General features: G+C 42.7%; 1 protein-coding gene and 1 long non-coding RNA gene across 5 annotated transcripts; one reads left to right on the top strand and one right to left on the bottom strand.

Moving 5' to 3' along the window:
- The first annotated feature begins 22,592 nt into the window (after positions 1–22,592).
- CNMD (chondromodulin) lies at positions 22,593–57,320 on the top strand. Of its 4 annotated transcripts, XR_005782467.1 has the most exons (8): positions 22,594–22,791; positions 23,212–23,352; positions 28,848–28,988; positions 35,977–36,090; positions 40,467–40,620; positions 51,405–51,571; positions 55,342–55,640; positions 57,302–57,320. XR_005782467.1 is itself a non-coding variant. In XM_040448591.1 (7 exons), the coding sequence occupies exons 1-7, from the start codon at positions 22,639–22,641 to the stop codon at positions 55,555–55,557; spliced, it is 1,083 nt and encodes a 360-aa protein (XP_040304525.1). In that variant the 5' UTR covers positions 22,593–22,638; the 3' UTR covers positions 55,558–55,892. The 4 variants fall into 4 exon arrangements, 3 of the variants coding, with proteins under 3 accessions (XP_040304525.1, XP_040304526.1, XP_040304524.1); XM_040448591.1 differs by lacking the exon at positions 57,302–57,320 and having other exon boundaries at positions 22,593–22,791; positions 55,345–55,892; XM_040448592.1 differs by lacking the exons at positions 55,342–55,640; positions 57,302–57,320 and adding an exon at positions 54,010–54,088 and having other exon boundaries at positions 22,593–22,791.
- LOC121013032 (uncharacterized) lies at positions 37,835–65,592 on the bottom strand. The gene is made up of 3 exons (XR_005782468.1): positions 61,078–65,592; positions 48,170–48,177; positions 37,835–39,141 (listed from the first exon to the last, which is right to left on the bottom strand). It is a non-coding gene; the product is annotated as an uncharacterized LOC121013032 (long non-coding RNA).
- Between the last annotated feature and the right edge of the window lie 6,497 nt (positions 65,593–72,089).

Below are 72,089 nucleotides of genomic sequence, written 5' to 3'. Positions count from 1 at the left end.
GGCAGGAGATAATGAGAGACTGAATTAGGACAGTGGGGATGGGAAGGAGGGAATTGATGGATAGAAGACACACGGCAGAGGTGGAAAACTGACAGGATTTGACAACTGTGAGGATGAAATCCTTCACAAAAGTGTGTATCGTTCTTATTTGGTGTTACTTAGGGTAGTCAAGATTGTAGACCATCTGTCATTGATGCTAAGAAGGAAGACAGATTTTATCCCCATTGAAAGCAGTTTGTTGGGCACTCAGAGGCCCCGTGCTTACAGGGCTGTGTGCAGCAGGGGAACATCACAGAGCCTGGCATTTCCGGGGCCAACCACCTACTAAGTGCAATGCCTGAGACTACATCAGGCCCCAAGATCCCCCACACCTCCCGGAGTGGAGCAGCCCAGTAGGTCCCTGAACTATCGCTGCAATCCTGAGGTGTTCAGGGGTCCAGTCTGGCTGCACCGCACTCAGAGACAAGCCTGCCTCAGAGTTCTGCCTGGGAGCAGGCCCAGGGCTCAGGTCAGGGACCACTGAGGAGATATACACTTTAGAGGACAGCGAGAGGGCTGCCCATTTCTCACTGGTATCCCTAGCACCTGGCAATCAGCCAGCTTCTGTATCATATAGACACACGATAACTGAGTGCATTTGGATTTCTAGAATGTTCAACCACTTTGTGGAGGCCCCCACAGCCACCACCCCTCTCCTTCCCCTGGCATCCTGGTGGCCCCTACTCTTCTTCTGAGGCACCCCAGAAAAACCGAGCTCATCGTGGCTTCAGCCACAGGCAGAGAGGTGGCAGAGCATGACCCCAGCCCCGCGGGAGAGGAGAATCAGGGAGCAGCTGAGAGGGATGGAGGAGGAGGGGCTGCAGAGCCAGGAATCGAACGCTGCCTCACTCCCACCAGCCTGGAAGGCCATTACAATCACTCTCTCAGGAGCAGACAGAACAACTGAATACATTAAATAATCATTTTTTCATTTGAGTAGGGAAAGCATTTGGGAATATCCACAGTGTGAACAACTCTCACAACCAAACAACATTCCAGGCGGCCACCATGGTGACTGCTTATGTCTCAACATTTGTTCCCTCCCTTATCATCTCTCTATTGCTTCAAGCCATGATTTGATGAATCTCTGTGCCAGGAAAAAACAACACTTATTAAAATTATGCTGTCAAACTGTTATAATTTTCCTTTATCTTGTTCTCTGCTATTTAAAAATATATATATTCCTTCCCCAGGCCTGGAGCCTGAAGCTTGGAAGCAATACCTGTCTCAGGCCCTCCTCCTTCTTTCTTGCACAAACAATAGGGTCTCATGTAATATTGGGGGTCTACAAGGGTCCAGAGAGAGAAATCACTTGCTGTTCCCCCCTCCTCTGTGTGTTGTCATTATATACGCACAAGGCATTTTGAAATTGAGACATTATAACGATCCTAATTCTGCCCTCACCCCCCACCCCCACCCCCCCAACACACAAACACACACATTCAGGCAAAAAGTCTTGACCTCCACTGGGCTGTGGTCATGTCAGTGATCCTGGCCCTGCAGATGAGCTCAGTGCAAGCAACTCAGGAATTCCAAAGTTATCCTGCATAATCTTGGACTGCAGAAGGTGTGGGGGCTGCCAATCTTCTTTGGGTGACAGAGGGCCTTCACCAAGGGCATCTTTCCCGGAGATCCTGTGGCCTGGTGAGCCTCAGCCTTTGTGCCCAATTAAATGAAGACTACAGAGGTAGGACCTGCCTCAAGAAGTTGCTGGTGAAAGCATCTCTGGGAAACACTTGCAGCCACGGGCTGGGAAGAAAACCAGAGGCCTGGGGGCCTGGCAAGCAGTAGCAGCCATACTGGTGGGGGCCAGAACTTTACCGAAACTAAGATAAGGACTCAACTCCCTTTGATCCCATTCATATCCTCAGCTCTTGTATTTCTGTGGTGTTTGCTTTCGATTCATGTTCCGTGCACTTCCTAAAAAGATTCTTTTGGGGACAGTCCAACCTCACTTTAGCTGAACTGAGGGAAGAAAGGATGCAGGCGGCTGGACTAATGTCACCAACAGGGATCAGGCCACTGCTTGTCCCCTTGGAGGAGCGGCAGCCTGTGGTGGAGGCAAGGAGGATGGGTAGGAGAGAAAAATGAAATGCAGGAGCTAGAGATCAGAGACCCCCTCCCCCTATGTCCCTTCCCAGCTCTAGTCTCTTACCTCCATTGGCTGTACCGGAGAGTGTGGCTGGGGACAGGGGAGAGAGGGGCGTTGAGATCAGGGACTTGCATTTGGACAGAATGGGCTCAGCAACTCACTCTGCTGGGCTTGGCTGAGTGACTTTGGACATGATATTGAATATCTCTAAGCCTCAATGTTTTCATTTGCTTAAAGGGAGTAACATTAGGACCTACCTCAGGGCAGGTTGTTGTTGGAATTAAGTGAGATACTCTATGTAAAAATTGAGCAGGATTTCACTGCCCACCTTCCCTGAGAAAAGCACCCCTGTTCTTTCAGGAAACTGCCTTTCCCCAACACCTTACTCTGGTGGCCACATGGGAGATGTTACCTTCTCCCACGACCTTGACCACAGTAACTGGTGGAGAGGCGATGGCCCTTTTCAGATATGCCATGCATAGCTGACGTCCTACAACTAGTCTTTGGTCCAGGCAAATGTCCTGAGCAAGTCACTGGGAGAACAGGGAATACAGATGTTGAAGTCCCTGGCTCTAGTCACCCCGCCCTTCTGTGAGTTGGCTATATGTTAATTCAAATCGTATCACATGCAACAAAAAGAATCTTATAAAAGCCAGAATTGGGACGTCTACAGTGACAGACCTTAAAAAGGGACACTGGCAGAGTGAATATCAGGATAGTGATTATGACATATGTCTGCAAATTCTTTGACACTCCTTCCATCTAGGGGTGGAATCTGCTCCCTCCCCTTGAAATTGGGCAGGCCTTGGTGACTGCCTAGATGAACAGAGTGGGGCGGAGATGACACTATGATTTCTGAGGTTAGGATAGAAAGAGCCATGGAGCTTCTGTCAGTTTATCTAGGGACACTCATCCCAGGAGCCTTCAGCTGCCGTGTAAGGAATCCAGATCCCTGAAACGGACATATGGAGAGACCTTGAGGAAAGAGAACTGCCCAAGGAGCTCAGCCATTGGAGTCTTCCCAGCCAGGTGCCTTTTGTGGGATGAAAAAGCCTTTGAGAGGACCCGAGCCCCAGCTGCTGTCTAAGACCACAACTGAGAACTACCTGGCTGAGCCCAGTCAGTCTCCAGAACCATGAGCAAAATAAATGATCATTATTGTTTTCACCACTAACAACTGAGGCAGTGTGTTGTGCAGCAATAGATTAAGCAGAACAGTAAACGGAAGGCAGTCGGGATCCCCTCACTCTGATAGAGATCTCTGGTAAGAGTCCCTTAAGCTGTTTGTTACATGATTATCTGCCATGTCTGGGGACTCAGCCCACTGAGACCAGAACTCTAGGGGCTTGGGTAAGTTGAGAAAGATTAACTGTTCGTATTACCTGTAAGTTTCATAATCGTAAGAAGCTACATCTAGAACTAATGAACAGGAATGATATATAGGCGTGGACCTGACTTTGGAACATTTTGGAACACTAAGGAAATAAGCGTATCTGTGGTTTTACGCACACGGTGTGTGCACACACTCTGGTACTGAATAGCCACCCCAAGGCCTTCCCCAGTCTGTTCATACCTGAGCTGGGATGGGCATAGTGGGGTTGAAGAGAAAGACTCTTCTTCTCTAGAATGGAATCTGTAAAGATGGAAGACTGTGTCTGAGAGTAGTTATGGTTCTAGCCTCATGAAGAACGAAGCCAGCCCACAGAGGAAAGATTTGCTGCAAGATCGGGGAAGCCCATCTGGTGCCTGAGTACCTGCTTTTCCCATCACTATTTATATTGGCCAAAAATTCACTGCCGAAGCTGTTTAACTCAATCATCTGCAACCTAAAGAATCTTTAACACAATTCCAGGGACATAGAAAGCAGCCAATAAACGCTTTTCACACTTAGCCGTTGCCCACTGCTGTGCTTCTAGCAAAGAGAGAAGTCAACTATGCATGAGGAAAGTATTCAAGGTCACACTCCACTGGGACTCAGTGGGCCATGAAGTCGGCTCACCTCATCACCCTACCGGGAGCCCCTAAAATATAGGAATGCCTAGATCTCACCCTAGGCCCCTTAATGAGAATCTTTAGGGATGGGACTTGGGTGTCTGTATGTTGTTAAAATTCCATGATTGGACTCCTGATTAAATAAACACAGGTGTTTATCTCTACTTCGTCCTAAAAGCTGATAAAATGACACCAAAAGAATTAAAGAGCTAAAAATATACAAACAAACAACAAACAGAAGGAGACTCAACAAATGAAAAATGTCAATAACATTTTGAAACATGGAAATTGTATGGGAGAGACAACAAAGAAAGCCAAATTGAAGTGCCTGCAGAGGAAGGCAACCAGAGGGAAACGTATTTGTACCCCAGGACCCCCGAAAGCTCATGAATTAACAATACTAGGTAGTCCTGAAGGCAGAGGCACAAAGCAGGGCTGAAAAGAAGAGGGCTGATTGAAGGTCCATATGAGGAGGTCTGTGTCCCAGGTGCCTGCTCCATCTACGTAGCCAGACAACAGCCCTTACTCTGCCACGCAGAAGAGGGGGTTCGCTCAGGGAGGATCAACAAGCCAGGTGCTGGAGTATGAGGCCTAGGCACAGGTAAGGGCAAGATGAGCTACATCCAAGAAAAGAAGAATTAAAGAAAATACTGCACATACTCTTAGATACAGAGAACAAACCAGTAATTGCCAGTGGGGAGGGGGCGGGGGCGTGAGCAAAAAAGGTGAAGGGGATTAGGAGGTACAGTCTTCCAGTTATAAAATAAATAAGGCATGGGGATGTAATGTACAACAAAGGGAATATAGTCAGTAATACTGTAAATTGTGTCTGGTGATAGATGGTAACTGGACTTACCATGGTGATTATTTCTATGTTGTACGCTGAAACTAAAATAATACTGTATGTCAATTATGCCCCAAAAAGTTTTAAATAAAAATAAAGAAAATACTACAGGTTGAAAGGAGAGAACCTTCTGCCTCTTTCTCTCCCTGCTCCCCAAATACTGGAATGTAATCGAAACACTCAGGACAAGAGTAGATAGAGGATTCCTCTCTGAGGAAACTACTAGGACCCAGGGAAAGACCCACAGATAAAAATATTTGTATATCCTGGGGCACCTGAGGGACTCAGTCGATTAAGTGCCTAACTCTGGCTCAGGTCATGATCTCATGGTTTGTGAGTTCAAGCCCTGTATTGGGCTCTGTGCTGACAGCTCAGATCTGGAGCCTGCTTCAGATTCTGTGTCTCCTTTTCTCTCTGCCCCTCCTCTGCTCTCTCTCTCTCTCTCTTTCTCTCTAAAAATAGACAAGCATTAAAAAAATTTTTTTAATTATTTGTTTATTTGTGAATAAACACTTCTCCAAAGAAGACATCCAGAGGGCCAACCAACACATGAAAAATGCTCAACATCACTCATCATCAGGGAAATACAAATCAAAACCACAATGAGATACCACCTTACACCTGTCAGAATGGCTAGCATTAACAACTCAGGCAACAACAGATGTTGGCGAGGATGCGGAGAAAGAGGATCTCTTTTGCATTGTTGGTGGCAATGCAAGCTGGTGCAGCCACTCTGGAAAACAGTATGGAGGTTCCTCAAAAAATTAAAAATAGAACTACCCTATGACCCAGAAATTGCACTGCTAGACATTTATCCACAAGATACAGGTATGCTGTTTTGAAGGGACACATGCACCCCCATGTTTATAGCAGCACTATCAACAGTAGCCAAAGTATGGAAAGAGCCCAAATGTCCACTGATGGATGAATGGATAAAGATGTGGTATATATATATACAATGGAGAATTACTCTGCAATCAAAAAGATTGAATTCTTGCCATTTGCAACTACGTGGATGGAACTGGAGGGTATTATGCTAAGTGAAATTAGTCAGTCAGAGAAAGACAAAAATCATATGACTTCACTCATACGAGGACTTTAAGAGACAAAACAGATGAACATAAGGGAAGGGAAACAAAAATAATATAAAAACAGGGAGGGGGACAAAACAGAAGAGACTCATAAATATGGAGAACACACTGAGGGTTATTGGAGGGGTCGTGGGAGGTGGGATGGGCTAAATGGGTAAGGGGCACTGAGGAATCTACTCCTGAAATCATTGTTGCACTATATGCTAACTTCTTTGGATGTAAATTTTAAAAAATAAAAAATGAAATAAAAAATTTAAAAAAAATAAAAAAATAAAATATTTGTATGTTTGAAACAAAAAGCCAAGTCTGCATCTGTTGATCATACCAGCTCTCAGTCCTGCCATGCACATAGAGCTTCCATTTAGCTTTTCAGGGCCTCACACTTAAGTATCAATGACAGCCAAGCATCTCAGACAAATGAGGAAAACCACTACAGGAAAAGAGAGACCAACAGCAATACACTGGACAAAGAAATCCGGAACAAATAAAGACACTGCAGGGAATAGAAGAAAACCTCTTTAAAAATTGTAATCAATATCCCTAAAGACATAAGAAAAGATATTATATCAGTGAAACTAGGAAAAATGCTATTTTTTAATGCTTGTTTGTTTGTTTGTTGATAGAGATAGAGACGGCACAATCAGAGGAGGAGCAGGGAGACAGAAAGAGAGAATCTCAAGCAGGCTCCACAGTATCAGTGCAGAGCCCAACACAGGGCTCACACTCACAAACTGTGAAATCATGATCTAAGCTGAAATCAAGAGTCCGACACTTAACCGACGAGCCACCCAGGTGCCCCCAAAAATGCTATTTTTAAGAGTTGTGAAAATCTCACAACTGTATCACAAAGAAAGTCAAACTGAAGTACCCGCAAGGGAAGGCAACCAGAGGCAAACCAATTATACTCCAGGACCTCAAAAAGCTCAGGAATTAATAATACTAGTCCTGAAGGCAGAGGCACAAAGCAGGGCTGAAAAGAGGAGGGCTGATTAAAGGTCCTAATTAAATCATTAGAATTTATTCATGGAAAATAAAGACCAACTGGCCATTCAAAAGATATTCTAAAAAGTGAACACATGGAGAAAGATATTGACTCCCCCCCCCCCCCCAAAAAAAAATAAGAACCATTTTTAGAACTAAAGGACCCACATTTCCCTTTTATAATGGTAGGAAGGGGAAAACCAAATCTCAAAGTCCCCCCCAAAAACACTGGATGACTAATAATTTTGTAGTCACAATATTTCTGTTTACAGGAAATACATGGGAATGATAAAATAGGGAGTACTTACTGAGGGCTTGCTCTATACAAGAATTATATTTTCCATGTTTTAGATACCTTATTTGTCATTTGACCTTCATGGCAACCCTAGGAAGTAGGTACTGTTGTTTTTTCTACTTGCAGATGAGAAAACTAAGACTAACGAAGTAAAGTAATTTGGGGGCTATGATTCAAGCCAAGGCTGGCTGGCCTTCTAGCCATTAGGCCATTCTGCCTCTCATCTATCCATACCAACTGCACACACATGCACACTTGCACACACACACAACCCAGACCTTTACCTGCACCACCCCTTCCTCTCACTTCTTGGGTGGCTGCTAACAAGTTCTACTATCTGCTCTCCTTGGTTGTTATTTTACTTTTCAGAGAGACTTAGCCCTTTGTGCCACTTCACATTCTCAATTTTCAACTCAATTGGCCATTTTCTGCTTTTCACTTGGGAGCTTTGCACACATAAATGTGGAAAATAGGTCAGTTCTTGAGTCGGCCATACCAGCTCATATGGCCCTTTGACCTTCCCATCATTCTTTGGAAGTCAAAATCCTCTAGAAAAGAAATATCTTCTTTTGTCCCTGTTTAACTAGGTAAGGACCTGCTAAGGAGGACTCTGCAGGGATGTAGACAAGCACAAACGCTGATACCTGACATCCTCTGTGAAATGCAAAGACCAGCTTGGGAGCCAATATTGATAGATCTTGGGATAGGAACAAGACTGCCTTTCACCAAGGAATGTTTTATTTGAAATTGCAAAGATAATGTCAACAGTGCCTGTCCTTGGGCTTTTTCTAAAGAAAGAGTATATATTCAGCCGAGCTGAGCCAACCCTCTCTGAATAAAAGCAATGACAGAAACTTTCAAGACACGTTGGCTCTTATTCGAACAGTGCCTATCACACAGTGGCACTGAAAACCTCAAAAAGCACCCATACAATGTCTCAAAGGCTACAATGTTGCTGCACAGCAAGAAGAGGATCTTCTTCAAAGATGCAGATTTATGCTATTTCTTAAATTCTATCTGTCCATCTACCTGTTCTCAACTTGTCAGTTTCCATAGTGTTTCTGAGGCTCCCCTCCTGCTCCACAAAGATTCTGCATAACTAATGCCCAACTTGTAGCAGAGATCACCCTTCCAAAAGAGCAATGAGAAAATTACTGCTGGCTCCAGGCCAACATGTGCCAGTTGTATGTTGCTGAAGCAGACAATAGAGCAATTAGGAAATGGGGACGTAACTACCAAAAGGAGAAAAAGCAGATACAGTGATGGGCCAGCTTTCAAGAGGTGGTTGTCCTGGGAAGTAGTTGAAAACAACTCCGTGGTAACATGAGAACATAGTTTTCTTAAGCCACAAAATTATATTTAGGCCATAAACCACCTAAGAGATTATTAGAATATTAGAAATCACCTATAGATCAAATTAAACAAATGGCAACATTCAACAAGCAATAGAAATCATTAAATCATCCCGAAGTGGATAACACTCAAGCCATTTCACTTGGATATTTTGAAATTAATTTTTCTAAATTGCTAAAATAATAAAGTCTTTTGCCCTATGCCTAGTTTTTTTCACATCATTTCATTTTGAGCTTTGCAATACCTTTAGGGAGTGAATAGGTCTGCCATTACTCTTCCCATATTACAAAGAAGGAAACTGAGGCTCAGGAGAGCTAAGAGATTATCTCACAATTAGCTAAGAGCTAATCTCACAATTAGCAGGAATAGTGGCTAACTCAGTACAGTACTTTATAAGACACAAAGCACTTTCGAAAACATCACACCCCATGGAGACCTCCTAACAATCCTGTGAGAATAACGCTACTAGTAGGCTCATTTCTCAAGTAAACTGAGACTCTGATAGGTGAGAAAGTTTTCACAGGTGTTAACACTGTCCATGTAAGACCCATACCCAGATCCCAATCTCACCCTCTTTCCACTTGATCTCAAACCCAGGTCTATTGACCACAAACCAATTGCACTTTCTGGTAAGTCATCTGCCCTTGAAGAAGATAAAGAAATAAATCTTCCTCCTACTTGACTGCCAATTGTTGAGCCAAATATTTTGAAAGCCTTAGCATCCTTCAGCCCTATGTAGATTCTTGCAGCTCAGTGATTATTGGAGCAATGGTTTACCCAGCAGTCATTTTAAACTGATTTACAAATAGAGGTTGCCTGAGAACCTGTAGAAGTCTTAACATGTCCATGGATAGCACAATATTTGGCATTTTACATTCAGCCAAGAAAGACCACGGCTTTAGAAGAGCTAAGTGTGTTACGCATCCCCAAGCCCTAAACCAAGCCAATGTACTTGAAAAAGGGTGTGTGAGGCAATATCAATCAACGCAATATCAAGTGGTCACCTACAAAATGTCCACTTGTCTGTGTGCTCTAGACACCATCTCCTTTCACAGTAATCTAAATCAGGGGCCAGCTGGGAGACAAGAGTGTATCTACTAACAAATCCCAAAGGTTATTAGTCTTATCTTGGCATTTGGTCACCTATTTTTCATTCAAAGCTAATTTGGCACTGATTTTCGTGTCCAATGTATTTTCTTTTTTGTTGTTGTTGTTAATGTTTATTTATTTTTGAGACAGAGAGAGACAGAGCGTGAGCAGGGGAGGGGCGGGGGGGGGGGTAGACGCAGAATCTGAAGCAGGCTCCAGGCTCCGAGCCATCAGCACAGCGCCCGATGCGGGGCTCAAACCCACGGACTGTGAGATCATGACCTGAGCTGAAGTTGGACGCTTAACTGACTGAGCCACCCAGGTGCCCTGTATCTTCATTTTTCAAGCAAAATTTAAAGACTACCACTTCTAGGGCTGCCTGGGTGGCTCAGTAGGTTAAGCACCCAACTCCTGACTTCAGCTCAGGTCATGATCTCACAGTTCGTGAGTTCGAGCATTGGGCTGCCAGTGTGGAGCCTGCTTGGGATTCTCTTTCTCCCTCTCTCTCTCTGCCCCTCCCCACCCTCTCACTCTTTCTCAAAATAAATAAACTTTAATAATAATGATAATAATTTAAAAAGACTACCATTTCTATACCCCTTGCCCCTAGTGAGAAACAGCTTTGGTGACAACTTTTTAATGAAAGTTCCTCATGACCAACCAATAGTACTTCATTCATCTGAGTTGAAAGACAAGGTTGTCAGAAAATCTGTAAGCTGTTTCCACACAAATCCCCAAGTGCTGTGAATAGTATATCTGTCCAGCTCCAGCTTCCGCACAAAACTTGGCTCAGTGGATTTCATAAACCTAGTCTTCAGATGCCATAAATGCCCAGTAGGTTTTGTGTTGACTCTGAAAATACCATACACTGTATTTAATCTTTCCATGCGACATGCTCATTAGTTTAGTTTCCACATGCCTGAAATATCAGAAGTTCCTTGTGTATTCAGGGTACACTTTTGAGAAATCAAAACAGCTTATTGCTTTTTAAGTTTTGTGTAAATAATAAGTATTACTTCTCCTTTCAATATTTTTACTTTCCTACACAAAGTGAAGGCAAAAAAAAAAAAAAGGAAAGAAAGAAAGAAAAAAAATCTTAATACTTTGTTTGCAAAAAGTCCAAAGTTTTTCTGTTTTAGTTTAGCGAATTCTGATGTAACTAGGAAAGTAGTCTTTGAATTAATACTGAATCTCAATGTCAGTGGAAATCTTGGTCCCAAGAGAATTGCTGGTGATTTAAAACAGAAAATAGTTCACATGATACATGTAGTGGCATAAATCTGAGAAGCCAGCTTATTAGGGAAGCATCTCTTTGAATTGCAGCATGAAAGGTTGATCTAGTTAACAGAGAGATCTTGACTTAAGAGAGAGAAGGTAGAGCAGGTGCCTATGGTGATTCTCAGATTATGCATTTGATTTTTTTGCAATTAAATCAAAATTTAGGAACCTCTTGATTGCTCACGTTTGCTTTTGTTACAGCTGCTCCCGGGAGAAACGGTGTTTTCGCCATCTGTAAATTGGCAGTAACTCCCAGCTTTTCTTTACGCTGTGGCATATGGGCATATGTTATCAGCAGTTTTCTGTTTCACGTGCACTGGATATGCTCCTTTAAATCCCTACTTAAAACTCACTTTTCCTGTACTTCCATGTGTTAAAGCTCACCAGATTGCTTCGGTCTGTCACTGGTGTGTACCTCTATTTCCTTCTCATGTAATTCTGTACCTACTACATGCCCAATCATCTCTGTGCTCTCAACAACCTTTGGGGATAGGTTTTGATGTCTCAATTTTACAGATTTTACAGAACTGAGGTCCAGAGATATAACAAGTAACTCATCTACGGTCACACAGCTTGTCAGTGGGAACAGTGGGATTTGACCCCAGGGCTACTGACTGCAGAGCCTGCCTATCCATTCCAAAGGTCTATATTTTAAAGGATGTGCCACATCATTCCTGGAGCAGGAAACAGCCCGTGCACATCTAAGAGCCTCGACGACGACATGTATATAAAGGTCATGCCGGTCATGGGTGAGACTCATAGATTCAGCACATCTTTAAGACCATCCAGTTAAAACTTCTACCCCAAGTAGCAACTCCCTCTACAACAGTCCAGGTAAACGTTTCCCAGCCTGTGCTTGAGTTGTTTTTAAATGAAAAATAAAGTGGTAAATCACTGTGGATATAATCAAATATATATATAAATATTCATCCAGTGGTTGAGTTTCCGCAGCAACGTTCTGCTTGGGAACAATGTGCAAACAGCCGTGCTCAGGTCGGATCCAAGTAATTCCCACCAGCAGAGCCAGGCACCCAGGAGAGACCCGGCAGTGGGGCATGATCGGGAATTGCACTCCTCATTGCTGTTTATGTGCCTTCCTGGGACCAACACTCTCGAAAACGGTCCCAAAAAGGGCTAAACAGCATTCTTTCGAAACTGCACAAACAACGTGAAAAACACCAATTCCAGAAGATGAGGAATCCCCCCACAATCCCACCAGCCGAACTAATCATCTGTTTTCATTCTTCTCGCTTCCTGCTAGTCTTTGCCCACATGTAAACATGATTTTTAGAGCTGTAATCAAGTATATGTGCAATTTGCTCGGCGTGCTTGACATTATATCATAGGCATTTTCTGTTGCTACACAGTCTGCATAATTATAATTTTGAGTGACTGTACGATAGTCCATCAAATTGACACAACGTAATTTACTTAACTACTCACTCTTGTTTCTAGGTTTTCTTTATTATAAACTACTCCACAATGATCATCTTGATTTTTATTGACTTTTCCCCCTTCTTTTGGATTATTTCCTTGGAGTCAAAAATTAGCATACTCTTTAAAAAATAAAGTCAATGTGAATGGATTCTGTTTTGAATTTTGTGACAATCAAAAATATGCCCATCCTTAGCTGCATTAACAGCAGGTGTGGCTTTCATGTGTTAGTATTTAGGTGTCTAACAACTCTGTGTCCTAGAAAGATATTCTGCACTCAATGAGCAATACTTTCTCAAAGAAAATAAAAAGAGAACTTTTTAAGAAGAGTAAAATAATTTTCAAGTCCTCCCACTAAAAAAAAGTTTTTTAAAAATTTTTATCTTTCCCTTTTTAAATCTGCCACATTCACCTCGTATACTCCATGGATATGGGTTTTTAAGTAGGAGGTTGGGATCATTGGATTTGTTACTCAAGCAGATCTCTTTGTCCCCAACATGGGGGACCTAGACAGAGTGGAGGCATAGCAGGGGTCTGGTTGGGAGACCCCAGCAATAGTCCAGGCAGAATGGCATGAGGAGATGAGGTATGCATGGCAGGTGGAGCAGGGATAGCCAGAAAGGAGTGAATGCAGGTGACACTTCTCGGAAGATCAAGTAGGAGGGTGGATTAGACAGGTACACCTGTTTGCCAACTCTTTGGAGATTTTCAGAAGAATGATCCTGGCCCAGGCTCAGGCGTCGGAAAGATAGACACTTGTCAGCTCGGAGTCATTTGAGGCACTCCCAAATCTCTGAGCTCACCTGCCCAAAATACCTCCAGAGAGAATTGTTCGTGGAAGCTGACATCTACCTCTCCATCAGCCTCCAGTTTCAAGGCAACCTGCTCCTGAATGAATTAAACACCATGACATTTTCCATAGTGTGGTACTGAGGCTGCTGAGTGGTCATGGTAAGTCAGTTGATCTTGCCAAGCCTCAGTTTACTTAGCTGTCAAATGGGATAATAAAGACCATCCTACCTGTTTCACAAGTTGTTTCTGAGTATCACGTGAAATCATGTACATGAGTCTCTTTGTAAACTCTTATGCACTACACAGATGTTGGATGGAGGGGTAAGTAGAAAGGGGAGGCAGGAAGGGATCAAATCACCAGCTGTTGCTGACTGGTAGAAAGCAAAGCCTTAAATGAATGGGACATGGGACGGTACATTTTGATGAGTGTGCCTGAAGGGTTGTCTTAATCTGCTTGGGCTGCCATAACAAAACACCACAGACTAGGTGTTTAAATGAAACATTTATTTCTGAAATTTCTAGAGGCTGGGAAATCCAAGGTCAAGCTACCAGCAGATTCAGTTCCTGGTGAACTTTCTTCCTTGCAGACAGCTACCTCTTGCTCTGTCCTCATGAGGTGGACAGAGTGGGCTTTGATGTCTCTTTCTCTTCTTTTAAGGACACTAATCCCATCATGAGAGCTCCACCCTCATGACTTCTTCCAAACCTAATTAATTACCTCCCAGAGCCTCTACTTCCAAATGCCATCACAATGGGGGGTCAGGGATTCAACATATGAATGTGAGGGGGACACAACATTCAGTGGAGGATAGAGCACTGACAGGAACACACCTAAACAGGGGGCTGACAGGGGGCTGAGAACAAGAGGATGCCAGAGGATGGTGAATGAGTGTGAGTCCTGCCTCTGTCACTTTCTAGAACTGCACAACACGGACAGGTTACTAACTTTGTCACACCTCAACTGCTTCATCTACAATGAAGACTCATTCATTCACCAAATATTTTATTGAGTAGCTACTATGTGTCAGGAACTGTTCTAGGTGCTAAGGATTGAAAGATGAACAAGACACGCCAAGTCTTGTGAAGCATCCATCACTGTGGGATGTGCCCTGAGGAGTAAAATGGTCCTGTAGGGGTGCCCTGAGGAGTGCATGGTGTAACCTACATGGCATGGCTTTTTATTTTTTTAACGTTTATTCATTTTTGAGAGACAGAGAGAGAGCATGAGTGGGAGAGGGGCAGAGAGAGGGAGACACAGAATCCAAAGCAGGCTCAGGCTCTGAGCTGTCAGCAGAGCCCGACGCGGGGCTCAAACTCACAGACCGTGAGATCAAGACCTGAGCTGAAACTGGAAGCTTAACTGACCGAGCCACCAAGGCACCCCTAGCATCATTAGCTTCTATTGTCATGTTTCATCATTTTTCCTGGGGTTGGTCCTCTTAAGACGTTATATGAATTGAACAAATGAGTAGAAATCAGGGGCATTAACCCAGAGGTCCATTCATACATTCCTCTGTTTGTATTTGCTGTTGTGGATAGAACTTGTAGGGTCACCCCCATACCGCTCATTTCACTGGGTAGCCAATATCTGTGCTGTTTAACCATCCATTCTCCGGACTCCCTTCAATGAGTCCAGAAGGGCATTGCTTATTTAGGAAATGACATGTTCCGAGTTATTAATACACTCCAAATATTAAAATTTCAGTCGAAGCACTGGGAAAATCATGGCAGGATCATAATTTAGGAAGGCCAGGTGGCTAATGAATGCTTGGTGCCCAGGAATATCTTGATTCCTCTGCCCCTCTCTCCCAATTAACAAAGGCGCTGATGATCTCAGGGCTGCTTCTGGCCAGCTGGGATAAATCAGCCCGCTGGCAGCTGCCCAAATGATGTATTTTAAGGGCACGGGCCATGTGGCTCTCTATTGCAAAGCAATTGGGGTCACTGTGTTTGCATATGGATTAACTTGCTGTGCAGGGATCCTACCCACTTACTGTGCCCGCTGTGAGTTGACACGCAATAACTATTCAGCAATGATAAAGAGGAGGCAGACCTAATGACCCTTCAGAATGCCCCCATCTTCATTTCTCTCCATTCCTATTTTTATGACTTTCAGCAAAGAGAATGCAATTGGCTTTCCCTATCTATTTTCTCAGCCCCTATTCTTAGAAAGACTTTCCCACAATTGACAGAAAAAGGTGTCTGGATGAGTATGGATGAAAAAAACCATAAAGATCCATACAGATAGGACTTGAAAATTACCAGCCTGGCCCATTTTCCTTAGTGACTCCATGGCAAGATATGTTGAAGTTATAGTCATTTTGAATAAACTGTTAATTGGATGAGCCATTCTCCAGGGGGACCCCAGGGCAAATCCCAGTGGGCTCAAGTGGTAATTGCTCTGTTGTGAACAGTCTAGAAGTTCCTGAATATTTTGTCTCCATTCCCCTGAGCAATCAAGTGTGACACAGAGGAGATGACTAACTTAGACCTTATTTAGCCATTCAATAAACTTTTATCAAGGACTACTGTGTTCAACACACCATACTGAACATTGGAAAGGGCCCAAGTCTGTATAAGACAGTCCCTAGTAAGCCAGAAACTTGTTGTCTTATGAGAGGGATTAGGAATTCTTCACAAAATAATCAGAACACAAGGTCATACAGTTCATGTGCCAATCTTTCTGTGATTCTTGGGATCTGTGATCACAGGTCCCAGATTTTCTGGGCTGGTTCTGATACTTCATGTTCTATGTCACTATCCCCCTAAATCTCCAATAGTCAGAACCCAAGCTACATATCTCAGACTACCTCTTCTATCTGGAAGTAAGGCAGAAATCCTCTGTTCAACTATGAGTTTGGATTTTTAGCTGAAAATGGCGGTCACTGAACACAGGAGTAGCTTATACCATAAGGTTACTGACCATTTATAATTCTGCAACAAGCAATTAATGAGGAGCGTGAGCCTTTTCAGCAAGGTTTTCTGAACCATGACTTAGCAAATGTTCTTGATATGGCCCTTGCACTGTTTTTCTTTTCATTTATTAATTAACTATGCATCTGTCGAATGAACAACAGTGAATAAGACACAGTCCTGACCTCTCAGAGGCTTACGTGACAGTCTAGCAGAGAAAACAGACCAAAAAAATAGGCAACAATACAACTGGGGAAATGGCCAGAGGCTCATGTATGCTTTAAAGGAGTTTAGACCTTGCTCTGATGGCATTGACAGCCACTGCGAGGGCCCTATGCAGAGGTGTGAAGGGTTAGGAGTTGCCCTTTGCAAAAGTTGATCTCCAGATGGTACAGAGGTACAGAGAGATGGATGAAGGCAGGGTTGGAGGGAGGCAGGCCAACAAGGAGAACCGTCTCATGTTCTCCCAGGGATTACTGCCACATAAAGCTCCATTGGGAGGGGCCTCAGTTCATGACATTGGGAGGCTGAGATGGAGCCAACAAGCCAAGAAATAGCCACCTGGAGGGATGCAGGAGGCTGTAGCTCCAATGATGTATACACAGTTCTGTACCACTACCCTCTGCGCACTTTCTGTACACTTTGACATTTGGCTGAGGAGAAGGAGGCAGCGTAGGGATGAGCAGTTAAAGATAACTTGGATGCTCAGTAGGTTAAGCATCCGACTTCAGCTCAGGTCATGATCTCACGGTCCGTGAGTTCGAGCCCCGTGTGGGGCTCTGTGCTGACAGCTTGGAGCCTGGAGCCTGCTTCAGATTCTGTGTCTCCCTCTCTCTCTGCCCCTCCCCTGCTCATGCTCTGTCTCTCTCTGTCTCAAAAATAAATAAAAACATTTTTAAAAAATGTAAAGATAACTTGGATGGAGGGGAGCTGGGTGGCTCAGTTGGTTAAGCATCCAATTTCAGTTCAGGTCATGATCTCGCAGTTCGTGGGCTCGAGCCCCATGTGGGGCTCTGTGCTGACAGCTCGGAGCCTGGAGCCTGCTTCAGATCTGTGTGTGTGTGTCTTTCTCTCATAACTAAATAAACATTAAAAAAAATTTTAATAAAGACAACTTGAAAATTAACCTAGCTGTGTGGACTGACACAAATTTGTAAGGCTCAAAATTGGCTAAGCTAAAGGGAAAAAAGCCTGCTTTGATAATCCAAAAAGGCAGATAATAACTTAATCCCTGGTATTTAGCATTGGAAGAGGACATTTTTTTTCTGCAGTGCATCTACCATCAATGCGATGTTTTTATTATGCCAACAAGAAGACATTTGCTATGTTAACTCCAAACTGGCTGGATAGCAGAAAGTGAGAAAGGAGAAGTAAACAGGACCCATGGGCCAATCAGTTCATGAGCACAGGGATGTAGGGACTCTGGAATAATGCACAAAAAATTAATTGCTTATGATAGCTTTACATCAATGTCCTCTTAGTCTCCCTAAGTTGTGGACGTCAGTGTCACCATCAGAAAATTCTACAGAGACTCCCCACTGCCTGTGTGAAGTAATTCTGTGTTAGTGGCTCTGTGGGACCCCCTCTTTTATCTTTAACTAGTTGTCTCTAAGCTTCCCACCTTCTCCTCCTAAATGCCAGTGTAAAGAAAGAAGTAGTGGCAGAAAGCTGTGTGTCAAAGCAGCTTGGGGGGGGGGGTGTGCCTGGGTGGCTCAGTCGATTGAGCATCTGACTCTTGGTTTCAGTTCAGGTCGTGATACTGTGGTTTGTGAGATCAGGCCCCACATCAGGTTCTGCAGTGACAGCTTGGAGCCTGCTTGGGATTCTCTCTCCCTCTCTCTGCTCCTCCCCAATTCATGCAGCACATGCACACTCTCCCTCTCTCTCTCTCTAAATAAACATTAAAAAAAAATAAAAGCAGCTGTGGTAACTGCTAATATTAGAGCTCTCTGCTGCTCTACATCCCTCTCCTGGAACAGGGAGTCTCTGTACATCTCCATTCCCTGCAGACAAGAGCTCTTTCTAGATCTCCATTGTCCATTCCAGGAATTTGTCTCACCACGCTCTTGGAACACAGCCTTTTTTTCTGAAGTTCACACATCCATCCATAACCCCTTTTTCACTCCCTCACCTCTGGCTAGGGAGCTGCATGCAGAACATTCTCCCACTTGCCCTAACCACCTCTGCAACTCCCTCTCCATTTTTCCTTGTCACATCCCTACTGGGCGTACTTACAAATTCAAAACCAACACTGATTCTGATGCCCTGACCTCAATATCTTCAAATCCTGGAAGTCATCACCCCCAACCCCGCTTTGTCATTAGGCCCACACTTTAGACCATGTGTCCCACCGGTCCACCTCTAGGATCTCCGGTCCTGAGAACCGGTCCACCTCTAGGATCTCAAAGTCTCAGTTCTCCCTCTCTGATTTTCTCCAGAGTTCCTCCTTCCCCTGCCCCTCAAGCCTCTGCCATCATATCAGGTCTCCCCTTTTCTCCCAGTTCATCAGCCCCTCCCTACTTCCCAGACCTCCCTTCCCAGCCCCTGACCTTTGGCCCTTCCGAAGGCCATCTTCCACACCCAGTGTGATTTTTTTTTTCAGCTCTACTGAGGTATAGTTGACACATAAAACTGTAGGCTATTTAAAGTGTACCTTGTGGTGATTTGATACGTGTATACATTGTGAAAGGATCCCCCTACCCCATCGAGTTAATTAACACGCTGTGATGGATAATTTTAGGTATCAGCTTGACTGAGCTTAGGGATGCTGAAGTGGCTAGTAAACATTTCTGCGTGTGTCTATCAGGGTATTTATGTAAGAGATTAGTATTTGAATGGGTAGACTGAGTAAAGATCCACCCTCTCCAATATGGGCGGGTGTCATCCAATCTGTGGAGGCCCAAATAGAACAGGTGGATGGAAACTGAGCCAAGACACCCATCTTCTCCTGCCCTTGGACATCTGCACTCAGGGTTCTCCAGCCTTCAGGACTCCAAACAGGACTTAGACCTGCTTCTCTGGGCCTCCAGGTTGTAGACAGAGAAGATGGCACCCCTTCTCCACCTCCATAATTATGGGAACCAATACCTCATGATGATCTCTTTCTATATACCTATACGTATCTTATTGACTCTGTTTCTCTGGAGAACGCTGGCTAATACACCCAATTACCCCAGCACCATCCAGTGCCCTCAGTTCCGCTCTGAGTTTGTTCGGTGCTGATGGAGAGTCTTGGCACCTTCATGTTCCCCAGCCCCAAATGATCATTGCTTTTGTACTCCGTATTGTATTTCTCATACAAATGCTATCAATGTCTCCCATACTTCACAAGCCCTGCTCAGTCCCCCGCCTTTCCATCTCAGCAGATGGTTCTCTCAGCCTCTTTACTGACACTAAGTGCATCTCTCCTTGAATTTTCAAAGCTCTTAAGCTTACTGGGCCCCAGACTCAGCCAGTGCTCCCTGCATCTAGCCAGTTGTTTGTGCTCAAAATATGGGGGTCATCCTGACATCTCCTTCTCCCACGCACCTCACACTCATCAATCTCCAGAGCTTGTCCATTCTAGTATGAAACAAATCTCAAGTCCCTTCCTTCCTTCTTTCGCAGCTCCATCATATATGACTTTTTTAGTCCTGACCACCATCATCTCACTTGGATGTCCAAATGATGTTTTTTAAAATGCAAACCCGATCATGCCCATTCCACTGTTTCAACCCCCTAATGACCTCCCTGTACTAAGAGGAAAATGCCCTTAGAAGACCTCATTTGCTCCTGGATCCTCATCTTCTGCCATTCTTTCCTTCACTCTCTACGATCCACGCTTTTCTTCTTTCAAATGGCAAACTCTTCACCACCTCATGGTAACATGCTGTCTTCCCACACTCCTATACCCATCTCCACCTAGAACATTCCTGTTTGTCTTTCAGTTCTCGGCTTAAATGTCACCTCCTCAGGTGCTGCCCCCCTTCTTCATTCAATGTAAAATAGATGTTTTAGTATCTTAGGAGACCCTGTACTTTTCTCTCATATTGTTTATCACAAATGCAGTGACACCATTATTTTGTAATTACCTGCTTAATGACTATCTTTTCCACTCCACTATAAGCAACTCAAGAGCAGGGACCCTAGCTCATTTGCCCATTGCTGTGTCCCCAAAGCTGGCACAGGGCAGAGTTGGGTCCTAATCTCCAAGGAATGAGCCTCTGAATCTGGTGAAGCAGGAGCAGGGGAGAGGGGAACAAGTCTGTGAAGTGAGGACCCCTTTGATCCCCTTCTCCACAAGCCTCCCACCCGGCTACTCCTCCTACTGTCGTCTCATCACTGCCCACCATCCTCACGGAAATATATTACTTTAAAATTGTTGAAAATATGCCACTTTAAGAGAATGTGCTCAGAGGATGCCATGGTCTCCCCGTGCACCCCTCACCCCCATCCCTCAAGCCTCAATCAGCCACTTCCTGTGTTCTGCCTGGCACATAGTGCGTCATTTGTTGTATGAATGAGATAGAAAGCTGCATTTTTCCCTCTCCTCACCCTTCCCTCTGGGTGCCTTTCCTCAGAGTCCACATGTCCCCAAACCGTCCAGATTAGTCCCATTAGTCTCTCTCTCCTTCTCAAGGTTTATCTTTTTGCTTGACCCATCTTTCTGTCCTCTCTGCCCCGTCCCTGTGGCCTTCAAAGGTCTTCCTAGCTGCGGAGCAGGGGGAGCAGGGAGAACTTCCTTGATCCTCCAACTCCCTTGATCCAGCCTCCTTATTTCATTTTCCCCTTAATGCCAAAGTTCTTGAAAGAACAGTCTCCAGGCGTTGCATGTCCTTCCTCCCCACCCCACTCCCGACTCACTGTTATTTATTATTTTATTCACTCATGTTTTGGAGAGTTAATACATGTTCACAATACAGAATTCAAAACATTCCAGAAGGCACACAACCAAGTATCTTCCTTCCATGGTGTCCCCAAGCCACATGGCTCTCCTCAGAGGCAACCCCCACTGTCAGTACCTTGTCTATCTTTCTGGAGAGCATATGCATACATATATTCTTGTTTGCATTTTTTATACAAATGGAGGCATTTATGCATATCTTCCATCCTTTGCTTTTTTTTCACGTAAAATATGTTAGGGGGTGTTCTACATCAGGAAATCCAAAGCTGCTCCCTTCTTTTAAATAGCTGCCAAGAGCCCTCTGTGAGGATGTACCACAAATTCTCTGCTGTGGACACCCAAGATGTTTCTAGTCCTTTGTTCTAATGAGCATGCTGCAATGAGTATCCTTGCATATCTAGGATTTTTCCACCCTTGCAAGTGCATGTGTGGGATAGATCCACAGAAATGAAATTGGATTTTGCATTTGGGAGTTAAACTGCTTTCCATAAGGGCTGTACCAGTTCACCCACCCACAGCACTGTATGGGAGGCCCTCTCTCTCCCCAGCCCAGCAGCTGCCAAATCCTACAGATTCTTCGTGGGCGTCTCTTCCATTCTTGCCACCTTCCCAGCCCTGCTGAGCCATGCTGACAAGCACTTCCTCCTGCTGCAGCTGGGCCCATCCAGTCTCCCTTGGCTCGGGAAACCTCAGTTCCTCCCTTGCACCCTCGCATGCGTTGCTCCCAGCAGAGGACTATGCACAAAGCTAGAACTCCATATGAATTAATGAAGCCTGGCTCCAAATGAGGCACTGTCATCCTAGTACTGGCAGATGGCATTTCCAAAGTGAAAAAATACTCTCCCCGTTCTGCTTCTTTAAAAAATACATGTTTTAGTTATTCCTTTGGACATAATGTTTTGGGGGGGGGTGCCCGCGTTGCCATTGTTGATTTGTTCTTTAACTTAGTCAACCAAATAGAAGGCACTCTTACTCTGATCTCCTCATCTCCTTCCCCCGAGTCCCCTCTGCTTGGCTTTCACCTTTGCTACCGCTGTACCCCCCTGCTAGACCTTCTCCTAGACCTCCTAGAGACAGGGGTGGCAAGGGCCATCTCCAAGGCCCTGCTCCATGCTCTAGTCCCAGGGGCCCTCCAGCGATGCCAAACTCTGCTCTCCATTCTGTCCTGTTCCACCAGCTCCCAGGGCACACACAAAGGCAGGAAATGGGCCTCCAGCTGGGTATCACAGTAGAGTCCTCTGACATTTTAGGAGATGCTTGGATGGTAAAAAGAGTCCTCGCATTTTCCCATTTCTTGAGATCGCAGGACTCAGCATTCCCGGTCTACCCATCCCTCCCCATCTCCACCCCACCGTGCCACACTCGGTGTTTGGGGCGGGGGCGCAGTAGACCGGAGAGAGCGGGAAGGGGGGACGTCCGGAATGCAGGACTAGTTCACACTGCTGCTGGGGCGGGAGAGGGAAGGGAGGAGAGAGGGCGAGGCGCTGGAAGGGGTGGGAACCGCGGGGCTGGCCCGAGCGGGACGGGGCACGCTGTGTGCACGCGCGTGTGAGCGGCGTTGAAATGCCCGGCGCTTTGGGGCAGCGGGACAGAGCCCAGGGCGCGCGCGGAGCCTCCCAGCGTCTCGCACCTCTGGCCACAGCTATGACAGAAAACTCCGACAAAGTTCCCATCGCCCTAGTGGGGCCTGACGACGTCGAGTTTTGCAGTCCCCCGGTGAGTACAGCTCCGAATCCCCGGTCCCGCTGCCGGGTCAGTGGACACGCAGGGCCGGGCCTTTGCGCGGGTGCCTGGATCGACTGCCCGGAGTCAGGGATTTGTGCCACCGAATGTGGGAGGTGGGTCCCCAAATATGCGCGTGTGCAGGGGGCCCGGGATCCGCAGACCAGTGGGAAGGGGAGCGTGGGCCGGGACCCAGGAGCAGGCGTACTGTGGCCGGCGGAGGGTGCAGAGCCGCGGGGCGATGGCCCTGCTCCGCCAAAAGTTTGCTTATCGTACATCCACGCTGAGTTCAAGGGACCTTCGGGAGGGAGCGCCGCGAAAGGGGGCACGCCGTCCCCCACCCCAGCCCCGAGTCCCAGGCGGCGCGGCGCAGACGTGACCCGTGCTCCCCCCACCCCCGGCCCCGGTCCTCAGGCGTACGCCACGGTGACCGTGAAGCCCTCCAGCCCCGCGCGGCTGCTCAAGCTCGGAGCTGTGGTTCTCATTTCGGGGGCGGTTCTGCTGCTCTTCGGGACCATCGGGGCCTTCTACTTCTGGAAGGGGAGCGACAATCACGTAAGTCCAGAGGGCGTCGCTCAGGAGTGCGGACCCCAGGGCGAGGGCGAGAGCGGGTGCGCGGGGCGGGGAGGCGCGCGGGGCCGGGAGGCGCGCAGGGCGGCGGGGTCCTCGCTGTTACCCGCACGTTCACCTCTAGGTGGAGCCAGAGCGCAGGGCCGGAGCAGGCGGCTCGCCCCAGCTGGAGCTTTCCTCTGGGTCCCCTCGGGGCACCTTCTCCCTTCTTCCCTCCTACACGGCCGGCCGCGCTGCTCTCTGCTCTTGGCTACTTTGTAGAAAAGCAAGTCAGGGTTTTAACAGAGAATATTAAAAGGTAGAGTAGCGGGAAAATCCATGGACAGGTAGGGGAAAGCCATTTTCTGCCGGTCTCAGCGGATCGCTTGCAGTCGTGTGACTGTGTGACTGTGGGTGAGGCACCGCACCCCTCTGGCCTCATCCCTTGGGTTAGAAATGGAATTCAATGATCTGTAGGACCTCTCCCAGCTGAGAAGGGCTGTGACTTTAAGAACCTAGGACAAAGATAGTGGAGTAACATTCAGACCCAGTATTGGGGATGAATCTGAATTTTCAGGAGTTTTTGTCTGTTTATTGCATAAGACCTATCCATGAATGCTCCCTTCTCTCTTGCCCTAAGGAAAAGAAATTCCTTAAAGGTGGCAAATCTCTTTAAAAATCAATTCTGGCCTAGTCACGTGTGATTTAACGGCAAATGTTTCACTAACTGCTGTCCCACTTTCTTTGTATGTAACTATTTTATAGCTCCACCATCTCTCAAGGAGTATAAAAACTGCTTCTAGCTTGACTGGGCAGAGTTCCAGGGTGTTCTCTAAATACTCTGAATTTTGTTCACCTATGTAAAGGGGGATATTTTATCTTGATGACCATTGCCAGGCCTGGTATAAGCTTATTTCGACTAATGGAAAAGAATTCCATCTCCAGGGTGCACACAAAGGGCTGTTTCTTAATCACTTCCCTCAGAGGAGCTGTGAGCTGTGGCTGCTGTTTGCGGGGGGAACCCCCCCCAACCATGAAACTCAAAGCATGAACGAATTCCAGTACTTAGAGAAAATGGTGCTGAAAGCAATTCAACCATTTTACACATCACATCTTCTGCAGTCACTGCATAATTTGTATTTTTAACTCAAATGCCTACTGTAGATAATCATGCCATTTAGCGCTGAGTCTGTTTTAGAGACTATATCAAATTTACTAGCATCGATTTGTAAGATCAGAATTGCACAGTATTTTTGTGTGTATTTGAAAAGTGCTGTAATGTATTTGTATTTTAAATAGAAAAGTTAGGCCAAATGCTCATGTTTGAAAGCAGCAAATCTGAACAGGAGAACAATTTCAAGATCTACATCTCCATTAATAGCAGGGTTTCTGATTGTCACCCTTTGGGAAATTGTATGGTATTCGAATGTAAAAGCTGTCTTTTCGATGACAGAACCTCAGTGGTACAGGTCATTTGGAGATAAAAATAGCTTTGCTTTTTGGAGGGTAAAGATTTTAGGCATGATGTATATTAAAATGAATACCATTTGGCATTTAATTATTCAAGGCAAACACAACTAACTGACAAGCTTCCAAAAAGAGAGATGGAGTGATCATACTGACTAAGTAGGGCTCCTTCTTTTCATCTTCTACTTTACCCCAAGAGTCTGGTCCAAGAGAGCAAGCAGTATTAAATTCTAAGAATACAGAGGAATAGTGAATCACATTTTCTGGCCAAAAATGAAGTTATTGCTATTTCCTCTACAGGCAGAAGAATGAAGAAAATCATGGTAGACATTTTTTTACTCCCAAAATTTTTGGCGCTGATCTATCTCACCCAAGTCTGAAAAACAAATCACAAAACACAAAATAGAGTATGTTTGGCACCATCTATGCATAGTACATGCACAGGGCCACTTTCCCTGGAAGTGTAAATAGCCCAGACATAATGTAATCCAGAAAGGTAAGTCTCTGTCAAACAAAAAGATATCCCCCACCAAATGGACTGCCCACTCTTTGGGGATCATCCATGCCTCTGTTCTTCTATATTAGCTTATAGAGGAGAACCAGCTGTAATTCACCTCCTATCCCTTTCATATGGGTAAATCCCCTAAGGACAGGTTTACTGGAAGTCAGCTGCAGGACTGTGGAAACATCAGAGTGCTAATAACTGGGAACAAGGGACGGAGCTCAAATTTCGAAGCCAGGTCTCACCCACGTTATCATAAACGGAACAGGCTTTGAAATCTGGGATAGCCTCGCCTATATGAGATAGCTGACCATCCTACCTTGTGGGATGAGGGGATGAGATCATTGCTTGGGGCCTTTGTTCTCAGACTGATTTTCCCAGATACTGTCCCAAATGTTATGTAATTCATCTTATAGAACCCAGACGTCATTAGAAACTCATTAGCAAATATTCTTGGCTATAAAAAGCACCATATTGAGCAGAATTTTGGCAAACAATAACCTTCATTGTACTTAGAAAATGCCCCACAGCTCCACCGGCTCAGAGCAGACAAGGTGATTCCTGCTCCACCAGCCCAGTCTCCTTCGGAGCATAGGGCCCAGTACTTTGGAAATAACTGTGGACTGTTTACCCTCCTGCCATTCCCTTCAGGAGGGCACAGACCTCTCACTGCTGCCCCATGGAGACAGTGTCCTCCTCATAAAGAATGGGCTAAAGCTACATTACAAATGACCCGGGACACCTGGGTGGCTCAGTTGGTTAAGCGTCCCAACTCTTGATTTCGGCTCAGGTCATGATCTCACCGTTGTGAGACTGAGCCCTGCATGGGGCTCAGTGTGGCGTGCAGAGCCTGCTTGGGATTCTCTCTCTCTCTCTCTCTCTCTCTCTCTCTCTCTCTGTCTCTCTCCCTCCCTCCCTCCCTCTGCCCCTCCCCCTCATTCTCTCTCTCTCTGTCAATTAGTTAATTAATTAACCTAAATAAATAATAAAAAAACAAATGATGCAATACCTGTGTCTAGTTAGGGAGCTTCTGCTGGCACAAAGGTAGTGGGGTGGTGGTGGAGGGAAGTAAAATTAGGACCACAAACCACTCTCCTAGTGTTAGAATTTTGTCTCCTTAAGATCTGCTAAGAACTTACAAACTGTCCATTTCTGAGATCTTGCATTGCCTTAATAGTAAAAGCTTATGTGCAATGCTTTCTCTCTCTCCCTCTCCCTCTCTCTCTCACACACACGCAAACACACACACACACACACACACACACACACACACACACACAGCCTCTTACTGCATGAGTGAAGGATGCTTGTGGCTGGAACTCCCACAAATGTTGTCTGCTATACTCCTTTTGACAGTCATCCTTAGCCCATGTGAACAGTGGCTGCTCAGAGAGCACAGGGACAGAACAGAGCCTGCTTTCTAAACCTTACCTGCAAAAAGCACGGACCCAGCCAAAGAAAACAGGTTTCCCAAACTGGGCTGATCAGAAGGACCACCTGAGATGCAGAGTGAACACAGGCTGGTGGGCGCTGCTCCAGCCCCCCTAAATCAGAAACTCCAGAAGTGGTTCTCAGGATCAGGCAAGCCCGGAAGACAGTGTGCTGCAGGGATCGAAGTTCACCAGGATGGAAGGAAGGGCGCTGACCCACGGTTAGCTGAAACAGTGTGCTGGTATCTTCTGTTCCGCTGAATGAAGGCCGGTGCCCGAAAGGGTACTGGCTAGCCAAGCCATTTCTACTTCTCTGCTGGTAAAATAAAACTGTGTTCCATGGGTCTTGTGATAATGAGTTTTCTACAAGTAATGATCCAGTAATATCAAATACTTCTTCCAGTGTTTGTCCATGTAGCCGTCTTTCTTCATAATGATGGAGAAAATTGGACTTGAATTGAATCTGAGCTATTTGCAGTTCTGACCTACTGGCCTGACACTAAATAGCAAGTGGCTCTCATCAGTCCTTAGTCCTTCCTCTTTAAAGATTTTATATCTTGTATGTTATATATAAGATATATATGTATGTATACACACACACACACACACACACACACACACACATATGCTTCTAAGTCAGAAAAATAAAGAGGAAAGATAGGGGAAGGGGAGGAGAGGGAAGGGGGAGGAAGGGAAGACAAGACCCACCCACTACTCCACAACACAGAGAAAGTTCTAGCATGGCAGCAGCATACTGAGCAGGAGCAGTGTGTAAATTATTTTTTAAGTTAGTATACTAACAAGTTGTCTAAACTAAGAGAGCCCTTTGGACCATGTAATTTAGTCATAAACTAAAAATATATATATTTTTCATGGAGTTATTTTTCTTAAGATCTTACTTAAAAATCCAAAACATAAAAGAGACAACAAGCAGAGCCACCTAGTTAAATTGCAGATGAACAGGAGAGAAAGGACCACATCACAGCCCCACCTGCTCTGCCACCCTCACCTGTGGGCCACTGCTGTGAAACCTCAGAGCTCCAAGGACACAAACGAGAACCGTCTATGAGGGCCAACTTCATTTTATGCCCAAAGCAACTCTCAAGACCCAGGGATAAGTGGGGTGGCCACTTGTTTTTCTGATTCCTGGGCCAGTGCTCTTTGCTGAGGCCAAGTCTCCGTCCCTTCTTCCCCGACACGTCTCATAACATAATGCCTTACAATACCATATGCCTGTCCCATAGTCATTAAAATGACTAACTCCCACTTTGAGCTGAAACAGATGTGCACACTGACCTTGCACTCCACAAATGCTGTTCTGCCTGTATCAGGCATATCCCAGTCCTGCCTGCAGTCCTGACTATATACCATACTCCGTGCCCAATCTTAACCAATGGATTTTTAAAAACCTTTCAAATTGGGGCACGTGGGTGACTCAGTCGGTTAAGCAACTCAGGTCATGATCTCACTGTTCGTGAGTTGGAGCCCCGTGTCAGGCTCTGTGCCGACAGCTTGGAGCCTGGAGCCTGCTTTGGATTCTGTGTCTCCTTCTCTCTCTGCCCCTCCCTCGCTCACACTCTGTCTGTCTCTCTCTCTCAAAAATAAATAAACATTAAAAAAAATTTTTTTTAACTTTCAAATTGAGGCGCCAGCTACAGACTTGTTAACAATCCAGTTAACCATTTATCCATCGATGGGTCTTAACTCTGGCTGCAAAGTAGAGTTGACTCAGAAAAAGAAAGATCTGTGTCCAAGCCCCATCCCCGCAGGTTTTGATTTGATTCTTTCAGGGGAAACGCGTGCATGGTAGGTGGAGACTCTCCTCAGATACTTTTATATGCAGCCAGGACTGCAAATCACTGAGCTATTTGAATTAGTATTAGAGACTACCAAAGATTTTACTTTGAAGGTATTTTTAAAGAAACCATTGTATTAAGTGATGGGTGTATGGATGAAGTCCTCATATCTAAATCTGTTACTACTAGCGATGATTCAGTGTATCTCTAACAAATGTGATAGCTACTTCATATACTGCAGGTCTAAAGATAAGCCCTGAATTGCCCTAAAAGGAAAGCATCACTGACTCCTATGTTCACTTCCAGATTTACAATGTCCATTATACCATGAGTATCAATGGGAAATTACAAGATGGGTCAATGGAAATAGATGCTGGGAACAACCTGGAGACCTTTAAAATGGGAAGTGGAGCTGAAGAAGCAATTGAAGTTAATGATTTCCAGAATGTAAGTATATGTCACACATTTAGAGAGTTAAACCAGGCAAGTCCAGAAGACTTTCCTAATCCCCAGAGAAGCAGCATCTCACACACATCCCAATGTAACCGTTCTTTATGGCAGTCATGGTGCCACTGACCCCCATGCATATTCCCTCTGAGAAAGGCCCACTCTTTGTCCTTTATATTTTCAGAATGAAAAACACAACACCTTGGCACTGAAAAGAACAAGTTCTTAGAACTATGTAAAGTCTTGGCAGAAGGACTTGAAAGAGCTATTTCTTTCCAAGCAGCTTTCTATAACATGATGAATAAAAGACTCAGTATCCTAGAATGTTGCAAAGTCTGAAATGTGAACTTAGAGACAAGAGGCAAACTGTAATGACTTAACAATCTTATCAACAACAGGTGGGATCTATTTACATACTTTGCTCAATTCTTCAGATTTCCCATTTCACCCAGAAAATTAGCATGGCGTAATTCCCCTATTATAATCCTATGTTTTCTGACCGTGGCCAATTACTGATAAAACATTCGCGTCTGCTTTGAAAGGGGAGAACACATTTGTTTTCAAAAGTTCAATTTGCAGGCAATTTAGCCCTCACGCTTTGTGCTTCAGTGGACATCTGCATCACAGTATCGTTCCTGGCCCTCTTTCCTGTTGGCCATAAATATCTTCTTCTCTTCCTGTTCTAAGACGGGGAGGAGGCATCACTGTTTGTGTTCTCCCGTTAAATCTGTAGATGGAGTAGGTGAGACTCCATAATGAAAAAAGGCACTTGAAAATAATGTCTCTTCTGATAGTTTATTGGCCTGCACACATCTCATCGACCCACCTTGTGCCGATTGATGAGAAAAACCAGAGATGCTTTTCATTTGAATGAAAGAACTCCCTTTGCTGATGCCAAAAGGCATTTCACAAGTCCTACTGAATACCAAACAGATGCTAACCTTTGGACTCCCGTGCTGTTAGGTATTGCTCCTGACAGAGACTGGCTCTGCTCTGCCTGGGGAAGGGGGAGGGGGCGGGCTCTGGAGCCCTGTATGTGACCGGTGTACTTCGTTTAATCAGAGCTTTGCAAATGGTTCTGGTCAGTGCAGAAAGATAATTTCTCTGGGCCTATTAAAGGCTTTTACTGCCAGACCCAGGACAAGGCAAAAGCATTTTTTCTTTGTACTACTCAATGTAAAATGATAAAATGTGACTCCCACACACACATCATTCAATCCAGAACAAAATTGAATACCTATGATGTGCCACAGTATCAAGATATGCAAAGGTAGCTTCACAGATGAATGAGAAAAGATCCATCTCTCTCAAAGGGGCATGAATCAGGAGTATACTTTTAAAATATTTTAATCCCAGGCCTATATTTCTGTTTTATAATCCTCTGGTTCTAATAATGGTATTGATTGTGTTTTGTTCTCATAAGCCAACAGGGCCACAAATATTTTATAAGCTGATCAATTCTCTTTGATAGCTTCCACATTTCTCTAAGTCAGAACTGGTGAGTAGGACATTTTTTTGATGGATAGAACCTGTTATGGGTTTAAACAAGCCTGGACTTTTGAAAACACATGAATCAGCCACTATGGTACTAGCACTATTACTTTCTCCTATACATTAAACCAACAGTCAGATCCAAGAGGTGTTTATTTTTCAGGGCCTACTGTGTGCATGGGACAGTATGAAGCATGAGGGATGCAAAGATGACTGATACCTGCTCCCTCCCTCCTGGACCTTACAGTCCAGGCCAGGGTGCGGGGGGGGGGGGGGGGGGGTGGGGGGGGCGCAGACATTCTTCACAGAAGCGACTTCGGGTCAGCCTGGGAGATGTGCTGCCACAGAGCTATAAACGCAGTGCTGTGGGTCACAGAAGGGGGCAGTTGCGTGCACTGAGGGCATTGAAGCAGGTTTTACAGAGGTTGTGACAGTTGAATCAGGTCTCGAAGAATGATTAGGATTTCAACCAGCAGAGAAGTAGAGACTCAGAGGAATACTGAATACAAATGCACAGGCCTGCTCTTGAGTTCTAAGTAGCCCAACATGGCAGAATGGTGGGGAAGGGGAGCAGAGGCAGGGGCCAGATGAGGAAAGGCTCTGAACTGTAAGGGAACAGTCTCCCCTGGTAACCTAGGACCACACCAAGGTTTTAGTAGAGCCAATAGGAAGAAAACCCTCCTGAGAGGGAATAGCACTGAACAGAGGACTCCAGTCTCCATAGTGTGAAAGAAAAATCATTCAGGGCACTTGTTAAAGAAGGGAAGAGGACCATGTTCAAGGGAAGCTACTACAGTGGGGTTTTATAGTAGGGGAGAGAGATTGCGTTCAACTCTGAATACCGTAAGGAAAAGGGGCAATTTATAGCCAAGGAGCAGAGTGGGGATATCAGTGGATAGAAAGTTACTAAGAGGTACAGTAGTTTTTTACTAAACCGAACCAACAGGATTTTTTTGAAGCCAAGCCAAGGTGATCAGATATCGAGGCAGACTCAGCAGGATACTTGCTAAAACTGGAATAAACTGGCCAAGACAGAGCCCACAGTCAGGGCCTAGGCAAAAAGAGGACTCAGAGGAACCTGACTAGAGTTGGGTCAAGGAAGGTCTTCGTCAGTACCCCAAGGAATACAAAAAGGGGTTTGTTCAGAGTGCGTGAGTTACGTTCTAAAAAGTTTTGCCCTCAAAAGTATCAATGCTATTGGTTTAAGCCAACCCTTTCAGACTTAATGACTCATCTATATAATAATAACCCTGGTTAGAAATTAAGATAGAATAAACTGATATGTATATACAAGTGTTCGCTACACAATTTCTTTTAACTTTGTGTATATTTGAAAGTTTTAATTTACAAAGCTAGAGAAAAATAAAATAGCATACCCTACCTCACAGATAGGTAGGTTAGTGATTTCAAAAATCGACATAACCCTTCCTCAAAAAATTAAACATAGAAATACCATATGATGCAATAATTCTCATGCTGAGTATTTACCCAAAGAATACAAAAACACTAATTCGAGAAGATACATGCACCTCTGTGTTCACTGCAGCAGTATTTACAATAGCCAAGATATGGAAGGAACTCAAATGTCCATCATTAGATGAATAAAGAAGATGTAGTACAGATCAATAGGCAGATTAGATAGATAGATAGATAGATAGATAGATAGATAGATAGATATAAAGTGGAATATTACTCAGCCATAAAAAGGATAACATCTTGCTATTTTCTACAACATAGATAGATACCTAAAGGGTATTATGCTAAGTGAAATAATTCAGACAGAGAAAGACAAACACCATATGATTTCACTTACATATAGAATCTAAAAAACAAATGAATAAACAAAAAGTAAAAAACAAAAAGCAGAATCAGACCTATAACTACAAAGAACAAACTGATGGTTTCCAAAGGGAAGAGGGATAAGGGGTTGGGCAAAATGGGTGAAGGGGAGTGGGAGATTCAGGCTTCCAGTTATGGCATGAATAAGTCATGGGGATGAAAGGCACAGCATAGGGAGTAGAGTCAATGGTATCGTAATAGGTTGTATAGTGACAGATGGTAGCTATGCCTGTGGTGAGCACTGTATAACGTATGGACTTGTTGAATCGCTATGTTGTACACCTGAAACTAATGTCACATTGCGTGTCAACCATACTCAAAAAAAGTTTAAAAAGTCAACATGGCTCCCAACTAAAACAGAAAAGTAAAACCAGAGTAACTTATAGTCTAACTTGGACTTCAATATGTTCATGCTCGGCCTGACGAACTCAAAAACATCCTGAAGTCAGATGCTTGCTCCCATAGGTGAATTGCTGTCAGTGCCGCAGCCTAAAATGCAGACTGATTTAAGCGTGTGTTGGCAGATTAAATACCAGCCTGTTTTCTCAAACAGTGAGCAAAACTACCATCTTCTCTCTATTTTCATAGTAATTGCATTCCTAAGAATGTCATCATCATACATGGAAACTTTGCCAAAAGTCGCTTTGTCTTTATACGTAAAAGGGTGTTCGAGTGTAGGCACAGATACTTACAATCACGTTTTTCCCCCAGGCCCCAGGGCAGTCAGGTCTTCGGGGCTTCCCTGGGCTCTCTGGGGCCCAGCATCCCTGGGCTCTGCCTGAGGAAGCCCAGGAGAGCCCCAGTCTTTGTGACAACTCAGAACTCCCTGAACGATTTCTAAAGTGCCCTCTTGGGAACTTGTTGGGAACTTCTGGTTGAAGCCACAGAAATCCTATGAGATCCTCTAGAAAGAAAAACTGTGCAGCTACAATGAGATTGCCTGACTCTTAATTATTAAAAGAATGTGAGAGCATTGGACTCTTCCCTCATTATCTTTGTTAGCATATTTCTTCATTATCACCAGCTTCTGAGGCCTTGTTTGTTTGCAGAAGCAGGAGGTTCGCTTGGCTTTCTTGTGCTTTTCCATTCCTGCTGTTTAATCTCTTCAAAGATCTGGCTGCGTGATATGGATTTGTAGCCAGACAAGGTGTTTCAGACGTGTGAATTCCTTCCCACAGGACCCATCCCTATGGGGCTTCGGCTCTCTTTGCAGTGTGTAGACTGTCAGAACTAACTCAACACGAGATTCACATCGGGGCTGTGAATCCTTTGACAGAATCAGCTCTCTCCTTGGGGGATATGGCGACGGTTATATGGTGTTTCCCCCTCGCACCTCACATTCAGAGGATATAAGGGTGTGAAGTGAAAAGGACATATGGCACGGGGGCAGCAGTACTCCCCCCCCCCCCCCCCCGCCTTCTGTTTTTCAAACCACGAGCCCTAGATGTGCATGCAGAATACGAGCAGCAGGTCTGCAGGAGAGAGCAGAGAACAGTGGTTCTCAAAACGTGTTCCCTAGGCCACCAGCAGCGGCAGCACCTAAGAGCTTATTGGAAGTGCAGAGTTCAGTCCCCACTCCAGACCTGGATCAGAATCTCCGGGGGCAGGGCCCAACACTGTTTTATTTATCAAGTCCTCCAGGTGATTTTGATGCAAGGGAAAATTGGTGAGCTGGTGGTATAGAAGAATCCTGGATTCAAAGGCTGTGTCTTAGCTCACGCACGCTGCCGTAACAAAGTATCATAGACGGAGTGACTTCTAAACCGCAGGAACCTCTCACAGTTCTGGAGGCTGGTTGGTCCAAAATTAAGGCACTAGCTGATGAGGGTCTATGGTGGCCCTAGTTTCTGGTTCATAGTTGGCCTGTCTTCTCACTGTGTCCTCACGTGGCAGAAGGGGGGTGAGGGAGCTCTCTGGGGTCCCTTTTATGAGGCACTAATCCCACTCACGAGGGCTCTGCCTTTAACTTCCCAAAGGCCTTACCTCCAAATACCACTGCATTGGGCGTTAGGTTTCAACATAGGTACTCGGGTAAGGGGACAAAAACAGTCAGTCTACAGCAGGTGGTTTCAGTCATTTAAGAATGTTGTCACCTTGAACAAGTTGTTTTCGCCCTAACGCGATGGTCCTCGACCCCAGGTTTACATTGTAACGACACAGGGAGCTTTGAAGCATCCCACTGTCTGGGCACTGCCCCAGGCCAGTGAAACGGGAATCTCTGGGGAGAGCCCCAGGCATCCATGGTTTTAAAATCTGTCCAGGTGGCTTTGGTGCAGTGAGTTGAGAAGTCGCACGGTAAACCTGGAGTCCCTCCTCCTGGAGAGTGAGGGGATGTTGCTACCACCGCTCTCTGGGTGAGAGGTGATGCTAAGATGAACATGTCACATGTGCGATCATGGCCAATTAGGCCACAGGGGAGAGCACAAGGAGCTTCAGGAAGAACGAGCCTTTCCTTCTCTGCTCTCTGCTCTGTCACCAGCATTTGCAGGGCTGCTGGCTCTCAGATTACCAACGGTGCGACTTGCCACGAGTGTCTTCTAGCATGACTTACATTTGACTCTGTTCTTCACCGAGGAGGGCAGTGTCCTGAGCCAAGCCCCGGAGGTTTCTAAATGCTCTTCCTCCCCCACTGTGCGGCACTGATGCTGGAACAAGGTCCTTATCTTCCTGACATTTGTCCCAACTGAACAGATTGACAAGTTGAGGGGTTTGGGTTTCTGTTGGTGTCTATGTTGTTCGGGCATAAAATCTGTAGGCCTTTCATACTGCTTTTGGCCACTCACTCGTCATGAAATTCACCAGCAGGGTGAAAGGAAACACTCTTGGGACAGAACGTACTGTTGTGCCTGATGCACCCGAGGTAGCATCGGCACCGAGCTGTCAGCCAACAACAGAGCCCCGTGGACGAGGTTTCCCTTAAGGCCAGGCCCTAGGCTGACAAGGAGACACTGTTTGTGTCACACAGGGGACAAGAACAAAACATCTGAGTCCTCAGGTAAGGTCTAGGAACAAAGGTCAGTTCCTGGTGTTGTCGAAGTGTTGCTATTTCCCTGGCTGGGTGACCTGGGAAAAATCGGAATCCATGGAATTAATTAATTGGGCCCCCATCTTTTGAGAACCTTCGTGGGATCACCAGAAAGATAAAAGATTCCGATGCCAATGTCAAAGAGGCTTATCATTGAGTGGGGCCAGGACCTTGACCAGGAGTGACCGCACAGGCACTGAGAACTAAGTGCCACAGGAGGGAATGAAGACTGGAGAGCTTACGGGAAATCAGGGTCAGAGAAAGCTGCCTGGACGAGGCAGCATTTCATCTGAGCCTGCTTGGGTTAGCGGAGCAATGACCATACTCCGTGTCAGTTCACATGCCCCTGACTGGGGCCTCCCCGACCACACTGTCAAAAGTACCACCTCTGTCATTCCTGTCTCACACTCTGCTGTATTTTTCTCCATAGCACTTACCACCACCTGACTTCCCCTCTGCCTTTTATTTTTGGTAAATAACACAACGAGGTAAGCTCTGTGAGTGCAGACATGCCATCTGTTCTGTTCATGCCCATACCCAGTGCCTGGAACAGTGCCCGGTTCGCGGTAGACACTCAACACATTGAGTAAATGAACCAATGGATAGATGGATGGATAAAATTTTATTTCCTAGGGCATCACCGGAATCCGTTTTGCTGGAGGAGAAAAGTGCTACATCAAAGCACAGGTGAAGGCTCGTGTTCCTGAAGTGGGCACCGTGACCAAACAGAGCATCTCCTCCGAATTGGTGGGTACCGCCCGCATGCTTCAGACAGCAAGGGGGTCTGGTAGGCATCATTTGAATCCACAACCCTTTCTGTCTCTCATTCCTGTATAGCTTTGTGACCAGAATACAGAGTCTATTCCTTCTCTGCCAAAGGAGTTGGAACTATTTTGGTCCTCCTTGGCGATTCCAAGCGATCATTCTTATATGACATGGTATACCATATATTTTTTAATGTTTATTTATTTTGAGAGAAAGAGAGAGCATGTGTAGGGGATTTGCAGAGAAAGAGAGAGAGGGAGAATCCCAAGCAGGATCCACACTGTCTCTGTGCAGAGCCCAATGCAGGGCTCAATCCCATGAACTGTGAGATCGTGACCTGGGGCGAGATGAGAGTCAGACGCTTAACCAACTGAGCCACCCAGGTGCCCCAGTAAACCATATTTTAAAGTGCATAAAAGGGCTCGGTCTTCACATGGCTCTCATTTGCCTAATGTTGGGGAACTATCCGATTAGTAATGAAAACAATACAAAGGACGTCTCATAACAGAATCTTCATTAGGGGCCTCAGGAGCCTTCTAGCCTCACTTCCAATCAGTGTGGGGTTCCTCCTGAAAATCTCCAATGCCTGTGCTGGAAAGCAATGACAGGGTGCTCCCTTCCCTGGGTGCCAGGCAACTTCCTGGGGAGGGGGACAGTTCAAACCGTTATGCTCTACACTGAGTTGAGCTGGCTCCCCTGGTTTCTTTCCCTTGGCTTGAGTTCAGCCCAGTGAAGCTCCTTAGCATGTATTGAATTCCTTTCCTACATGTCAGACTTGTGAGGATTTTAAGTATAATTTTCCCATTTATTATTAACAACTTGCCTCTGAGCCTGATTTTATAAAAATTTACTTTAAGAATTGCACAGAGTTCTAAAGACACATCTGATGTGTTACATTTATTTGATACTTTAGGGCTTATGAAGTGGTTCCACGTGTTATTGCCTTCCATGTGAGTTGTGGCAGGATATAGTGGGAAGAAAATAGACTTTAGAGTTAGAAAAATGTGGGTTCGAATCCCAGCTCTGACACTTGCTGTGGATGTGGCTTCAATTCCTTGGACCTCGGTTTTGCTATCTACAAACTAAGGGTCTGCATCCTGTCCTCGTGGCCCTAGAACCTACCGGATAATGACTACACGGCTGCTGCTCTAAATCACTAATTCCATTATGATCAGCTTTGGTCCTTCCTGTGTCCCCGAGAGGGAGGGAAAGCAAGCATCAGCTCCCTTAAGGCAAAAGAGGAAAACTAAGGGTAAGCAGAGGTGCCTGGAAACTGCCTGGTTGCTGTCATAGGAGCAGCAGGCGTCTCACAACAAAAGAAAACAAAAGCTAAAACAAACCGGTGAGTTTCTAAAGCTGGCTATCATGTCCCCAGTTTTCTCCTCTGCTCCCAGTTTCCCCATTCATCCTGTGAGACGGTTTCCAGACTTTCATTGCTCTAGTCGTTTGGCTGTGACCATATTCCAGTTTGTTCCTCAGGAGCTGTGCCATTCAGAACAGAATGCCATGCTCAGTGTGAACCCACTAGTACGGAGTATAAAAATGAGACCAAGAGCTCCTTCGTTCTGACCCTTGAAATTTTCTCAAATTTTTTAAAGTGTTTATTTATATTTGAGAGAGACAGAGCACGGTTGGGGGAGGAGCAGAGAGCAAGGGAGACACAGAATCTGAAGCAGGCTCCAGGCTCTTGAGCTGTCAGCACAGAGCCCGAGGCCAGGCTCGAAACCCATGAACCGCCAGATCATGACCTGAGCTGAAGTCCGATGCTTAATTGACTGAGCCACCCAGGCACCCTGACCCTTGAACTTCTTATTGCATTACCATTTTTTATAGTCCTGTGACTCAGTTTCTGTAATGCACAAGCCTTTACATTTCCTCCTTAAGTGGACATAGAGCTGGTTCTTTTCTCCTGCCTTCCAGAAGAGCCAGCTCTCCTAACATAGCTGATGTAGATCTAATCATAAGTTTGCAGTACATTTCTGGGGTTCTTTAAAAACAAGGTTATTTTTTTTCCTGATATTTAGAAACAATACGTAGCCATGGTAGAAAATTGGGGAATTACATAGAATGGAGAAGAAAATCATCCACAATTGCATAATCCACAGATAGCTAATGTTAATGTTTTGGTGAATTTTTTTAATGCACGGGGATGTGTGGTTTCCTTTTCATAACTGAAGTTATATTGCTCTACATTCTTATTAATTTCACCTAACTTTAGTTATTCTAAAATGTAGATGATAATGGAGGTATTATACGTCATCAGATGATTATAATTTAAGTCTTTTGCTCTTGAATACTTCAGCCATCTTTAATTTTTCACTATTTCAAATAATAATTCAAAGTAATTATTTGAATATAGAAATAATTCAGTGATGACCAGTTTAGCCTTTTACAGCTTTGCCTGCATCTGATTCTTTTCTTAGACCGTAAAGCTGAATTATTTTTTCTGTGTTTTAGTTGCTTATATTGTGCTTGGTGGACCCTCTGGTGGACAAGTCAAATGCAGGCAACGTGTTTGTGTGGATTAGGAATGTCAGTGGCAGAAAACTACACCCACAGTGACTGAAACAAAAAGGATTTGTTTTTCTGCACAGTAGCCGATACGGAAGGAGGTGGCTGCAGGCACTGGCTCGGTGGCCAGCATCGCTGATTTTTTTGGCCTTTCCTTCCAGCTCCAAAACATCAACCATGCATTCGAGTACGAAGTCAGAAGGGGTTGAGCAGTGCCAAGCACGACTTCCCTTTAATTAGGAAAAGCAGGAGTTTTCTCAGCCCCCCAGTAGACTTCAGTGTGAATCGCATAGTCTAGGGCACCCCAAGCCACTGGAGGGTCTGAGAAAGCAAGCAGCCAGCCTCTCTCCTGGGGCGGGGACACTGCTGCCTCACACAGAAGCGGGACTGTGTTGCAAGGGCAGGGAGAGACAAGGTTGGATGGGCAGCTGAGACCATGTGCCGTAAGTTGATTTTAACATTCCTAGCTTGTAAGATGCATATGTATGCGTTATCCCCATCGCCCCACTCTTTCCCCACACGCTTTAGATTATGATGAAGTAGGTTTATGTACCACTTGCTCTTATAAAATTTTCATCAGTTTCGTAGAACTTTAAAAAGCTGCTATACCCAAAGAGTATTCATTTCCTGGACAGAGCCATTTAATTTAAGGTAAATAACTGGATTACCTGAGTGTTAACTTCCTCCAATGACTTTAAGTTGTTTTCATGCAACCATAAGCCTTGGGGAGAAAGCATAAATGAAGTGCTGCTTTTAGCTGAAAATATGGAGAAAACATTTTAATTTCTCCAACCTCTTGCAAACTAATAAATATATGAAAGGAACAACCTGGCAAAATAAATTTGTCTCCTGGGTTATCAGACCATTCTCAGTATCTCGCTGTAGAAGAAAATTCAGGGTTTAACTTTGAAATCTCAGTGGTGTGCTTGATGTGAGGAACATCTGAAATGTGTTTTGTTATAGCTGGGAAATGTAGAAATGGTTTATGTTAAATAATACTTTGAACTGAAGACATTAAAGAACCAATCGCTTGCTTTTTCCATTGTTGTTCGGAGGCTGCAGAACAAAACCCCAAAGGATTTTCACTTCAAATGAAGGGCTCCTCTATCCCTTTACAGGATTTCAGAGTCCGTTCAATTGCTTTTCCTCAAAAAAATCTTTGATCAGCAACATCAGATTAACCTAAATCTCAAAGTTGGTAGCAAGTAATTTTCACTTCCACTCAGGACACTCAATATTCACACATTTCAGTTATGCAAGGCAGGGTGACAAGCAGGGCGAAGACAATGTTGTGAAGAGAGCTACAGAGATAAGACACACACAGCACACCCCACACATGCCCCCTTACACACACCACACACCCCCAACCCATACTCCCCTACACGCATCACAAACACACACACACACACACACACGCACACACGCACCCACACACTCACACACTCACACCCCACAACGCTATACAAACCCCCCCACATACACATCCCACACTCACCCCACACACACTGTATACCTCCCACTGACACCCCCCGACAACCCCACACATACCCCCTACCCCATTCATCCCACACACACTACCTGCCCTCCACCGACATCCGACACACACACCACAAAACCCCACAATACCCCCTACACTCACATCTCCACACTCACCCCACACACACGACATACCCCCGCCTACACCCCACCACACGCACACCACACACAGCTCACAGCCCCTCACACACACTCACAATTCTCATTAAGTTTTTAGTAGGCGAAATAATGTTTTACCAGCACGTGACTCTTAATACGCATGTTTCACCGTCCACTCTGCTCAATGCATTTCGTTTTTACTGAACTTACAGGAAGGCAAGATCATGCCAGTCAAGTATGAAGAAAATTCTCTTATCTGGGTGGCTGTCGACCAGCCCGTGAAGGACAACAGCTTCTTGAGTTCTAAGGTCTTAGAACTCTGTGGTGACCTTCCTATCTTCTGGCTTAAGCCAACATACCCAAAAGGTAACATTTTAAATTCTTTTAGTGCTGCTGATAGGTTTCCTGAGCCCCTCCACAGGCCTGAGCATGTAACAAGGAAGACTTATCAGGACGCAAGTCACAGTGTCTCAGTAATTGGCAAGACAGATCAAAGAGAAGGAAGGTGACAACCATGAATGTTTTAGGGAAGGGACTGAGTGGCAGGGTTAACAGGAAGCAGATCAGGGAGACTCACCATTACTGCATCATCTGCCATTTTTATTTATGAGACTCCCCCTTCTTTCTGCTCTGCTCCTTAATCTAAGTTGTTTGCACTTTCCAATTTTACATGTTTTTTATTCCGAGGGCAGAGAATCAAGGGCCTAAGAAGCTGTCAGACTGCTGAATCTTTATTATACTCATACCTAGAATTATGAGGCAGCCAAAAGCTGCTGTGGCCATAGGCTGAGATTCTTCAAGTTCAGGGCTTGAGCATCAGCTCCTAAGTCCGCTGAAAAGAAATGAAGGGCCCCTGGTTGGAGCATACCTTTGAGCCATCAGTGGCTGAAGGGCAGGTGAGCCCCGAGGACCAAGTTTCTCCGTCCCTAGGGCACCTTCACTCGTCACTGCCACCAGTCACCCCACCGGCCCCCCAAAGGCTGACTCAGTAGTTCTGGCTCAAGTGTGGGAAAAGGGCCTTTCTCTCAACACAGCTGAGGTATACTGTTTTCTGAAAGATTTTATTGGACACAGAGAGAGCAGCATGGAAATAAAATACAGGCATTAAGACCACTTAGGAGGGGGAGGCTTAGGAGGGGGAGATGGGCAGTTATTTTTGAAAGGGTGTGGTTACAATTCCGCAAAACTGAAGAAGTTATGGAAACACGTTTGCACAGCAATGTGAATGCACTCAACTGTACAATCATAAAAATGGCTAAAATGGTAAATTTTTATGTATATGTTACCATAATTTAAAAAAAAAACAAAAAACACAAAACCTGACCAGGTTTAGAAAGTTCAGGCTTCCGGTTCTGCCATGGCTAATTCATTCCTCTGAATCACAAATATCATGTCCCAAAGCTTGGATAAGATGGTTCCTTTCTGGCCCAGGCAAAGCAAATAGGATTCAATTGTTAAGCCACTGGAAGGAGAGTTGAGAAGGATCCTGAGGCCACAGGCATGAGCAGTGTCTGTCACCCCCTAGGGGCCAGAGAGGGGGCGGCCAAATGGAGGGTCACTTTTGCCCTCCCTGTTCTTGCTCCAGGGGGTGCTGGCAACTCGCAATTCTGTGGCCGTTTGCCAAGGTCTAGTTTTCGATTGCTCACCTCCATCCACACGGAATGGGCTTCTTGCTTCCCACCCCCAGGAGCTACTCCTCCAATACCTGTCACTTTGCCGCGTCGGAGCCTCAGGCGATGCTCCCATGTAGAGCTCTCTCTAATCACTTCCCGTTCGTGAGGACAAGCCTCTTACCCAGTGAGTTCGTTCATTTGTTGGACAAACATTTTTTGAAGGCTTATTGCGTGCCATTTACTTGTGCCGGGTAATTGGGATGCACTGAACAGAAGTTTACATTGTAGCAAGCGAACACGCCCTGTTACGGAAACGTAACAGAGCAGGGCAAAGAGGGCGGGGGTGGCCGTGCGAAGGCGGTGCTGGTCTGGCTGACTGAGCGCTTTCACCCTTTGGGAAAGAGCGTGTTCCCTACCTCTGATATGGAGCTTGGCCCCTCACAGCCCACAGGCAGGACCACCTCTTAAGTAGTCAATCATCACCAGACCCATCCCAGAATTACATGTTATGCACAACACCAGAAAAGTGGAAATGCCCCCAGCGATGAAAAGGTTTAAGTAACTGTTGGTACAGCCACGGGGCGTATTATACACATTAAAGATGAAGGATTTTTTTTTCAGTCTTTCATAAATGTCACATTTAACAATAAAATCAAGAAAGTAAACCCCCTCTGAGGATGTCGGTCCCAACCACCTAATTCTAAAAAAAGCTCCCCAGGGGGCCTGGGTGGCTCAGCCGGTTAAGTGTCTGACTTGGGCTCAGGTCATGATCTCACAGTCCGTGAGTTCAAGCCCCGCATCAGGCTCTGTGCTGACAGCTCAGGGCCCAGAGCCTGCTTCGGATTCTGTGTCTCCCTCTCTCTCTGCCCCTCCCCTGCTCATGCTCTCTGTCTCAAAAATAAACAAAAACACGAAAAAAAACAAAAACAAACTCCCCAACTCCAGCAACCTCTGTCTTGGATCTTTAAGCTGGCAGGTCACAGAGCTGTATTATCAAGAGACAATGGTGGCTGGGCAAGGTCACAGGGAAGGGTGAGGGTCGCTGAGCGCTGGCTTTGTGCCAGCCATTGTGCTACAGCTTTCTATTTTGTCCTCAGTTACTTTTTGCCAATAACTGTCCTAGTAACTACAAATAGTCCCATTTTATAGATGAAGAAACCAAGGTTCACAGAAATTAAACAGCTTGCCTGAGGTCATTCAGTTAGTTAAAAGAAGTGGTATTGAGATTTGAATCCAGGTCTCCCTGATGCCTCTCCAACCATGAACTCAGAAACCCAGAAGCTGTCTATGGAAGTTCTCCATGGCTCTAAAGCACATCTAAGTTCTCAGAAATAATACAGCATGCTATAATCATCATTACCTAACATTTGAGGGCTTATTATATGCCAAATGCTATAGTAAAACCCTTAGGCACAACTCTATCTTCTGTCACCATTCGGTGAATTAGATACATTATCCCCCTTTTACAGATGAAGAAAGTCAGACTCCGAGAGACACCAAAGCCCACATTGGGTGGTTACTTTCCATGTCTGTTATTCAGCAACCATGGGACCCGTGTCGCTGTGTGATCAACTAGAGCACTGGGCTGGGAGCCAGAGAAGGTCACGTTTGGCTCCTGTCTCTGCCACCCATTCTGTGATCTTGGCCAAGTCACTTGGTCTTTCTGAGCCTCGATGCCCTCACATATAAAAGTTACTGCCTTTTCTATCCCACCCATAGGATTTTTAAAAGAATCAACTAAGACAACAAATCTCCTAAAAATTGTAAAGCTTTATACATATATAGTCAACCTGTTAAGAACACAGAGGGCTGGAATGCCTGGCTGGCTCAGCTGGTAAAGCACGTGAATCTAGATATCTGCTTGGGGAGTTCCAGCCCCATGCCAGGCGTGGAGCTTACTTAAAAACAAACAAACAGCAAGGAGTCACGATGGTGGAACAGCATGGAAGTTTTTTTTTTTGCATCTCACATCCACGAAATACAGCCAAATCAACACAAATCAACCAAATCCTGATTTGAGGATCACACAACAATCTGCACAACCTGAACCACAGAATTCAGCAGGTACGCGGCGTGGAAAGGTAAAGTGAGGGAGAGAGAAGCTGAGGAGGGCAGGGAGCTGTTTTTTCTTGTGGAGAGAGGATGGAGGGGGGGGGGGGGGGGGATGTATGGGAAAAGTACATCCCCCGCACCCCCCAAAAGCAGCTGGAGAGAAAGTGGAAAAGTGGAAACAGCTGCAGGGACCGAACAAAACAGGCAGAAAGGAGAAAGGCGAGGGTTTAAATTCCATTAAGACTCTATAAAGAGGGGGAGCACAGAGTCTGAAACTCCACAGCTCGTTACCTGGAGAAGCTCTGGTGGGAAGGGCGAATCCCCAGAAGCAGAGTGAAGTCCAGGGGTTCTCAAGCCACGGGCAGAGGCGGTTTCCCTGCTGGGAGGACATTTGGTAGAATCTGTAGCCACCCCAGCAGACCCCGGAGAACAACCACATTCGCTGCTTCTGGAACAGGACGTTAAGGGTGAAGCCTGGTGCCAGATGCATGTTGGGATTTTCCATATCCCTGAAACGCTGCTACACGATGGCGTGAATCTTTTGTGGGGTGGGCTGGCACCCAGCCAGTCTCTGGGCATCGGCAGCAGCAGGGTCCCACAAACGTTCCTGGGTGCGGGCAGCACCTGGCCATTGCTCATTGAGACCCTCCCCCAGAGGATCTGAGCGGGTCAAAGTCGTAGTCCCTCAGAAGTGAGGGGTTGGGAAACACAGCTGCATCCGAGAGGGAGCCACACTGTAGGAGGGACGTGCCGCATTTAACCTGATGGCTTGGTCACGAACAATGTAAAAGCGGGGAGTGGACGGAAGCTGGAGACAAAGGACGGGTGTGCGACAGCTGATCGGAGAGAATGGAGTTTGGATAGTAGAGACTGGGCAACTGGGTGACGCCATATTCACTCTATCCGCGCATGCGCATACGGACCAACGAGGGCGGCAACAATCCACCCCAGTAAACTAAAGAGCGCCATCTAGTGGAGAATAGAGCCATTACACTAAGCCCCGCCCAACTGAGCCAACCTCACTCTTCAGGAACACCTCAAGTTTCTCAGCCTGCTTAGTTTGCAGACTATAAAGCGCTTCAGAGTTTGACTTCTAGGGGAGAGCGATGTAATTTCAATTCTATTTCAGTCTGTTTGCTGGTCCATCTATCACTTTTTTTTCTTTTCTTTTTCTTGAATACAGAAAGAGAAAAATTTTATTTTCATTTTCAATTTTTATTATTTTTCTACTATATTTTTTACTTTTTTGTAAATTTTTCAAATTCTATTTTACTTCCATCATTTCATTTTATTCTACTTCATTGTATTTTTTCAAATTTTCAAATATTTTCCTCCCCCTAATCTATCAAGCTCCTTTCAACACCCAGACTAAAACACATCTAGGATCTAGCATCATTTATTTGACTTTTGTGTGTATGTGTGTTGTTTTTAATTTTTTAATTTTATTTTTTTTTACTTTAATTCCTTTTTTTCCTTCAAAATGATGAAACAAAGGAATTCACCCCAAAAGAAAGAGCAGGAAGAAACGACAGGCAGGAACTTAATCAACACAGATACAAGCAAGATGTCTGAACCAGAATTTAGAATCACAATAAGAATACTTCTGGGGTCGAAAATAGATTAGAATCCCTTTCTGCAGAGATAAAAGAAGTAAAAGCTAGTCAGGATGAAATAAAAAATGCTATAACTGAGCTGCAATCTCGAATGGATGCCACGGTGGCCACGGTGGCAAAGATGGATGAGGCAGAGCAGCCAATCAGCGATATAGAGGACAAACTACTGGAGAATAATGAAGCAGAAAAAAAGAGCAGACAAAGCAAAAGAGCACGGTTTAAGAATTAGGGAAATCAGTGACTGATTAAAAAGGAACAGCATCAGAATCATAAGGGTCCCAGAAGATGAAGACAGAGAAAAAGGGGTGGAAGGTTTATGTGAACAAATCATAGCAGAAAACTTTCCTAACCTGGGGAAAGACACAGACATCAAAATACAGGAAGCACAGAGGACTCCCATTAGATTCAACAAAAACCGACCATCAACAAGGCATATCATAGTCAAATTCACAAAATATTCTGGCAAGGAAAGACTCATGAAAGCAGCAAGAGGAAAAAAAAAGTGCGTAACCTACAAGGGAAGACAGATCAGGTTCAGAGCAGACCTATCCACAGAAACTTGGCAGGCCAGAAAGGGGTGGCAGGATAGATTCAATGTGCTGAATCAGAAAAATATTCAGCCAAGAATTCTTTATCCAGCAAGGCTGTCATTCTAAATAGAAGGTGACATAAAAGTTTCCCAAACAACAATTAAAGGAGTTCGTGACCACTAAACAAGCCCTCCAATAAATTTTAAGGGGGACTCTCTGAAGGGATAAAAGACAAGAAAAAAAAGACCAAAAGCAACAAGACTAGAAAGGACCAGAGAACACCACCAGAACCTCCAACTTACAAGCAACATAATTGCAATAAATTCATATCTCTCAGTACTCACTCTAAATGGCAATGGACTAAATGCTCCAATCAAAAGACATGGGGTAACTGAATGGGTAAGAAAACATGATCCATAAATATGCTGTTTACAAGAGACCCACTTCAGACCTAAAGACACCTTCAGATTGAAAGTAAGGGGATGGAGAACCATCTATAGAGCTAATGGTAGACAAAAGAAAGCCAAAGTAGCCATACTTATATCAGACAATCTAGACTTTAAAATAAAGACTGTAACAAGAGATGAAGAAGGGCTTTATATCATAATTAAGGTGTCTATCCACCAAGAAGGCCTAACAATTGCAAACATTTACATTCCAAATGTGGCAGCACCCAAATACATATAAATCAATTAATCACAAACATAAAGAAACTCATTGATAATAATACCATAATAGTAGGGGACTTCAACACCCCACTTACAGCATGGACAGATCATCTAAAGAGAAAATCAACCAGGAAACAATGGCTTTGAATGACACACTGGACCAGACGGACTTAACAGATATATTCAGAACATTTCATCCTAAAGCGGCAGAATACACATTCTTCTCCAGTGCACATGGAAAGTTCTCCAGAATAGATCACATACTGGGACACAAATCAGCCCTCAACAAGTACAAAAAGAACGAGTTCATACTGTGCATATTTTCAGACCACAATGCTATGAAACTCGAAATCAACCACAAGAAAAAATTTGGAAAGGTAATAAATACTTGGAGACTAAAGACCATCCTACTAAATAATGAAAGGGCCAACCAAGAAGTTAAAAGGAAATTAAAAAGTACATGGAAGCCAATGAAAATGATAACACCACAGCCCAAAACCTCTGGGTTGCAGCAAAGGCAGTCATAAGAAGGGAAGTATATAGCAATCCAGGCCTTCCAAAAGAAGGAAGAAAGGTCTCAGATACACGACCTAACCTTACACTTTAAAGAGCTGGAAAAAGAACAGCAAATAAAACCCCAAACGAGCAGAAGACAGGAAATAATAAAGATCAGAGCAGAAATCAATGCTATTGAAACCAAAAAAAAAAAAAAAAAAAAAAAAAAAAACCCAGCAGAACAGATCAATGAAACCAGAAGCTGGTTCTTTGAAATAATTAACCAAACTGATAAACCCCTAGCCAGTTTTATCAAAAAGTAAAGGACCCAAATAAATAAAATCAAGAATGAAAGAGGAGATCACAACCAACACAGCAAAAATACAAACAATAATAAGAGAATATTTAAATCAATTATACGCCAATAAAATGGGCAATCTGAAAGAAATGGACAAATTCCTAGAAACATATACACTACCAAGGCTGAAACAGGAAGAAATAGAAAATTTGAACAGACCCATAACCAGTGAAGAAATTGAATTAGTAATCAAAAATCTCCCAAAAAACAAGAGTCCAGGGCCAGATGGCTTTCCAGGGAAATTCTACCAAACATTTAAAGAAGAGTTAACACCTATTCTCTTGAAGCTGTTTCAAAAAATAGAAATGGATAGAAAACTTCCCAACTCTTTCTATGAAGTCAGCATTACCTTGATTCCAAAACCAGACAAAGACCCCACTAAAAAGGAGAACTATAAACCAATTTTCCTGATGAACATGGATGCAAAAATCCTCAACAAGATATTATTAGCCAACTAGATCTAACAATACATTAAAAAAAATATTCACCACGACCAAGTGGGATTTATACCTGGGATGCAGGGCTGATTCAATATCCACAAAACAATGTGATTCATCACATCAGTAAAAGATAGGACAAGAAGCACACGATCTTCTCAACAGATGCAGAGAAAGCATTTGACAAAATACAGCATCCTTTCCTGATAAAATCCTCAAGAAAGGGATAGAAGGATCATATCTCAAGATCATAAAAGCCATATATGAAAGACCCAATGCTTTATATCATCCTCAATGGGAAAAACTGAGAGCTTTCCCCTTAAGGTCAGAAACAAGACAGGGATGTCCACTCTCGCCACTATTATTCAACATAGTTTGGAAGTCTTAGCCTCAGGAATCAGACAACACAAAGAAATAAAAGGCATCCAAATCGGCCAGGAGTTCAAATTTTCACTCTTCGCAGATGATATGATACTCTATAGGGAAAACCCAAAAGACTCCACCAAAAACTGCTAGAACTGATCCATGTCAGCAAAGTTGCAGGATATAAAATCAATGCACAGAAATCAGTTGCATTCCCACATGCCAATAATGAAGCAACAGAAAGGGAAATCAAGGAATCAATCCCATTTACAATTGTACCAAAAACCATACAATAGCTAGGAATAAATCTAACCAAAGAGGTGAAAAATCTATACACAGAAAACTATAGAAAGCTTATGAAAGAAAACTGAAGAAAACACACACACACACACACACACACACACACACACACACACACACACAAATGGAAAAATATTCCTTGCTCCTGGATAGGAAGAATATCGTTTAGATGTCAATACTAACCAAGCAGTCTACATATTCAACGCAATCCCTATCAAAATAACACCAGCATTCTTCACAGAGCTAGAACAAACAATCCTAAAATGTGTATGGAACCAGAAAAGACCCCAAATAGCCAAAGCAATCTTGAAAAAGAAAACCAAAGCTGGAGGCATCACAATCCCGGACTTTAAGGTGTATTACAAAGTTGTAATCATCAAGACAGTATGGTACTGGTGTAAAAACAGACACTCAGATCAATGGAACAGAATAGAGAACCCAGAAATAGACCCACAAACGTATGGCCAACTCATCTTTGACAAAGCAGGAAAGAATATCCAATGGAATAAAGACAATCTCTTCAGCAAGTGGTGTGGGAAAACTGGACAGCGACATGCAGAAAAATGAACCTGGACCACTTTCTTACACCATACACAAAAATAAACTCAAAATGGATGAAAGACCTCAACGTAAGACAGGAAGCCATCAAAATCCCCAAGGAGAAAGCAGGCAAAAACCTCTTTGACCTTGGCCGCAGCAACTTCTTACTCAACACGTCTCTGGAGGCAAGGGCAAAAATGAACTATGGGACCTCATCAAAATAAAAGCTTCTGCACAGCAAAGGAAACAATCAGAAAAACTAAAAGGCAACTGATGGAATGGGAGAAGATATTTGCAAATGACATATCAGACAAAGGGTTAGTATCCAAAATCTATAAAGAACTTATCAAACTCAACACCCAGAAAACAAATAATCCAGCGAAGAAATGGGCAAAAACATGAATAGACACTTCTCCAAGGAAAACATCCAGATGGCCGACACATTAAAAAATGCTCACCATCACTCATCACCAGGGAAATACAAATCAAAACCACAATGAGATGCTACTTCATACCTGTCAGAATGGCTAACATTAACAACTCAGACAACAACAGATGTTGGCGGGGATGCAGAGAAAGTGGATCTCTTTTGCACTGCTGGTGGGAATGCAAACCTGTGCAGCTACTCTGGAAAACAGAATGCAGGTTCCTCAAAAAATTAAAAATAGAACTACCCTGTGACCCAGCAATTGCACTACTAGGTATTTATCCAAGGGATACAGGTATACTGTTTCAAAGGGGCATATGCACCCCAATGTTTATAGCAGCACTATCAACAATAGCCAAAGTATGGAAAGAGCCCAAATGTCCATTGATGGATGAATGGATAAAGATGTGGTGTGTGTGTGTGTATGTGTGTGTTTATATACATACACACAATGGAGTATTACTCAGCAATCAAAAAGAATGAAATCTTGCCATTTGCAGCTATGTGGATGGAACTAGAGGGTATTATGCTAAGCAAAATTAGAGAAAGACAAATACCATATGACTTCACTCATATGAGGACTTTAAGATACAAAAGATGAACATAAATGAAGGGAAGAAAAAATAATATAAAAACAGGGAGGGGGACAAAACATGAGACTCTTAAGTTTGGAGAACAAACAGGGTTACGGAAGGGGTGGGGGGGGGGGCGCGGTTAATGGGTAAGGGGCATTAAGGAATCTACTCCTGAAATCACTGTTGCACTATATGCTAACTTGGATGCAAGTTTAAAAAACAAATTAAATAAAAATAAATAAATAAATAAAAGACAAAAAATGCACAGGGCTGAAAGTTAACAGAATACCTGTTCACCAGTGGTTTCAATAGATACAGGTTGACTTTTTTCATACAATCAAAAGTGTGGAGGGAGGTTTCTGGCATTATCAGCTACTCAGCTACATCACAAGGTTCTTTTTTTTTTTTTTTTTAATTTTTTTTTTCAACGTTTATTTATTTTTGGGACAGAGAGAGACAGAGCATGAAGGGGGAAGGGCAGAGAGAGAGAGAGGGAGACACAGAATCGGAAACAGGCTCCAGGCCCTGAGCCATCGGCCCTGAGCCATCAGCCCAGAGCCCGATGCGGGGCTCGAACTCCCGGACCACGAGATCATGACCTGGCTAAAGTCGGACGCTTAACCGACTGCGCCACCCAGGCGCCCCTAGGCTCTTTCTATCTTACCATTTTGCTACCCATCGCATACTGGTTTATCATCCTTGTGCCTATCCCTTCTGGTCACAAATTGGCTCTCATAACCCACATATATGTATGCTCAAGAAAAGAAGACAAGACAGAGAAAGCTGTACCAGTCCTCTTTTACCAAGAAAGCAAAAGCTTTCCCAGAAACTGCGCCAATATATTCTGCTTACGTCTCACTGGCCCAAAATGTTTCATCTGGTCTCTCTTACTTTCTCAGCGCCTATAGTAGAGGTAAGTGAAGAAGAAGGATTGAGAATGGATTTTCGTCAGCTACCTTAGAATACCTGTCTCAGGACTGTAAAACCAAATTCTGGTTATCTGTTTGTTTACTAACCCAAGACTCTGAAATATGCTTTATTATTTAAAAAATCATCAATACAAATTTCCATATTCAGTCCGATGTTTTTGGTATCCATTTATGCTTCTACCCTGATACAGTACTGCCTTAATTATCCAAATAAATGGATTAACTTAGTTTTGTTTTTTGTTTTTTGCAGAAATCCAGAGAGAAAGAAGAGAGTTGGTAAGAAAAATTGTTACAACTACCACAAGGAGACCACCTAGTGCACCACGGGGCAACCCAGGGCCTAGAGAACCAAATAATGAAACCAGACCTAGTGTTCAAGAGGATTCAGAACCCTTCAATCCAGACAACCCTTACCATGTACGTACTGATGTTTTCGTGACATGCTCAGACAAATGCGTTGAACATAACATTGAAGTGGCGGTATGTCTACTTGAACTTTCAAATAAATGAGGGTAAGATTACACTGAAGCATGGTCTCTGTAGTGTGAGATCCAGATTGTTTGTAACCGTTACTCAAAGTTGTTTTCTGTGCTCTCCTTTTTTTGAGTCACAGGCAAATCCATAAAGACAAATTCATATCAGGAATTTGATTATTCAAAAAATGTTTCTAAGAATGTGCCCTAGAGACAACATCCAGAAAGAAAGTATTCTCTTTCCCCCTTCTTATCCACTTTTTTCATCCATTCAACAGACATTTTTGAGAACTTGCTCTTTTCCAGGCCCTGTGCACACAGCCAGGAGATAACTTCTGCCCTCGGGAGCTCTCAGTCCAGGAGGGAGACAGACTCATACACAGATAAAACACCTTAGTCTGAAACACTGGGAACTGGTGTTTATAAGGATGAAACTAATGTCCTAAAAATTTCCAATCTTCAATAAAGTATTATTTACCATTACTATACTCTGAAGGGAGTAAAAGTAGAGTAGTAAATTTTTGTAACTAATTTTTTAATTGAAAAAATACATGCATATATATATATTTTTAAGTATAAAGGATATACAATGAAATATGTTTCTCTTCCACCTCAGACACCTTCCCCAGAGCAATGTATATAACAATAGCTATTTGCCCAATTTCTTTGTATAAGAAAGTGTACCACACACTTTTAACACAAAAGAGCATACAATACTTCTGTACCTTGCTTTCTTTCCAGTTACAATACAGTATTTTGCAGACTGGTCTGTATCTTCTACATACATCTACATCATTCATTTTATTACTTTTTATTATTTTTTAGAAGTTTTTATTTATTTTGAGAGAGAGAGAATGAGCAGGAGAGGGGCTGAGAGATAGGGAGACAGAGGATCCCAAGTGGGGCCCAACATGGGACTTGATCTTACCAATCATGAGATCATGACCTGAGCCAAAATTAAGAGTCAGACACTTAACCAACTGAGCCATCCATGTGCCCCAAATTCTTTTAATTTGGAAAAAAAAAATTTAGAGCAAGCAGGGAAAGGGGAAGAGGGAGGGAGGGAGAGAGAGAGAGAGGGAGAGAGAGAGAGAGAGAGAGAGAGAATCTTAAGCAAGCTCCACACTCAATGCAGAGCCCGGTGAGAGGCTCGATCCCATGACCCCAGGATCATGACCTGAGCTGGAATCAAGAGTTGGGTTATTCAGCCGAGCCAACCAGGCACCCCTTGCCTCATTCATTTAAATGGCTGCATCATAGTCCATTGTGTGGATGGATAGATGCACAGAAATTTAACTAGTTCTACTTTGATGGGCATGTAAATTATTTCCCTATCTTTTGTTCTTATACTCTTGATAGTATACAACCTTGTACATGTCCTATAGGCTTATGGGAAGGAGTAAATGAGGTAATGCAGGTGAAGTTCTTAGCACAGTGCTTGGCACCATAGGCATGAACTTGCTCAAAGTTAATTACTAGTCTTATTATGCCTCTTGTACACATGTGGGAATGTATTTTTAGCATAAATACTGATGTATGGGTTGACTGGGTCAAAGGAGATGAGAATTTTACTTTAATGGGAGGATGCCAAATTGTTTCCCAAGGAATTATGCCAGCTACATATCTTCACGTGGTAAAGAGAGGGACTAATTTATTTTCAAACTTTAAAAAAATCACCAGTTTCTTGGCTGTAAAAATGTATCTTCTCATTGTTTTAGCTCGCCTGTCTTTAATTATGTGTAAGGTTGAGCATCTTTTCATAGACAGGCAATTAATTTGCATATTTTTCCTATCTAGCCTATTCAGTCCTTATTTTCTAGTCTATCATTTTAGATTAATAAATTTTAGAATTATTTAGAGCAAAATGTATTTTTTAAATAACCCATGGCCTATTGGAAAATTCAGGACACCATAGTACCTCATTCCCTGAAGCTCAAATACTAAAAAAGAAATAAAATCTGAATAGGCCAACAGAAAATTTAATATAGTTTATTCCCCAGGCGGCTTGGCTAGCTAAATCTGGTTCAGGCGATGAGGGTATCAGCCCCGTCACAGAAGGGCAGGATGTGACTCTGTCTGCCTTGCCTCCAGACTTGAGTGATCCAAATTCCTTGAAAACTCCAATTGTATCAGTTTTTTCCTTTTATCTCATGCTCAGGTTTAAGCAGAAACATCTCCCCATGACCTCAATCCTTCATAAGTTTCTTTAAGGAAATATCCTTGGAGAGGAAGCATCTTTGAGAGATCCTCCCAGCTTTTAAATCCTAACACACCTTTGTTCAACTATTAGATGAGGAAATGCCACAACCAACAGGCTTTTGACTCCCCTTGCCCTGGAAGAGTCAGCTACAATCAATTAATTAGGTGGTTTTCTTTTTGCAGTCCCTGATGAACCCAGTTCAAGAAATAAGAGAAACAAACGAGAAGAGCCTGAAGAATTAAAAAAAAAAAAAAAAAAAAAAAAAAAAGGTTTAAGAGAGTAAGACAAATATTTTGGTGACAAAATTTGAACATAGGGTATATCAAATGGTGTTAAGGAATTGTTAATTTTGTTAGGTACGGTAATGGCAGTGTAGCTGTGTAGGGAAAATATTGTTTTGGAGGTGCATTCTAATGTATTTATGGGTGAAATGTCATAATACCTTCAATTCTAAGGTCACTTCCAAATTTAAAATACTTCGGAAAAGAAAAAGCCAAGCAAATCTGACAAAAGGTTAACAGCTATGAAAACTAGATGATGTTTGGTACACAGTTTTCTCCACTTTCCAGTATGTTTGATACACTGTAAAATAGTAAAAAGTATCCTCCCTTCCCCCCAAAAAAATTCAAGACTTTTTTGTATACCAGAAGAGGTGACAGGCTTGCTAGGTTCACTCAGCTCAAGCCTAACCTATGTTTGGTGCTGCATCTGCCCAAGTTCAGTGGAGACTTCAACTGAATCAAGAACATACATTAAGGGCTTTTTGGCAATGTAATTCAATACTATATTACACAATCTGTACCCCTAGAAATCCATGAACAGGAAAACCAGATACATAAATTTGGCAGAGGGCAAGTTGCTTCTAATTCTGTGAGCTCTTCAGCAGTGAAAATGGGAACTCTGCAGGTGATTTTTACTCCATCCATGATTTTATGGAATTATAATAAAGGCACATAGAAATTAGAAAGTCAAGTTTAAGGTCTTGAATTTTTCCATATTTTATGGTGCCTTTTCCTGAGTGTTACAGACCCCTTATGTGGAAATGAAGGCAGAATCTAAAGACGTCAGCGTTTTCAGCTAGTGCAGTTAGAATAGCAATCTGTTGGCTTAGCAATGAGTTTCAAAAGATGCTCCAAGAGTGTGGAGGCCATCAGTACAAAATGGCACTAGTGTTCCACTAAAATTAGCAGTGGCAGAAATGCCACTCTTGAATCATGCTTTCCTTTTTGTCAGTCTATTTAAAACGAGGCACTACTGAGTTACGGTTCATTAAAGGTATGGAGAAACTTCATGACATTAAAAAAAAAATCAAAACCACCTTCCTGCCAGTGACAGATGGAGGTTGAGTTTTTAGAAGGAATTCTGAATTATCAGGTTAGAAGACTGAAAAACTTCTTAGGGAAAGTGATACTTATTTCTTGTACCAATGAAATATTCAGGATCTTATTTTAAAATAATGTGCATGCTATAGAATTCTCGTTATGAAGAAAACACAATTACCTTTTATTTCACAGCAGCAGGAAGGGGAAGGCATGACATTCGACCCTAGACTGGACCACGAAGGAATCTGCTGCATAGAATGTAGGCGGAGCTACACTCATTGCCAGAAGATCTGTGAGCCCCTGGGGGGCTACTATCCATGGCCCTACAACTATCAAGGTTGCCGCTCCGCCTGCCGAGTTGTCATGCCATGCAGCTGGTGGGTGGCCCGCATCCTGGGCATGGTGTGAAATCACTCCATACAGTAGGTGCTGAAACATGAGAACTAACTCAAGAAACCACCAGAGTGTGAGGCATCTTGATGCTGAAGGGACCAAAAAGTATTTTATATTCAATTTGAATGATGTTATTCAAGACACTTTTAACAGAATCTCTCAATTGCTTCATAGAAAAACTTTATCCAGAATGTGCAAATGTACTGAAAGGGTAAAGTAAAAAATGCCGTAACAATTCTTTTATTACTTGTTTTTTATTTGCTTTGCATTCCCTATAAAGTCTGCTTATAAGACTAACTTCCCAAGCTACTTTGAAATAAACATGAAAAATCATTTACAATGTCAAAGATCTCAATTGTACACTTGTTCCTTTTAATCAAGTTGCTAAAATAATTAAGTTTTGGTTGTTATTTATGCAGGATTCCTCCCTTGTTTTTTTAAATTTATTATTTAGATAGAGAGCAAGCAAGTGTGAGCAGGCAGTGGGGAGAGAGCAAGAGTGAGAATGAATCTCAAGGAGGCTCCACGCTCAGCATGGAGCCCCACACGGGCCTTGACCCCATGACCCTGATCGTGGGATCATCACCTGAGCCAAAATCAGGAGTCAGACACTCATCGATCGAGCCACCCAGGTGCCCTTCCTCCACTGTTCTTAATGTTTACTGTTCTTCCCAGTCTTGCAACTGTGCCCCAAAGTTCCCACATAAAAACACAAACAAAAAAGTAAGACAGGACTTATAATGTAATTTACTTGAGAGCAAACATTATAAAGTTCAAAGTGGCAGCTCACAGAAAATGTGTTATTTATAGTTTGTGCTGCTATTAATTAATAGGTGGGTGCCCTATGTTAGGAGGCACCTCATACGAAAGAGCATTAGGATAAAGAAGGAAAATGAAGTCAAAGATAAATCAGACTTGTGGGGAAGGACTTTCACTGACATTCTGAAAAGCAGGTCTTCATACCCTTTTCAATCTGTTTTCAGTAAGTGGTCACTGCGCATGAAGCAGCAGAGTGATTTCTATCTTTGTAGTACAAATCAGGCTGTTGATGTAGTCCAATTACCAATAAGCTACTCTCATAGTAATAGGACTCACAGTACTGCTTGGCAGATCTGGCTGAGAGGAATGGCTTATTTATTTAAAATGACATAAAGTCTCTCAGGATCAAGGACTGTCTTTACAAACTGAAATACTAGATCAGAAAAATGAACAGGTATCTCATATTTTTGACATTTGAGTTCTGAATCCCAGTTTGAAAAATAGAGAGCTTTCTTAAGGAAAATAAAAGTTTTCCAAAACAATATAAGGATTCAGAGATGACAAAAACATCCTCATACCATGATCTCACCACAGTCCCATATTCTAAATAAACCTTATTGCTGTACATCTGATGTTTGCCAGTTTAAGTTGGTAAAGGTTTACAGTCTCTTAAACCTAGTTATCAGATGAATGCTCATATACCTGCATCTAATGGAATATACAGCAAGTTAGGTCTCTGCAGGAGAAAGATATGAAGTAAAGACACACACTCAACTGTAGGTAATGGTCAAACAGTTCTCAGGCAGCAGGTACTTCTGGCACAGATAGGAATTTTACATGTTTAGTCTTTCAAGTGGTTGTTACCCTATTAACTAAGTAAATATGTGTCAATGGTTCTGCCTACCATCTCCAACCTCACTGTCCAGCAACCTGTACTTGGTTCTACAACTAAATTAAAAAAGGAAAACAAAATCAAAAAAACAAAAAGACTCTGTGATCCCAGCCCAGAAGAGCTTGTGGTCTTATGAGAGACAGATAATCAGGACTCCATACACGAAAGGCCTTGACAAAGATTGGGAGAACTGGGCTTCTTGGAGGAAGAAAATACCTTTGTGAGGTCTTCAAGAATGAGCAGGAATTAGCAAGGTAAAGAAGACAGAGGAAAGGCATTCTTCTGGGCAGAGGGAGGAGTTCAGTAAAGTCAGAGGTGTGACGATGCATGAGACAATCAGAAGAATTGAGCATTTGGGTTGACACAGAACATATTAAGATGGATGTGTAGACAGAAGACTGCTTATATTACATGTTACCTTGGAATTTATTGGGTGGATAAGGAATAGGAAACCAATGAAAGGCTGCGGGCAAGAAGGGAGCTGGTTAAGTTTCCATTTTTAGATAGATCAACCTTGGTACCTTTCCTTGAGAGAACTGAGCAAGTGACAAACTCTGTGAGGAGAAAGGCATGTCACAGGGATGGCAGGCTGTCTCTTGAAAAGGTGCTCCCTTTCCAAAGTACCATAATTAAATGAAAATATAAGAAGTAAATAAACTACTTCATAATTGATAATGGAGTTATATTATGTTATGAAAAGTCACTAAATACCCACGGAAGTCTACTTAATAGGGGGGAAAATAGTGATGTTTTGAGGGCAGGGCAGAGATTCAAGGTTGGATTAAGAGTAGACATGACAGACTCAAATTATGTTCAAGGAAGAAAACTAAAGGTCTACTCTACTCTGAAAGAGAAGAATCAAGTGTACAAAGGAAGAACATTTAGTCAAAGAAGACCCTGCAGAATATAAACTTCTCACACATTGGTACTAATTCCCAGATTACCTTTAACCAGGCCAGTCTAAAAGGTGGAAATGTAGTCCAGTTTGCTATGATGCATCTTGACTCCCTGTGTACACTGTGTGTGTGTATATATATTTTACTATTTTATAGGTACTTATCTAATTCTCAGCCATGCTGAAATCCTATGGACATCACAGGTTAATTTTCAAGGTCCTCATCTGACTGACACTGGAAGGGCTATTATAGCCTTAGATGTGATAGTTGCTGCTGCATAAGCACAAAGAAAATGAAGACATGGCCATGCTGGATTCCAGTAGGTTCTTTTTATGTTACATTAACGTATCAAACTAAAATATGCCAACATACGGCTACTGCCATTTTAAAAACTTGTTAACCTCATCTTTATACCTCCCCCTTCCACCCCCACCCCCTCAAATAATTGACACTAGAAAAGTAAATACATTCAGAATAATCACTTAACCCACTCAAAACAGTTTATTTCTTACACCAGATTTTATTGCACTCTGAAATACAAGCTACATTCTTACAAAATAGAAATTCCTCGTGTGTGGGGGACAAATTTTTCTGCATAAGCTAAATAATGCTGATTTGTTTGATGAACATTTATTTTATAGAAAGGGTCACAATCTTTTTTAGAGTTAACTGACTTATTGAGGGGTAAGAGGGAGTTGACAAAAATCTACATGCACCGATCATCCTAGCAGCGTATCTGGAACATGAAGGTGTAAACTTGAGTCAATGATGCAAACGTCAGCAAAAACATGTTACAGGCACAGTGAGTTCTGGTGTTTATAAAAGGAAGGTGAACTCCTTTTAAAGGGCTTTTGTACATATATGCATGCTTATCTACCATATGCATATACAGGTTTCACTTTGAAAAAGCCCATGAGAGTATGTAGAATCAAATTTACAAACAGGTTAAGTTACTGTTGCCTGACTTTCAACAATAAAAGGACTTACTACAGATTTTATTTAAACTGTTTACATTCAAAATAATCAATTCACATATAGTTTTTAGGTATTTACCCTGTAAAGGTAAGTACATCTATATATACATTTATTGCATGTATAACCTACACCTAGCGAATAGTTGATATTAGGCTCACTGAACCTTTTCCATGTCTTAATAGTTTTAAAATAAAAAATATATACGAGTCAGTCGTCATTAGGGTATATGTTATCATCAGATAGATAATGGGACCGGAAATAGTATAAGTTATAACTAAGTCCTTACATTAAAATACCAAGTCATTAAAAAAACATTTAAGTTCCTTGTATAGGCTTAGTAATAACGCCACAGTTGTTCTGTGTCATAGTCCTGTTGTCTCTGTGCCTACTCCTTTACAAAAATTCTCTTCCCATCAAATTCCTGCAATTAGAATGCTAGAAAGTTCAACCTCTTTTTTTCTCGTCTATAGACAGGCTACAAAAATTTTAGTAGCAATGCTTGAAAGAAATAACCCCTAAATACTTTTTTAAAGCTAGTATTGGATTTGCAAATTTACTTGCAATTACTTAAAAAAACAAACATGATATTGGTGGCTTCCTGTCCTTCAGACTTCCAAGGTGTGGATTATTTCCTTGCAAAAAATTCTCTTCCCAACTGTTATATTCCATTAACCGAGACTATTATACACTTTATGTAATGAATTAGCTTTCTACTGACATAGCCAAAGACTTGGAATAAACTAGTCAAGCATGAACTTTTAGCAGAACATAATGCTTTTAAAAGCAAGTGGTTTCTTTTCAATTAAAACCATATTCCTGCCTGTTAGTTACGGGGTTAACTATACAACTACACAGTAAAAAAGATCTCCACAGGCTATACCCTAACACACATTCTACTCAACCTACTCAGCCAGCCCAGTAATTTTTAATATTCATTTAGCACCTATGCATAATCAGACAGGCAGCATCTGAGAACATTCCAGTTGCTAAAGAAGAAATAGTGCTTCATTATACACTAGTACTATGCCAGGGCTCTCCATGAATACTGAGCATTCTAATATTCTCTGTTTCAGTTTTAGTAGTATCTCAGCAGTGATAAGCTAGCATCTTGTCCAAATAGTCTAAATTTGTTTCAGTTTGAAACACATTTTCTTTCATCCTGTGCAGTGACACACAGTTATATAGATTCCATTAGTTTACCATAATGACCCTAAGGTTCTAATGACAGAGGAACAAAAATAATCACTGAGCTTCTCTCCTGTGCCTTTACATCCATGTAAGAGGGAAAAAATTCTTCAAAGGAACAACCCAAGTAGCCTTTTATTCTTTTCTGAAATTTATAGGAAATAAGGCATTAGAGATTAGTATTAACATCACTTCTTTAGTTTCTCCTTTACCCCTTGAAATCGGTGTTTTTTTTAAAGGCAGTGCCCCAGGTCACACACTTCAGAATCACCAGGTCATTAAAAACTGATTTTCCCAGCCCTATTCCAAACCTACTGATCCAAAATCTCAGGAGGGTAGCCGAGAAAGCCTACATATGAAAAAACAAGCCTCCCAGGTGAGGCTTATTCAACATTAAGTTTGAGAACCACTACCCAATATATTATACAGAATATCTGACTAATGCTCTAATTTTTAGTTGCCTGATATTTGGGGTCAGTACATGTTAGGGGAAATAAAGTTTTAGGTGAGTTAGAATCTGATTCTCTCACCAACTATGTATGGGAGTTTATGTTCAAGAAAGGTTATGAAGAAAACAGTATTATGAGTGTACTCTAGAAAAAATGCACCTGTAAAACCAAAAATTTGGACTAGATAGCATTTAAGATTCATTCTAGCTCTAAAATTCTGATTTTATTTTTGTTTTGTCTCCTCATATTGACAGGGGAGTAAAATGCAAATACATGTTTAAGGGAGTAATAGGTACCAAAGCTATTTCTAGTCTTGGCAGATGGGCCATAAAAACATGCCCTGCTGATATGATTTTTACAATTCTATTAAACATAAAACCCCATATCACACTTATTCTTAAGTCCCTGTTCACAACCAGTCATTCTATTTAATTCAATTTTGACTCCGTATCTCTTCTGCTATAAACTGTACTTATATTCCAGACAAGAAATAGCTTTGCTAAACAAAGACTACACTAAAATGTGATACTGCTGTAATTTAATGTGTGAGGAGGAAAGGGCAGACGTAAGGCGAGAACTGAGACTGAGGGCTTCCCATTTACCCATGAAGTCCTGTACCAGAAATGAAATTCATTCACCTCAATACTTTCAGGTATTCAGAGTAAAACTCCACAACAATCCGTATTAGATTTATAAAGTAAATTTGACTTGACTGTATATATATTTGATAAAAATTAGAAAATTTTCAAAAAGACTGACAACTGATTGAATTTTGAGTGAGAACAGGGTTTTATATTCAGCTACAACAAGCTCTAGCCTGGCAACCATGATCTCATCTGTATTCCCTGAAGGCCCTACATGATCCAGACTCCCCTACTCTATCTCAAATCTGTCCTCTTCAAACATTTAGTTTTCTTCCTTAGCACTAACATCATTTAACATACACTTTGATTATTTCTCTCATGAGCTAATATCTATAAAGGCAGGCAGTTTTGGGTTGCTCACCAGTGTATTCCTAGTGTTTAAAACAGTGTCTGGCACATACTTAGCACTCAATAAATGAATGAATGGGTGTATCATGAATTACGTATTTTTCACTCACCTATATTTTTCTAATATCTATATTAAAGTGAAAACTCAAAAAAAAAAAGTACATAGCTTTTGGCAGAAAGACCTCAAGGATGTTCACACTGTTAAAAAAATAAAGTATGCAACCCTCACCAAAGAGGATCATGGGGTATTCAAAATCTCAAAACTTCTTGGAGGTTTTTAAAAAAAGGTACTAGTAAGTAGTTCAAATTTTTGCATCCAAAGATTGGTATGATTATTATTTTTAGAAATTGGTATGCTTATAAACGAAAATGCTGGACTCACCCACTCTTGGTTTCCAAACCTTTCCATATGTCCAAACCAATTCCATTCCTGGCTTTTTAAATCTCTGGCCTCTTTCACTCTCCCCAAGTTCCCTGGGCTCAAGAATTCTTCTGGAAGAATCACTATGCTAGTTAGAAAGTAAACTTCAGTCCCTTCTTTATGAAAACACACACATTTTGGTTTTAAAACAATTAGGACAAAAGAAAGAAATCTGAAAATTAAGTAACAGAACAAAAAAACACTTGGATATCACAATGGTTTTGATTACTTATATAACTGCTATTCCCTCCAGTAATGTAGATAAATTAAGAACAAATCAGATTTAGCTCTCAAGGCCGTGGGTTAGAAACCTGCTTAAAAATTACTATTCTATCTCTACTGATGAATAAATGAACAATTTCAGGGGCACGACAGAAAAAACAAAGTAAACTTTAAAAAAACTAGTTTGGGAAAAGTAACCCAACTCTTCCAATACTTGAATATCTATGTGAAAGGCACAGAGCTCTGCATAAAAAATCCAAAGCTAAGTAATCAACACTGTAACTGAGAAGGACCCACAAGGTAAAAAAGAGAACTGCAGTTAAGCCTACACCCAGTGAAAATGTAAGAGGAGTCATAAGAGGCCTGAACAAGGCACTTCCACATCACAGCTGGAGTGGCAAGGAATTCCTGTAGAGGACATGGAATGGAGAGGTTCATTAAGAGTCCCAATATTCTCAATGGGCTAACTTAAAGAATACACGGAAGCAAATAAGGACATTCTATGCAGCAGTAAGCCCACAAGCAAATGCAACCATCATCAGACAAATTCTGTGGGCCTATTCCCTACATACCAGGTACTGCAAATACAAAGTTGGAAGCTACCACCCACATCCCCTAACCCAAGCAACTGTCACATGGGGGATGAAATGGGTCATTTGTAGCCACTTGATAAAGAAAGAACAGAGCTGATTCAAACATAACTGTGAGACAGTCGAATGGAGCAAGACTGAGGCCTATATAAAGAAGCCAAATAAAACCATGCATGATTACTGCAGCCAATTCCAAACTGTTTTTAGAGAAAATTCTAGTCTTCCTTTAAGTGCTGAATTCATCGGGGTAGCCTTTAATTCTGTTCATTAATGGACTGAACCAGGATCTTCCTCTTCTAGTTAAAAGGACCAGGATGATGGAATGGGAAACTATGTCCACTCCAGATTTAGTTAATTTAGTAAGCCAGCTCCCTTGCACCCTGGATCATTCAACTAAAAGGAACACCACTAAAATCCCTGACTTTCAGCTCCAACAAATGGAGGCCCCTAAACAAACAAAACAAACCCACAACTCCTGGTCTCTGCCATTATTGTAAAAAGCCAGGACACTGGAAGAAAGACTGCTGCAGATTTAAGGGCTCCAGGCACCTTCAACTCTCTAACCATCCTTTCCAGTGCCCTGTCAATCCCTAATGTCAGAACTGCAAGGAACGATAGACGTTTTTCCCAATCCTTCCCTTTAATCGGCTCAGAGAAACCACTCTCCAGATTGGGAACGAATGCCTCTCTATCCTAATGGACACTGAAGTTATACTCAGTGCTCAACCCCACCGTTATTAAACAGCGCCTGCTGTAGAGTATTAAAACAATTAAAATAGTATGGGTCTCCAATAAAACTCAACAGGTTCCTAGCTCTAAACCTGTTCTCTTTTGGTTAGGCCAAGAGATATCTACCCTTTTCCCTGTAGCTCTTTCATCCCTATTGACTGGACTGATATTTCTCGGAAAAATATGTTGGAATTTCTTTCTCCTGAAAGGGGAAAATAATTCTAGAATTTGAAAACAGCAACCAAAATAGCCAAATAAGTGAACTGAATGATCTTCAATATGTTTTATTTGTTATGTCTCTGATGGCACTAGAGCTAATTACAAAGACAATGATCATTTGTCTCTATTGAACCAGCTACCACTCTTCTTATGGGCAGAACCTTGAACTGTTATTGGCAGAATCCACAGTGTACCTCCTATTAAGATACAACAAGATCTCTCAAAGCCTCTCCCTAGAATTAATCAATACCCTACAAATGAGGAAGCCCTTCTGGGCATTAAGCCCACAACGGAAGACTATTAAGGCCTAAGACCTCCTTATCCCCTGTACCAGTCCCTGCAACAGCCCTAACTTTACCAGATAAAAAGAAACAAACAAACAAAATGAAAAACAAAACAGCTACAGACCTCCCAAGTCATAAACAGCATTGTCATCTTTCACGGCTCTGTTGTTCCCAATCTCCATACTTTGTTGGCCTCTATCACTACTGAAAGCAAATTTTTCACCATGGTTGCTCTATATATATAGAGTGTCTTCCTTAGTATTCCAGTGGATAAGGCAAGATACTATCTCTTTGCCTTCACTTGGGAAGGACAATACACCTGGACTGGACTGCCCCGAAGTGCTACTGTAAATCCTTCATACTTTTCACAAATCTTAAAAGCGGATCTAGATCATATAAAATTTCCTAGAAGTTCTATTCTGTTACAATATGGAGATGACTTGCTTCCCTGCTCCTTTTTCAAGCCTCTTCACAAGAAGACGGCATCCACCTATTAAAACTTTTACCTTACAGGGACATAAAGCATCCAAGGAAAAACTGCAGTTCGTTCAAACTCAGTTTGCTATTTAGAGCACCTAATTTTGGCACAAGGTTTATGTTTCAATCTAAACAGGCATCATGGCATCCTGAACTTTTCAAAAAGCACATCTAAGCATCAATTAACAAGGTTCTCTTCGGCTGCCTCATTATTAAAATTCTATTCCAAGCTTCTCATTTTTTGAGAGAAAGCACACACGTGAGCAGGGGAAGAGTAGACAAGAAGGGAAAGAGAAACCTTACGTTGGTTCCACACCCAGCCTAGAGCCCAATGCAAGGCATGATCTCATGACTGGGAGATCATGACCTGAGCTGAAATCAAGAGTTGGACGCACAACCAATGGAGCCACCCACGTGCCCCCTCAAACTCTTCTCCTATGGCCCAATCTCTGTATGCTTACTAAAAATCAACAAACCTGAAACCCTGTTATTTACTAATATCAAGACAACTTAGTCTTTAAAGTCTTAAATGAAAATCGAATAAATCCCCCTGGTCTTGAACATCTCAATTATCAACTTCCCATTTTCCTTTGTGTGTAATGAAAAAGAGAAGAATGCCCTTGGGGTACTCACTCCCAAACCTGGGAACCATCATTGGCCCATAGGGTATTATAGCCAACATCTAGACCCTGTGGCACAAGAGCACTCCCCACCCTCTGCCTCAGAGCCATTCCTGCCACTGTTCTTTGAGACAAGGTGCCTGAAGAAATAACCATGGGAATCCCTTCTAACTCATACCTTATTCAGTAGAAACCTTTCTAAACTCGCATCATATTCAACTCCTGTCAGTTATTTGCCTCACCTCCTATGAAATCCTCTTGCTAACCAATCCTCATACAGTACTGCCCCTTACCCATGGTTTCACTTCCAGTAGAACTGAAGTTGATTTAAAGAGACAAGATACGGGGCGCCTGGGTGGCGCAGTCGGTTAAGCGTCCGACTTCAGCCAGGTCATGATCTCACAGTCCGTGAGTTCGAGCCCCGCGTCGGGCTCTGGGCTGATGGCTCAGAGCCTGGAGCCTGTTTCCGATTCTGTGTCTCCCTCTCTCTCTGCCCCTCCCCCGTTCATGCTCTGTCTCTCTCTGTCCCAAAAATAAATAAAAACGTTGAAATAAAATTAAAAAAAAAAAAAAAAGAGACAAGATACTATCCAAAGCCAAGTCTTCTACTGCAATGAAACTGGGCTCTTCTGAAAGAAGATATCCAATAGAACCTACATGAATAAAAGTGCAAAGGAAGCACCACAGCATAACAGATGTTACAATAATGCAGGGCATATGATAAATAAAGCCTGGTATAGTGTACAGAGCAAAGAATCCAAGTGCTTGCAAAAACAAAAAGAAATGATCTGCCTGCATTCTGGTAACATAATCAGAAAGCATGGGTGATACTCATCTTGTTTATGGGAAAGTTCTACCAATGCTTCATCTCCAAAGTGAAAAAATATTCAAGAGTAAGGGTTGAAATTTAAAGTCCTATTAGTAATAGACAATGCACTTAACCATCCTGAGTCTGTTTGTTATGTACAAGAAAATGTTGGGGTTGTAGTCTTATAACCTCACTGCTTCAGCCTCTTGACCAGGGCATCATTAGGTTTGTCAAGGTGACATACATGTGCCTTGTATTTGATCACATTCAATCGGCAATTGATACAGACACTAATCTGGACAAAATGCAGTGCTGGAAGTCATTCACTACTACTGATGTAATAACATTCATCAAAGCTGCAAGGAATGAATTAAAACGAGAATCTGTACATGACTGCTGGAAGAACTTAGAGAGTGAAGACATGAATGATTTTAAAGGCTTCCCAGGGACTGATGGAGAAGAAATTCTTCACACAGCAAGATAAGTTAGTGGATATGGACTGGCCAAGCTTTTTGATGAGTAAATTGAAGAATATACTGAAGAACACCTAAAGTGTTAACAAGTGAGGAACTGAAAGAACTTGAGTCATTTACAAAGGAAGAAGATGAAAAAGAAACAAACAGAAAATAAAGCAGAACCAGCAAAGTGGACATTAGCAAAATTTGCGAAAGTGTTTTGAACCGCACAGACATTAAGGGGCAAAATTGTGGAATATGATCCTCAAATGGAACACAGGATTAAAGTCACCTATATAATCCCTGAAGGATTACAACCTCTGCAGCAACACTCTGTTAAAAACAAAGAGACAACAAATTCCAATTACCATGTTTTTCCAAAGTTTTAGGGAAAAAAAACCTTCAACATTCAAGGATCCCCAATTATTGACACTGTCATGGGCTTAAATGATCCAGGATCACCTGAAGCAGAAGATTATCCTTCTGGATTTGTCAGAAAGTCTGCCACAAGGTCAACAGTGCCTAACACTGTCACAATACCTACATCACTCACTTCATCTCATCACATAGGCATATCATCTCGTCTCACATTATCACAAGAAGTAGTACAGTATACAGTACAGATATCGTGAAAGAGAAAAAACAATCATGTAACATTTACTACAGTATAGCATTGTAAGTATTATTATTGCCATTAGCATTATATATTTCAACTTTATCACAGGTATGTATACACAGAAAAAACATAGTATAGATAGCCTTCAGTACTATCTGCTGTTTCAGGCAACCACTGGTGGTCCTGGAAAGTATCCCATGTAGATAAGGGATTGGGGGGGGGGGGGCCAGGAAGCAACTACTATATAAATCTTTCTCACTGTAACAACCTTAATACTGCTAACTCTTTTCCCCTCTACTGATAAACTTCTCATGACTGCTTACTATGAATGGACTCCCTCCATGATGACTTATAGCAAAATCCTTTAGATAACGCTGACTTCCAGGGTTTACTGATGGTTCTAATTTAAAAGTGAAAATGGTAAATACTGTGCCGGCTATGTATTTCCAACTTCCTTGAAGTTATTGAGGTGGCACTTTTACCTTTGGCTACCTGAGCCCAATAGGCTAAACTGTATGGTCTTACTCAGGCCTGCATTTTAGCTTTGGAAAAACTGCAAATATAAGTAGACCTCGTTTTACTGCACTTCACAGATACTAGAGGGTTTGTGGCAAGCCGGCATCCAGTAGTAAGTCTACAGGTTCCAGTATTTTTCCAACAGCATTTGTTCATTTTGTGTCTCTGTGTCACATTTTGGAAATTCCCACAATATTTCAAACTTTTACATTACTACTGTACTTGTTACGATGATGTGTGACCAGTTACCTTTAATATTACTAGTATAGTTTTGGGGTGCCACAGACCACACCCAAGTAAGACAGCAAACTTAACTGCTAACTGCATATTCTGACTGCTCCACTGGCCACTCCCCCAAACTCTTTTTCTTCAGGCCTCCCTATTCCCTGAGATGCAACAACACTGAAATTAGACCAATGGTCTCTAAATGTTCAGGTGAAAGAAAGAGTCACATATCTTACTTTAAATAAAAAGCTAGAAATTATTAAGCCTAGTAAGAAAGGCATGTTAAAAGCCAAGACAGGCTGAAAGTTAGACTTGTGCCAGTCAACCAAGTTGTGAATACGAATGAAAAGTTCTTGAAGGAAATTAAAAGTGCTATTCCAGTGAACACGTAAATGATGAGAAAGTAAAACAGCCTTACTAATGATGTAAAAAGAATTTAAGTGATCTGGATAGATGATCAAACCTGCCACAACATTCCCTTAAGCTAAAGCCTAATCCAGAGCAAGACCCTAACTCTCTTGAATTCTATGAATGCTGAGGGTGAGGAAACTGAAGAAAAGTTCAGAGGCCGGTTCAGGAGATTTAAGGAAAACAAGCCATCCTCACAACTTAAAAGTGCAAGGTGAAGCAGCAAGTATTGATGTAAAAGTTGGATCAAGTTATCCAGAAGATCCAGCTAAGATAATTAGTGAAGGTGGCTACACCAAGCGAAGCACTTTTTTTTTTCCCTTAATTTTAAGTAGTCTGCTCAATGTGGGGCCTGAACTCATGACCCTCAGACCAGGAGTCATATGCTCTATTGACTGAGCCAGCCAGGTGCCCCACAAAGCATTTTCAATGTACATTTCATCCTTGAACAACACAGATTTGAACTGTGTGGGTCCACTTATACTCACATTTTTTTTTCAATAAACATAGTGGAAAATTTAGGGGGGGGGGATTTGCAACAATTTGAAAAAAAATGTCCAAATTGCACAGCCTAGAGATACTGAAAAGATTAAAAAGGTCTATCATGAATGCATAAACTATACATAGTTACTAATTCATCATTTACTATCATAAAATATACACAAATTATAAAAAGTTAAAATTTATTGAAATGTACGTAGCATATGCTAAACAGCATGCTACTAAGCAATGAATGGTCAACCAAGAAAGCAAAGATGAAATAAAACACATGAAGACAGGGGTGTCTGGGTGACTCAGTCGGCTGGGTGCCCAGCTCTTGATTTCAGCTCAGGTCGTCATCTCATGGTTTATAAGTTCAAGCCCCGCAACGGGCTCTGTGTTGACAAGCATGCAGCCTGCTTGGGATATCCATCCATCCATCCATCCATCCATCCATTCTCTCTCTCTCTCTCCCCCCCCACCCCCGTCTATCCCACCCTCCCTCACTCCCCCTGCTCATACTCTATCTCAAAAATAAACAAATATTTTAAAAAATACATGAAGACAAATGAAAATAAAAACACAAACCCAAAATACCTTGGACACAAGGAAAGCAGTTCTACAGGAAAAGTTTTAACAACACAGGTCTCCCTCAAGAAAAAAAAAAATCTCAAACAATCTAACCTCACACTTAAAGGAACTAAAAAAGAATAAGCAAAGCCCAAAGTTAATAGAAGGAAATAAATAATAAAGATCAAAGCAGATACAAATGAAATAGAGATAGAAAAAAGAACCGAGGGGCGCCTGGGTGGCGCAGTCAGTTAAGCGTCCGACTTCAGCCAGGTCACGATCTCGCGGTCCGTGAGTTCGAGCCCAGCGTCGGGCTCTGGGCTGATGGCTCAGAGCCTGGAGCCTGTTTCCGATTCTGTGTCTCCCTCTCTCTCTGCCCCTCCCCCGTTCATGCTCTGTCTCTCTCTGTCCCAAAAATAAATAAAAACGTTGAAAAAAAAATTAAAAAAAAAAAGAAAAAAGAACCGAAAAGATCAATAAAACCAAGAGCTGGTTCTTTGAGAAGATAAACAAAATTAATAACCCTTTAGCCTGACTCTTCAAGAAAAAGAGAGAGGATCCAAATAATAAACAATGAAACAGGAAAAGTAACATTCGACACCACAGGAACACAAAAAATTATAAAATATTATTAAAAGTTATATGCCAACAAACTGGACAACCTAGAAGAAATGGGATAAATTCTTAAAAACATTAAATCTTCCAACACTTAAGAAGAAACAAAAACTGAACAGACCAATTACTAGTAACAAAACTGAACTGGTAATCAAAAACTCCCAACAAATAAAAGTCCAGGACCAAAAGGATTCACAGATGAATTCTAACAAATATTTAAAGAAGAGTTAATACCTACTCTCTTCAAGCTATTCCAAAAAATGGAAAAGAAAACTTCCAAATTCATTCTATGAGGCTAACATTACCCAACACCACAACACATCACAAAAAAACCAACTACAATCCAATAACCCTGATGAACAAATATGTAAAAATTCTCAACCATTATTAGCAAAATGATTCAACAATACACTAAAAGGATCATGTACACCATTCAAGGAGGACTTATTTTAGAGATGGTTCAATGCTGCAAGGATGGTTCAATATTCACAATGTGATACACCACATTAACAAAATGAAAAATAAAAATCACATGGTCATTTCAACAAACACAGAAAAAACATCTGAAAGAATTCAACTTCAGTTCATGATCAAAATTCTCAACAAAATGGATTTAAACGGAACATACGTCAACATAATAAAGGCCATATATGAAAAACCAGGAGCTAACATTATATTCAATGGTGAAAAACTGAAAGTTTTCCCTCCAAGATCAGGAACAAGATGACTGCCCACTCTCAACGCTTTTTAAGAAGTTTTTTTTTTAATGTTTATTTATTTTTGAGAGAGAGAGAGAGACAGAGTGTGAGCAGGGGAGGGGCAGAGAGGGAGGGAAACACAGAATCCAAAGCAGTTACTGCCAAGTGTGGAAATCCCTGCGATTCTGTACTTGTGCTATACTGATATGATAAAGTTAGACCTCATTATAGTTGGAGCTTTTAAGCTGGTCCTTCCTTCCAGAAGCTTTAAAGGTTTGGTTAAGAATATTGCCCAGGGCACAGAGATACTGAAGAAATTGATGACAACATATAAGATTCAGAGTAGCATTTACATGTGATTCCAGAGGTTGTTTTGTATGGTGTATTATTACCCACCCATTCCTTTAAGGGGAACAGAGTGTCCCGTCCCGCCTGCTCCTTTAAGGGGAGCAGTGTGTCCCATTTTGTTGGTTCCTTTTTTTCCAAGGGGGTCATTTGAGTGTTCAAACAGAATAAACTTATTTTAAATTCATTGTAGAAAAAAAACACACACACACACAAAAAAACCTGTCAACACAGAACCTGACACAGGGCTCAAACTCATGGACTGCAAGATCATGACCCAAGCCAAAGTCGGACGCTTAACCAACTGAGCCACCCAGGCACCCCCACTCTCAACACTTTTATTCAACATGCTACTGGAAGTTCCAGCCACAGTAATAAGACAAGAAAATGAAATAAAAGGCATCCAAATTAGTAAGGAAAAAGTTGAACCAACACTATTTGCAGATGACATAATATTATACACAGAAAACTCTAAAGACTCTACCAAAAAACTACAAGAATAATAAATTCAGTTAAGTTACAGAATATAAAATCAATATCCAGAAACTGATTACATTTCCATAAACAAATAATGAAGTAGCAGAAAGAGAAATTAAGAAAGCAAGTCCATTTACAACTGCACCATAAAGAATGCAATACCTAGGAATAAACTTAACCAAGCAGGTGAAAAGACTCATACTCTGAAAACTATAAAACACTGGTGAAAGAAACTGAAGATAACACAAAGAAAAAGACATTACATTCATGGATTGGAAAAATATTGCTAAAATGTCTATACTACCCACAGCAATCCCCAGATTTAATGCTATCCCTATCAAAATACCAACCACATTTTCCACAGAACTAAAACAAACAAGACTACAAGTTATATGAAACCACAAAACACCCCAGGCAGCCAAAGAAATACTGAAAAAGAACAGGGGCACCTTGGTGGCTCAGTCCTCAGACTTCGGCTCAGGTCATGATCTCACAGTTTATGAGTTCAAGCCCCGTGTCGGGGTCTGTGCTAACCCCTTGGAGCCTGAAGCCTGCTTCAGATTCTGGGTCTCCCTCTCTCTGTCCCTTCCCTGCTCACAACTCTGTCTCTCTAAAATAAACATT

Source organism: Herpailurus yagouaroundi, unplaced genomic scaffold (genome assembly GCF_014898765.1).
Source record: "Herpailurus yagouaroundi ecotype Mexico unplaced genomic scaffold, PumYag 197, whole genome shotgun sequence".
Classification (NCBI taxonomy): Eukaryota; Metazoa; Chordata; class Mammalia; order Carnivora; family Felidae; genus Herpailurus; species Herpailurus yagouaroundi.
Note: the sequence above shows the minus strand (reverse complement) of the source record. Positions and strands in the feature narration are given on the sequence as shown.

Bases quoted from the DNA above. Each gene is read 5' to 3' on its own strand.
- CNMD (XM_040448590.1), top strand. From the start codon at position 22,639: ATGCCCGGCGCTTTGGGGCAGCGGGACAGAGCCCAGGGCGCGCGCGGA. The intron at 28,989-35,976 runs GTAAGTATATGT...TTTATTTCCTAG, and splicing joins AAGTTAATGATTTCCAGAAT to GGCATCACCGGAATCCGTTT. The intron at 40,621-51,404 runs GTAACATTTTAA...TGTTTTTTGCAG, and splicing joins TAAGCCAACATACCCAAAAG to AAATCCAGAGAGAAAGAAGA.